This window comes from Ambystoma mexicanum, chromosome 5p (assembly GCF_040938575.1).
Source record: "Ambystoma mexicanum isolate Mex_15411 chromosome 5p, UKY_AmexF1_1, whole genome shotgun sequence".
Classification (NCBI taxonomy): domain Eukaryota; kingdom Metazoa; phylum Chordata; class Amphibia; order Caudata; family Ambystomatidae; genus Ambystoma; species Ambystoma mexicanum.
Genome location: NC_090930.1, coordinates 718,911,619 through 718,983,707, shown reverse-complemented (window position 1 = coordinate 718,983,707; position 72,089 = coordinate 718,911,619). Strand labels below are relative to the sequence as shown.

Below are 72,089 nucleotides of genomic sequence, written 5' to 3'. Positions count from 1 at the left end.
ATATGACGATCTCCTTTACAGAGGATGGCATAATTTGCTCTACTCCAGGGATTAACATGCTCGCAGCACGACAGATTTTGCAAGCATACTGTGGACAGACAGCGATTAGGACGGAGCCAGTAGATGGCGAGCTATTCCAGTATGGCACAGACATGGCATTTGCATGGATGCCAGGGATAGAAGGGAAAATATGGAGGAGGCCAGCAGCCTATCTGTTCCGACCAGAAACACCAGTTAATGAACTGGAAGGAAAGGTGTTTGTAATGGACATTGAGAGCATTATTGCAACAGCTGATTATGTTGCTGTGCACGCCCAAGATAAAGAAGGGAGAGCATGGAGGGCAGTGATAGCACTAGCAGAAGGATGTAGGCTGACCCAGGTGTCAGATGAAGAGCTGTTCTCAGAAGAAAAGGAGGAAGGTGAAATGGTGTTCATGATGAGTGTAGAAATATGGCTAAGAGTGGCTCACAAACAAGTAGCACAGAAAATTGCAATGGCACTTGAGGCACCCGCAGGCACCCCAGTCCCATTCTTTAAGGAAGATATGTCAAAGGTGCCCAAATCATTATGGACTATTAGCCCTTATGACGTGGGATGCATAAAAAGCATAGGGGGTGTAAGGATAAAATTGAAAAAAGGTGCCATACTACCAAGAGTGAAACAGTACCCATTGTCAAAAGAGGCAGATGAGGGCATATATGAAACCATAACGGCCCTTATAAACAATGGCATATTGGTCCCCTCAGAATCACCATGTAACACAGCTGTGTACCCGGTGCGCAAGGCTAAAGGGGGGTCTTGGCGCTTCATACAGGACCTCAGACCCTTGAACAACATAGTAGAAGCAGAGTATCCAGTAACAGCAAACCCGGCCACAATATTGTGTGGCATTCCAGCAGAAGCATCACGATTTACAGTGATTGACCTTAAAAATGCTTTTTTCTCAATACCATTACACCCAGACTCACAAGATTTGACAAGCTTCACTTACCGAAATACAAAGTGGAAACATACCAGATTACCACAGGGGTATTGTGAATCACCCTCAATTTTCAATAGAGTAATACAGATGGATTTGGGTAACGTTGAGGTGGAAAGCACAGTGTTACAGTATGTGGATGACATAATAATTTGCAGTACAAACGAAAGTAAATGTAGAGAGGACTCCTTAAAAATGTTGACAATATTGGCTGAAAAGGGGTACAAGGTAGACATGGAAAAGATACAATACTGTCAGGAACAGGTACTTTACATTGGCCAACTGATATCCCAACATGGAAGAAGGATTGCACCACAAAGAGCACAGGCCATCTCAAGCACTCCCGTGCCACAGACTGTGAGAGAACTGCAGCAATTTCTGGGGCTGTGCAACTACTGTAGAGCATGGGTATTTGATTACAGCTCATACATAGGACCCCTGCTTGAGGGTTTGAAGGAAGCAAATAAAGGGGAGAAAAAGTTGGGGTGGACTATGGAAATGAGGGAGGCATTTGACGAATTGAAAGACGCGATATCAACTGCTCCAGTACTGGCATCCCCAGACTATGAGCGACGCTTTTTTATATTTTCACATTGCGACTCAGCAGTGATGAAAGCAGTGTTGGCCCAAAAAACGAGCATGGGCTATAAACCAGTAGCATTTTACAGCGGTCACTTAGACCCTGTGATGTTAGGCCACTTCCCTTGTGAACAAGGTCTTGCTGCAGCTGCTTTTGCAGTAGAAAAAGCATCAGCAATAACTATGGGGTGTCCAACTACACTGTTTGTGGAACATGCACTATTTGCGATATTGAATAAACCTAAGTCCACACTAACGACACAAAGGGCATCAGGTTATGAGATTATTTTGTCTAAAGCTGAACTAGCAATTGTTAGATGTAGCACGGTTAACCCTGCAAGGTTCCTAGCAGAAGTAATTGAAGAGGGAGATTACGCCCACGACTGCACCCAAATAACTAAAATGTACTCATGTACTAGGAAAGTTGAAGAAAACGCACTAGAGGGAGGTGAGCTTTTGTTTATTGATGGGTCATCAACTATTGATCAAGGAGATGGGATACGAAGGACTGGGGCAGCAGTAGTAAAAATGATGGAGGCGCCGGTGTGTGTGGCTATGAAGTGTGTACAATTACCACAGCATTACTCTGCTCAAGCCGCGGAACTGGTTGCACTAATATTGGCATTAAAGGAAAGTTTTAATAAAAGAGTAACCATATATTCCGACAATGCATATGTTACATCCACTGTCCACTCAGGGTTATCAAAATGGAGAAGAAGAGGGTTTAGGAGAGCTGATGGCACTCCAGTACAACATGCCCTCTTGTTGGCTGAACTAATTGAAGTAATAAACGACCCCCAAGAACTAGCCCTAGTCAAATGCACCGCACACACCAATGGAGAAGACTACGTCTCAAAAGGGAATGCAGCAGCAGAAGCACATGCGAAATATGCTGCATACTTTGGTGAGATATGGAACCCCACAGACTCACAGAGAGGGAGAGGGAGGGGAATAGCTAGGGAGATGTTAATAAGAGAAGGGTACACCCATCTCCCAGCCACACAGATTATGGAGCTACAAGCGGCTGCACCAATGGCCGAAAAAGAAGTATGGGTAAAAAGAGGATGTACAATGTCACCAACCGACGCACTATGGCGCCAGGGTGGCACTGGGAAAGTTGTAATACCGTTGGCACTGTTAAATACCGCCCTGAGCCAATTACATCACCCTGCCCATACAGGCAAGGAAATAATCGCAGCACGAATTAGAGAAGATTGGTTCTGTCCTGAGTTAAACTCTCATGTGTCAAATTTTATCAGCAATTGCCTCACATGTCAACAGTTTACGGCCGGTCATACTCTAAAAGTGATAAGAGGTACCATACCCCGGCCAGAAGGACCTTTTCGGCACCTTCACATTGACTATGTTGATATGATCAACATATGTCAAGGTAATAGGTATATGATTGTAGTAGTATGCCCATTTTCTAGGTGGATTGAAGCAGGGCCCTGTTCACACCCTGATGCGTTTAGAGCAGCCAAATTCATAGTAAGGGAGGTCTTCCCCAGGTGGGGAGTGTGCGAGGTGTTAAGATCAGACAACGGCCCACATTTCGCAAACGAAATGTTCCAGCATATCACATCCCTGCTGAACATTAAACACAAATTTGCATGTGCATACCACCCACAGGCTAATGGTGTATGTGAACGCCTGAATGGCTTATTGAAGGAGGCAATTGCTAAAATACAACAAACAACAAAGAAAAGTTGGTTGTATTGCCTTCCGTTAGCTTTATTTGAACTTAGAAATAGGCCAGGGTCCGACCACCACCTCACCCCTCACGAAGTGGTTACTGGACGTCAAATGCGCCTTCCCCTAACCCCAACGTCAAGGGCATTCACCGACCACGAAAGTTCAGCGAGTGTGTTAGGTGATGAAATGTATCAATATGTGTCTTCTTTGATTACTAGTGTCGTGTTTGTGTCTCAACAGCTCGAGCGCACACGGGGCGGGTCTACCAGCAATCAAGAAAACGGCGCAAGTACAGAATTGGGAAAGGAGAACTTGTGCAAACTTGCCAAAGGTGACCACGTGCTACTTCGCAATTTCAATAGAAAGTGGAACGAGAAGAGGTTCACTGGCCCCCACCTGGTAGAGGACGTATCAACAAGAGCAGTAAAACTAAAGGATAAGCGTGCCTGGAACCACCTACATGACGTAAAGATCTACAAACTGCAGACCCGCCCCAGCGCCAACGACAGGTCCATTGGAAGAACAGCAACAACATCCCCGACAGCGGAAGAAAGTTCCACCACAGACAACGACCCAATTGTTCCCTCGGAGACGATAACTGACGAAGAGAGGGGTGATCCCCATACTGCCCACCCCATGGTCACACGCTCAAAGAATAAAAATACTTCCGCCATCTGAGCGCAAATCCCCCCCCCCCATTGACTCCTAAGTACAGTTGTAACTAAAACTGGAGGACATTGCTTGCACCAATACACATGTAAACACGTGAATGTTCTCTTTTTTCTCTCACACATACAGGAACTGCGTAATATTGTATTGTTAAGAAAAAGCTAATTAACAAGTTCAGTGTACAGGCGTAGATGGTGCTGCCAGACGATAACTACCCAGAAGAATTGTCACACCAATTTGTATACGAAATAAAAAGGCCAACATACCTAAAAAGGAGAAGGGTACGTGTCTACTACACAGCCTTCCTCCTGGCCATAGAATATTACATGCCCCACCTCCGCCCATACTTGCCGGTCCTAAGAGACCGATCACTTAAAGTAGCGTGGGAGCAGCTCTTCACCTGGGCACTGAATGACTACTTGATAGGGAGAGCTTAAAGGAAACAAAACTAACATTTAATAACGAGCACTTTTGAGAATTTTTAGGCGGGCAACTTTAACGTCGCAAGAATACGCTGCCAGGACTGCAGCAAGGTAAGAGCAAAATGCCGGTGAGATTAGCATATGTAATAAAAATAATAGGGATTTTTATGATCACCGGGTTCTTGGCTGCCTCTGTCTGGCAGTACAGCTATGCTATCAATTTTATTGCTGCACCCAAACCTAATGTACCCCCGTTCCCTGCTGCAACAGGTGTTACGTCAGGTGGTAATAGTAACATTGCACCCAAGCAAAATAGAGTTAAACGCAGCACATACTCAGACAATAAAGGTATTGATAATTATGTACAAGATTCAGCACACGTCACAAACAACATATGGTACCAGCACATGACCCGCATTGGTAAGCAGACAACTGAGGATAGCTGTTACGTTTGCTCATTAATACCATACGCCATGAGCGCTTCACGAACATTTGTTGCCACAGAAATAGATGAAAAGACAGCACAGTGCATAATATATTTGGCCCTGTTCCAAACGAAAGGAAGATTTCAAGGAACAGTAGTGCACATGACATGGAAAACACGAGACTCATACCCATATGAAAACAACTTCCTCAAGACCTATCTGAGTTATCACAAGACCAGTTTACATGCTGAAGCATTCAAATACATAACAAGTGGTCCTACAAAAGGAGAAACAAAGAAGGTAACACTGCAGTATCTACCATGTGATTGGTACGCCACTGAAGTTCCGGGTAAACAAGGATGCTGGGAGAGGCCGCTACTGACGATAACAGGAAAGGTGTATCTGGACAACAGCTGGGAGATAGGAGTGATTGGCAGCAACATGGTAACAAAAGAAACTATCTCAACCATCGAGACACACAATCATCGATGCTGGACGACGTGGATCAAGTATGTACCAATGCTCACGTGGGTAGAAGAAGATGAAGACCCAATAACAATACTACCATTGACTGCGCCCAAAGTATGCTACCAGCATAAAGGAGAGGTGGACGTAGGATATAACACCAATTGTGCAAGCGTGATGGAGTTACCTGAGGGGGGAGCGGGAACAGCAGTAATAATGGACCATTATTGGGCCTGTGGAGAAAAGGCATATCATACACTGCCTCCCCTGTGGAATGGTGTGTGCACAATGGTACACGTCAATGTACCATCACTAGTGGTACCTAAGAAGCATGTCGATGTGGCGAAATTTCCTAAAATGGATGAAGGGGATAAGAGAAGAAAGAGATCTGCACCACTTCAGAAGGAGCAAGAGAACAGGACCAACAGCAATGATACTGTCCTAAATAGGAGAAAAAGACAAGGAGAGCCACTGACAGGAAATTACCTGTGGGGAAGGTCGGAAACGGAACTAACATCAATACCGCCAGAACACAGACTATTCAGCAGAGCAGCAATGTTCTTCTCCTCAATAATACATCCGGGACTGCAGGCATACGCAAACGCAAAATGGCTCCAAATAACCAGATGGGAACTAATGATGACCATCAATTCAACAGTAAATGGGTTCAACGCAATTAAAGAGGAGCTGCGAGCTGTAAGGATGGTAGCACTCCAGAACAGATATATATTGGACCTTCTCACAGCAATGGAAGGAGGAGTTTGTGCAAAGATAGGACAATCTTCCTGCACGTTCATACCTGCCAACGATGCTGACAATGGTACACTGACAGAAGCAGTCTCACAATTGGCCCAGATGCACTCCAAAATGATGGATGAAAGTAACGGTGTAGACAAGGATAAGAGCTGGTTTTCACTATTATGGTCATGGATGCCATCTTGGCTGTCAGATGGACTGAAAATAATAGTGGGGTGTACTATTTTGGCTGGAGCTACTCTGATCATAATTAGGTTTTGGAAGGCCCGGAAGGCACGCACGACTGACGAGTTGCTGGAAATGGTGGGAATGCACCCCTTAATGCCAGCAGATGACGGCCAGCATACAGGTGTGATAATACAAGAGAGGGAGAAGTTGCGCACCCAAATCATCACCAACCATCTAGACCCACCATCAGTGAAGATCGAGAACCCGAGGAACCCCAGGAGCTACATAGGAAGATGGGTATACTGTACTCCTGGAGGAACATGTGAATATATGTATTGGTCATTTGAAGATCATGTAAACCATTATGGACATCTCGGAGGGATAACTAAGATATGGAGGGTAAGAGGAGATAACGAGAAGGATATGTTTGTGGTCGACAAGTCGACCAGAGGGGGGACTGAAGTGGGAGAATGGAAGACCAGGCTCCCGTCCTTCACCTCTCGCGCCTGGCCTAGAGGGTCACGGCCCAGACACCCGCCGCAAGAAGAGTTTGTCCATTTACCAGACGACCAGGTACCCTGGTACAGGAACATACGGATGTGTCCATCTGCCTGCCCAGCAGCCCGCACTGGCCATGCCGACACCTGCGGCTCGGATCAGCTAGACTAAAATCCACACGTCGTTAGAGATGCCATGACGACCTAGACAACGGGAAGCACATCTGTACAAATATACACACTGAACATTTCCACACCAATCTACACGAAGAACATACTCAGTGCTCTGACGTAGGCGACAGGCATATTCACGGACGTGCATCTTTATTATTTTTACATAGGCTTTCAGAATGCAGAAACGCAAGACGCATCATGAACTCATCTATAACGCTTGCTCACGCTTCTCTTGAAACCCGTTACCACCATGAGAGGTATAATGGAAACACGATACTGGTCATGGAAATATATGCCATTATAACCTAAAAGCATCTATGCACCAAACGGACTACTTAAGCACCAGGCCCGAGTAGGCCTCAAACAAGAGCTCCCGTGGACATTAACAAAGCAAGAGTCAGGTTGCTGATCCTGCAGAAAGAACCCGGTGGAGCAACCAGCCAAGGTCGCAATGTTGCAAACCCACATCCAAGAACAAATCATCAAAGGCACGATGTTGCAACCTCGCACTCCGCGCCCCAACGATAAAGGCACGCCAGCAAATTAAACCAGACGCGCAGTAGAAAAAACAATATTAATTGTGCAGAATTCTGCCTCTTTCACGGTCCCTCCCCACGTGACCAAGCCGAACCTGACGAGATGCCAAAACCCAGGAGAGAAAAGGCGTCTGGGTCCCTCGCTACGAGACACAGGCCGATACACTTGAAAGGCTCAATGGACATCTGCTACAGTGGGAGCGGTCAGCCTTCCACCTATGAATAAATCCTCACATTGTCTGCACGTACCCATATTGAAACATTGTTGCAATCACAGGTACACCGAGAGCTGGGAACAACGGTGGTCCCAGGCTGGGAAGCTCACGGGTGCACCAATCAGAACATGGGGCTCTTATCTCAGACGTCAGTAATATTAGCCAATCCTCAGGAGTCTTCATGTAACAATTCTTATGTATCTAATTGTAGGGACAACCCAGATATACCACCTGACTACACCTTGTCCACTAATATCATTCTCTATATGTGTACTATACTAACCCTACCACTCGAGCAACCAATTAAGAGTGGCGATAGGTTTTTTGTTAACTTTCTGAAGTGACGCAAGTAGCGCGTCATAATGCAGTAAAAAGGGCCTGCGAGCCCCACGATTGTGTGTGTGTCAGGACGAACGCGTACGCTCCTTGACCCATCCCTGCCGTTTTGTCTAAATAAACAGCAGAGTCACCTTGCTTCTTGTGTGTGTCTCATACTCTATCTCATCTGGGATATACGGGAGGAGTTGGGGCCTCCCTGCCCGGAGGTCTGCGGACGGCCCGGCCGACCCCGGCAGAATTTCCCCCCGACAGTACATCCACAGCTGCTTATGCAATCACCACATTAAGCACGGTTGTGGAAACTACGAGAATCACGCATAATTCTGCGCAGGCCGCAGAGATTATAGCATTGACCCGAGCTTGTGAACTTTCCGAAGGGCTTGCAGTAAATATATAAACTGATAGTCAGTATGCCCTTGGGGTGGTTCACAATTTAGGGAGACTTTGGTCAGAGAGAGGGTTCCTAAATTCACATGGAACTAAAATCCAACACGGCTCCCTAATAGTACAACTACTCTGAGCGCTTGCACTCCCTACTCAGTTAGCAGTTATGAAATGTGCAGCACATGGAAAGGTTATAGATGACATAGGGAAAGGGAATGCTTTCGCTGATCAGATAGCTAGACAAAATGCTACCGATCCGCTTATGGAGATGTATGTTTCAAGGGAGACTGTAAATGCTTATGCAATGGATGAGGGTGTTGGGTCTGTACGGGATATCCAAGCTGATGCCACGTTAGAAGAATCCAAAAGGTGGGCTGAAGGCTTGGGGAAACTTGATGATGACGGTTGTTGGGTGGATATAGTGGAAGGGTAATGGCTACTCCCTGATGCGTATATAATGATGATGGTCATCATGGCCCATGGTCCTACGCATGTATGTGCCCAGAAGATGACAAAAATGTTAGAGAAAGTTTGGGTGAATGACAAAATTTCAAAAATTGCCCAGCGCTACGTCCAGGATTGCATGATTTGCCTACAACACATAGTGGGAAAGGGGACAGTAACTCCAAGTGGAGGTTTTGGGCCACCCTCCGTCCCCTTTGAAGTTATCCACTTTGACTTTATTGAAATGGAACAATGCGACAATAAAAAATATGTACTGGTGGTCATCTGTGCTTTTAGTAAATGGGTTGAGGCTTTCCCCGTTAAGGATGCTACAGCTATGACTACTGCAAAAACCATGTTAAGGGAATACTTCCCGTGGTTCGGGCTACCAAGAGTTATCTGGTCGGACAATGGTCCACATTTTGTCACTGCTGTAATTCTGCAGATATGTGCAGCGTTACAAATTGACAACCGGTTCCATTCGGCCAGACATGCTCAGAGCACCGGACTAGTAGAAAGACACAATGGTATCATCAAGAACAAGCTCGCTAAGACGTGTGCTGGCACCAAACTGAAATGGCCGGACGCCTTACCGATCGTGTTATTATCTATGCGTACAACCCCTCAAACTAAGACTGGGCTCTCTCCATTTGAGGTGGTAATGGGGAGACCTGCCAATATTTGGAACCTTCCTAAATGCAATTCATTGAGAAATGTTGAAAATGTATTACTTTCACACTATTGCAGTCATTTGACTAAAAACCTGTATTTGATTTATCACCAGGTACGAGAAGCTTTACCTGTGCGATACGAGGGCCCGGGCCACAGTATAAGGCCTGGAAGCTGGGTGCTCGTCAAAGCATTCGAGCGCTCTTCCTGCTTTGCACCCCGCTGGCATGGGCCGTTCCAAGTCCTGTTGGTCACCCAAACAGCGGTGCGGGTCTCTGGGAGAATGAACTGGATCACGCGTCCCACGTCAAGAAACTTCCTCACCCTGTGCCACACGTTACAGAAGAAACAGAACCCCTCGCTTGTTTTCACAACCAGAACGGATAACCATACGCGCATATGAGAGGTCCGAGAGGTAGTAGACTGGCTGTCCACACCAAGAGCGGCAATATCTATCCAACATGCAGTTACAGACTGCATGACCTTAAACAAAGATTGGCAATGCTAACAGTTTGGGCTTTTGTCTAGGTCTGGGAAAGGCACTTGCCAAGCACAGCCGTAGGTATATTAACTGGCTATTGATGGCAGCAGGTGCAAAATGGAGAGAGTGCGTCTAATAGCAGTGACTGGCAAATGCCTAATACTTATACAAAAGTCAAAACTGTTGGCTTTGCCAATGTTTGTTTTTTACATGATTTCAGTAAAGGACACGCAGAGTGCTTATAAATCAAGTTCCTGAAGGCAGACCTGGTAAGACATTTTTATTACACCAGTTGTGGATTTACAACTCCAATTAAGTCACTGGGCCTCATTCCAAATCTGCTGGTTCGGAATTAACGTGCAGCCAAGAGCTGGAGGTAAATAAGGCACCCCACCATCAAAAAACATCTGGTAATACCAGTACCGGCAATACCAACAATTACAAACTGTTGCCGGCACCTGTAATATGCTGGTAATTCCGGCATATCAGGCGCCGGTAACGGTGGGTCTGTTTGCCGGTATGCAAGGTAGGGGTGGGCACCACTATTCTCTATCAATTTTTCTAAATCTTTGAATTCTTCAAAATTTGTGCTTATCCTTTCGGGTGCTTTAGCCTGGAGCTTCCAGAAGAAAAAATGTCCTATGACACAGGGACCACAAAAACGTTGTAGTAAAAAACAAGGTGACTCTACCTTATTAGAACTGGCGCTCTCAGTTGGCTCCAGATGGAGCTGAAATAGGTATTTCTGTTTGTTGTTTTAAATTCTTCTAGCACCTTTGCATTACTTGTTTTCTGATTGAAGATCAATCACATTATTAACTCCATTTGTACATAATACAGGGATGCTTGTCAAAACTCCAGGAACTGTTTAATGCACATTCCTGTCTAAACAATCTTTTCTTCGTGGCGAGTAGTGAGGCGAAACAATAATAACAAAGGACTATTATGTGTACATATGCCAACGCATTTCGGTATAAACCATCTTCAGGGCTGTACAGTGTTTTATATTTCTATCTATGTAACATGTTATTATTTCAAACATAATTTCCAAATTAGTAATTTTGCAAAACATGATCATCATTTTCAGAGCGATTCAAAATTTAGGTCAATTTTTCAAAAACGCAACATAATTTAAAAATAATTTTAAAATAACATACCAACGCGTACCAATGGCGTTCATTGATAGATGTCATCATCAATCACGGGTCAGAAAAAGAAAAAATGTACGTCAATTCTGTTTCCACTTTAACTATATATCTAGTTAAATTAGACAGCTATGGAATGAGTGGCCATATCCTACCGCTCTCTACTCGTTTCTGTCTCGTATCCTTCGTGTCTTCTTATGTAGTCAGTGCTTCCACTGCAGCTTCTATATAAGAATACAGAATGTATCAGCCTATGAACTCTCTAAAGTTTGCTTGATGTTCTGGTGCCTAATGGACACTCTCCTCTCGTATCTTATTCCGTTCTTCTACGAGTGAAGCCGCGGGTGCGCATGGCTTCACTTTCCATTTATAGGTTGCCATACTGATGTATTCTTATATAGATGCTGCATTACTTTCAGTGGAAGCACTGACTACGTTAGAAGGCACGAAGGATACGAGATAGAAACAAGTAGAGAGAGGTAGGATATGGCCCCTCATACCACATCAGTCTAATGTAACTAGATATATAGTTAAAGTGGAAACAGAATTGATGTAAATTATTTCTTTTTCTGACCCCTGATTGATGATGACATCTATCAATTAACGCCATTGGTACGCGTTGGTATGTTATTTTTAAATTATTTTTAAATTATGTTGCATTTTAGAAAATTTGAACTCAATTTTGAATCGCTCTGAAAATGATGACCATGTTTTGCAAAACTACTAATTTGGAAATTATGTTTGCAATAATAACATGTTACATAGATAGAAATATAAAACACTGTACAGCCCTGACGATGGCTTATACCGAAATGCGTTGGCATATGTACACATAATGGTCCTTCATTATTATTGTTTCGCCTCACTACTCGCCACGAGGAAAAGATTGTTTACACAGGAATGTGCATTAAACAGTTCTGGGAGTTTTGACAAGCGTCCTGTATTATGTACAAATGGAGTTAATAATTTGATTGATCTTCAATCAGAAAAGAAGTAATGCAAAGGTGCTAGAAGAATTTAAAACAACAAACGCAAATATCTATTTCAGCTCCATCTGGAGCCAACTCAGAGCGCCAGTTCTAATAAGGTGGAGTCACCTTGTTTTTTGCTACGACGTTTGCTGGTATCCCACCGGTAATTCAGACGGGAAACTGGCAAACCTGTAATGAGGCCCATTAACTCTCAGAAGACTGCTTTGCAAAAACACTGACAGGCACTTTGAGTGCAAAGTATAATGGTAAGGCTTGCTTAAAGCAAGCTCAAAGATTTCTCATGAGGAGGTGATTTGGGAAGAAAGGGGGAGGAACTGAGTGGGAATTGCCATAGTTATTGGCATGGGCATTGGCAGTTAATGGTTGGGCAAATAACCAAACAAAACCTACAAAATGTGTATCCTTTCTCATATCCCCACTCCTTCCGTCCCTCACCCTGATCCTCTCTCCTCGCCACACGCCCATGTCCTCCCTCATTGACCACGGCTTCCAGGAAGTTTTCATAGCTCTGAGCCCCAAGGTAGGCTTGCCCAGGCAGCCGGCTAAGTGCGCAGGCAAAGGGCAACTCTCTTGACACCTTCATCACCTTTTGCCTGTTCGCTCTGGGTGCCCCAGCCAAGACAACACCCCACCTCCTGTCTGCTGCAACAATCAGGTAAGGGACAATGATCCGTGTGCACAGGCAGTGCTTGAGATAAGATTTTGAGGTGGGAGTATTTTACTCCCTATTCTTGAACTTTGAGAGTAAATGCAATTTCAAGGGAGTAAAAAGGAGTTTTCTCATTTGCAAGAGAGTAAAAGGTATGTGACATCCAGCTGACGCATGCAAAAAGCTAACTGTATGGAAATGATTCTCATGTGTCAGCAGTCCACGTTTTGAAATGCGGTTTCTCTCACAGTTAACAGATACAGCACAGAGTGAAGTAGCACCCTCTCACCAATAGAACAGATGTGCTCTAACAGCCTGAGCTTCCTTTGCATGCACATAATCTCATGGTCAAATGTTAGCCTTATATCCTTCAGAAGTCAGTAAATTATTGAATGAGGCAATAATAATTATAGTGCTTAGAAATTGAAGGAAGTCTGCATGAACCACTACATAAAGTTAAATACTTTTCTGGGTTACCTCTACACGGATATCTTTTGCTTCGTTTCTATTTCAGTTACAAAACAATTTTATTTTTGTTTTGTTTTGTACAACACTTGCATTTGCTGGAGCATCAGGTTTAAAATGTTAGAATTGTAGTCTTGAAGATTAAAAGATGCTGTGAACCCAGTGATTGGTGTAATGACAATCACTCAAGTGCGAGCAAAGGCCTTGCTGCCGCTAACCAATTATAGTACCATTTACCACATTGGCTCGAACTTAAGGTTAGTGGATGTTTACACTAGACTTTCCATACTCATCCATGCCTCATATATGGTTTTAAGGCGCAGGTATTTTACTTCCTTTTATAATTAGAATGTTGAATAAATTGTAAGAGTAAAAATGATTTGCCTATCCAAGAGTGTAAAAGCTATGCGAAAGGCAACCAAAACATGACTAAGCTTGAAAATTAATAGAACATATGAGCAATAAAACAGAGTTGTGTAGCAAAGCTGTCTAGCCTCAATATATTACATTTGTAGAAAACCCGCTCCTACACATTGATAGGAATGAACACACCACATATATGCATCTTGATAACAAATGCACACAATGCAGGAACTTTGAAAAATACTTTTGTGTAATGCAACCATGCATTGACTTAAAACATAATTTCTTTGTTACAAAGGATACTTCCCAATGGTAACTATGTTTTCAATCTTAAAACCTATAGGACCATAACATGCTAGGAAAATAAATATACATGCGTAACAAAAGAAACCTTTCCGTTGCTTCTGCTTCCGGATCCGGCCTCCGGCTGAAGAAACAAGGTAGTTGGTTGTTCAACCTAGATGCGAACAGGTCGATCTGACACTGCCCCCATCGAATCATCAGATCTCGGAATACCTCTTCCTCCAGCTTCCAATCGCTGGCATCCCATAGAAATTTGGAATTCCAGTCTGCTAACACATTCTGGTGGGCAGTAAGGTATTCCGCTGTCACTGAAACTCATCTCTGAAGACAGAGTTGGCAAAATTCCTTTGCCATCTCTGCCAACATTTTGGACCTTGTGCCACCCAGTCTGTTTATATAGCTGACCGCTGACACGTTGTCCATCTTGAGGAGCACACAACACTGCGCCATTTCCTGAGTCCAGCATCTCACTGCAAAGGCCCCTGCCAGTAATTCTAGGCAATTGATGTGTAAAGACATCTCCAGATCCGAGCACCTACAACCCACCTACGTGCACTTATCTAACACTTGTTTTTCTGCACTTAACCCTGCACTCCCACCTGCTGGCCGCACTTCTTGTTTTCGATGTTTGATCCTATGTCTTGCACTTGCTCCTCCTCCCCTCCCCCTGGCACTTCTCCCATTCCATCTCCCCTGCACTTGTGTGATCCCACTGTCACTGGGACTAGTAAGATCGTTGTCTTGCCCCCCCTTGTTCCCCTCCCCTTCCTCGTCGCACCTTGAATCACTTGTGTATAGGCACGCTATAAATAAAATATCATATCATATATCACCTCCCCCCCTGTTGACAGATCCCCCCATCAATCTTCCCAGCCCCATCTACTGGTGTTGGACTCTATAATCAGGTCTGGGGATGAGCCAAATATCGCTCACCCATTCCAAGCGTCCATGTGATCAAGCCACCATTCCAATTCCTCCCTCAACTCCTGGCAATTTGGGATGCTCGATTCTTAAGATGCACCTCTCCTCAGGTGTTGGATTTTTATCCTTTCAAGGTACCTGTAATGAAGAGGTCCTGGAATATGGCTTGAATCGATGTAGCCAGACGTCCAACTAGTCTGGCAATCTCCTGTAACACCATCTCCCTCTTCGACAGAGTGTGCCTGATCTGTTTCTTGATGTCGTTCACCTTGGAAACTGGTAGACTGAGTGACCCCTGGATCGTGCCTACCACAAAACCCAGGAATTCCATAGAATGTTCCGGTTGCACCCTGAATTTCTCCCAGTTTATCAGAAAACCCAGATTGTGAAGTAATTCTAGGGTGATCTGAACTTGAACTTTGAGCATCTCCCTGTCCTGGCACATTATGCATATGTTGTCCAGGTATATTATGAGGCGGATGCCTTGCTCTCTCAGATGTGTCATTACCGGCTTCATCAGCTTGGTAAAACACCAGGGTGCCGATGCCAGGCCGAAGGGTAGGCAACAGAATTCCCATGTTGACTCCCCCCAGATAAAGCTTGGGAATCTCTGCTGTTCTGCCGCAATGGGCACCGTCAGATAAGCATCCTTGAGGTCTATTCTGGCTAGCAAGTGTCTCGCTATAATAATATATCTCTTAGGAGGTGGATACCCTCCATTTTGAAAGGTCAAGTTGATGATCAGCCTCAGCTTGTGTTTCCCTCTGACCAGGAACATATTGCTTATGAACCCTGTCGAGGAGTCTGTTATCTGCACTATGGTAGCCTTGCGCTCTGAGCTTCTCAATTCTGCCTCTAGCAACTGTAGATCTTCTATGTTTAGATGTATGCGCTTTGGGGGTGTTGTCTGCCTTGGCGTTGTATAGAAGTCTATGTGAAACCCCTGTACTATGTCCAAGACCCAAGCATTTTTGGATATGTGTGCCAACAGCCTATATTCTTTGCTAACCTACTGCCCACTGCTGGGAGATCCACGCTTACTGTACGCTTGAGCTCGATCACTCTCACCTGTGTTATTCTGTCGTTGGTCTCCTTGTTGCCAGCCCCTGACCCTTCCTCTGACCCTGGAGGGGAAGAAGGGGTTTTGCCTTCAGTCATCCTGCTCTCTTCATTGTGTTCTATCTATGTAGGGCCTGTTGTATGGGAACCGGCTGGTAGAGCGGCCCCTGCCTCTGCCAGCCCTCCGAAAATGTGTCTACCGAACACCCTCTTCAGCAAGGCCTGTGCTTTATGCAAAGCCGAATAGGAGTTTGCAAATGTAGTTAGTTCCTTAATGAAGGAATCTTTGAAGACTTTCCCCTTCGCTGCGGCTGCTGATTCAGATGATGTTAATTCGCTATGTTTGGGGTCTATTTTGACCAATACCGACCTCCTCCTTTCTGTAGTAATCGCGCAGGTTGGCATTTCCCAACATACAAATGGCCCTCTGTGCCCCCCCCGGTTAACATCACCGGGTCTACTGCCTCATTTTTTTCACAGGGCTCCTCAGCCATCTGCAGTATTTTCATGAGCAGGCCCACTATGTCTAACATCTCTTCCTAGCAAGAACTCCGGGACCTATCCAGGCCCTTCCTCACGTCCTTCACTATAAAAAGGGACCATTTTATCATCGATCTCAGGAGTGTCAGCAATCCCCTCAGGGAGGTGTGGTCTTGGGCATTCCGCTCTCAACTTGTTCTTGACCTCCTTTGCCATAGGAGCCCTAAGTCGTTTCTTAAGATAGGCCGCTTTCTTCTTTGGTGTCTCCCATTCTGAAGACCGGGGTGAATTAATGCCTCTGGATCAAAATGGTCACCCTCTGCACCATCTTCGTTATCAACCCTCTTTTTCTTTGGTGCTTTCTGGCGTTCCTCGTCTTAGGATGATATTGAAACCACTTCCACTTCAGAGTATTCGTCCTGACAATCATCACCACCCTCATCAGAGCTACTCGATGACCTATCCTGCCACCTGCTAGGTCTAACTCTGGCTCTGGCTTTCTACCTCTTGCCACCTTTCTTCTTTTGTGGTGTGCCCGAGGAGGGTCTGGGCCTCATGTGCCCTGCGGGCTGCTTTTCTTCCCCCTTTTACCTTCTTGTGTTCTCTTATCCTTTTAAGCTCTTCTAAGCTTTTGGAGAACTTCAGTCAGTCCTCCATCAGTGTAATTTGCTGTGGGCCATGTCCCAAAGTAGCTCCCAGTGTTTTCTGTAATATCTGACCCGTGTCTGGGTGACTCCTCTTTTGGCTAATACTGGCCTTCCCTTCATCGCTGGAGGAGCTCATGGCTGTAATCAGGGAGGTCCTGTTATAGTTGTAACCAATACAGGAGTCATGGGCCTGTCACCCGTCCAACTTATAAATTGTATAACCTCTGAAAGATCAGACGCTGATCATTCAGCAACATGTTTTACGTGGGACTGTGCCCGTCAATTATGTCGAGATATGCCCGGACTTCAACACGCATCTCTTACACTCTGAAATGAGGAGCGGACGCGGAGTCTTCAGAGACACATCTTTATTTCTCCATCATACTAGAGAACTGCCCAACCCACGTCACCTCCTGTCCCTCCCCTTCCTGCGGCCCCGTGTTCCTCTCCACGTGACCAGGGAGTCAATGTGACGACATCACACCCCCCCGATACTAAACATTAAGTTCGCCATTAGGGCATCTCTTCAATGAGACGAGGTGGTCTTCTTCGAGTTCTCTGAGGTCTCCAATTGTTTCTTTCATTTGGTTCCTGAGGTAGCAAACAGGGCTCATCAGTGTCGGAATCCTCCTGATCTCCTTCATAAGGTGCATCCCGCACCAACACGTCGCTTGGCATGTGATGTTCGACTAGGGGTATGATCCCTGGCATTCTTCTGAAGTGGGAACTGTTTCTTGTTACTACACGCGTAGTTCCTTCAGCTGTGATGAGAGAGCCTTTCCTATGCGTGATGGTGAGGGGTTCTTCATTGAACGCTGCCATGTTTTTGCGGTTTTGTGGCTGTCTCGCAACGACAATGTCTCCTGTTTCCAAGGTATTCTCTTCAGCCCTTCTTTTCTTATCTGCTGTGTCTTTCATGTTTGCTTTCTGAGATGCATCTTGTCGTCTCATTTCAGCATCACCTTTGTACCTCTCTTCTTCTAATTCTACATGGGGTATTCTGGTTCGCACATTTCTTCCAAACATGACTTCTGATGGTGATTTGCCAGTGGTGCTGTGTGGGGTATTTCGATAGTCTCTCATTAGCTTACATAGTAATTTCTCCACTGGTTCTCCCGTTAGGTGAGCTATCTGTGTGGTGCGTTTGACGCTCCCCATGAAGCGCTCAACTGTACCATTCGCTTGAGGCCATAGCGGTGTTACTTTTCTGTGATGGAAACCCATATATTCGGCAAAGGTTTTGAAATCTTGTCCGGTAAATGGAGGTCCATTATCTGACTTCACTACTTTTGGAATTCCGTATGTGGCAAACATCCTATCCAATGCCGGGATGGTGTGATATGCCGCTGTTGACGGTACAATGTGTACGTCTGGGAATCTTGAATATTCATCGATTGCTACAAGGACATATTCTCCCCCTTCCAGAGGACCATTGTGATCTACCGCAATCTCTTCCCAGGTTCCGTTGGGCAATTCAGTCATCCTGAGCGGTTCCGGTCTGGTTTGAGGGTTAAGAACCACACATGTGGGACAACTTTTGAGCAACTCTTCCACATGTGTATCCAATTGAGGGAACCATACTCTTTCTCGCAACATCCTCTTGGTGGACATAATTCCTCGGTGTCCTTCATGTGCAAGTTCAAGGGCCCTTTTTCTCAACGAACGAGGAATCACAAGTTTTGTTCCTTTTAGCAGGAGTCCTTCTGTTTCAGCGAGCTCTTCCTTTACTGTAAGTAGACAGGAGATGTCTTGTTTAGTTTCCTCTCTGACGTCTTCTTTCAGTTGCCTTGCCTGTTTCCAGTGACCTGTCTCAAGGCACCTCATGATGATCTGCATTGCGGGGTCTGTGTTGGTTTCTCTGGCTATTTGTTCCATGTCCAAGCCCTGTGGGGTACTTTCTTGGACCACGTACTTGATGTATTGGTCTGCAATGGACGAATCGGGGTTGCAATCTTGATTGAGATGACGCGAAAGGAAATCCGCTGGATTTTGTTCTTTTCCCGGTCGATGAATGATGTTGAATTGGTAGTCTTGTAGCCTTAGGGCCCACCGAGCTATTCTGGGAGGCATTTTAGCTTGAGCATTTCCATAGATGAATAGTAATGCCTGATGGTCTGTCACTATTGTGAAGGGTTTCCCGTAAAGGAAGAGATGAAAATGCTTGCATGCCCACACAACAGCCAGACCTTCCTTCTCGGCTTGTGAGTATGCTTGTTCAGTTTTTGAGAGGCTGCGGCTGGCATAGGACACTACATGTATGTCCTTGCCGTCTTTGTGATCAAGTTGAGTTAGAATGGCCCCTAGGCCGACCGGGCTAGCATCCACTATTAATTCCGTGTGCTTCCGTGGATCAAAATATGCCATATTTTTGGCATCCGCTATGCGATCTTTGATGATTTGGAACGCTTGTTGGCATTCATCTGTCCATCGGAACTCGGCGTTGAGCTTAGTGAGGGCTCTCAAGGGTGCGCTAACCGATGCAAAGTCCTTTATGTATCTTGTGCAGTAGCTTGCCAGGCCTAGAAACAATCGCAGATCAGTGACGGAGGTTGGTGGAGTCATGCTCGTGAGTGCACTGACCTTCTCAGGATCCGGTGTCATTCCATTTTTGGAGAAAATGTGGCCGAAGAATCGTAGGGTTGACTTTCTAAATTCGCATTTGTCCTTGTTCAGGGTGAGGTGTGCTTCCTCCAGTGCCATGCGAACGCGCATAAGAGTGTCATCGTGTAGCTCTTGATTTTGTCCAAATACTAAGATGTCGTCGCTGTAGTTCAAACAATTTGGCACGTGTTTAATTATGTTGTGAATTTCCGATTGGAAAATTTCTGCTGCTGAAGAAACTCCAAAACTGAGCCGCTTGTATCTATAGAGACCCAGGTGCGTAGCAAAAGTGGTGATGTATCTGGACCTTTTGTGGAGTTCTAATTGATGGTACCCCTTGTTGAGGTCCAGTTTTGAAAAGACAGTGGCTCCATTGAGCAGATGCACCATGTCTGTTATCCTAGGAGATTGATGACGTTCTCTCAAGATTGCTTCATTTGGTCTTCGCATGTCCACACAAATGCGAATGTCAGCGGAGTCCCTTTTGGGGACTGGTACTATGGGAGACACCCAGGGGGTGGGGCCTTCAGCCGGTTCAATTATGTCTGCCTCTAAAAGTTTCATTAGTTCGGTTTCCACTTGCTTTTGTATATTAACGGGAATACCGCGGTAATGCTGCGCTACCGGAGGAATGCTGTTGTCTATATGCAGTTCAATTTGTCTGTTCTTCAATTTTCCTAGTCCTTTGAACAATGCAGGGAAGATTTTGTCAATGTTGGCGGTGGGGTCCAGATGTTTGTGCATCATGAGTCTATACAGAACATGAATCAGCCCCATGTCAACTGCCGAGTTGTAACTGAGAATGCATCCGCTGTCGGTGGCAGCTTCAAGAACATGCATGGGTATTTCTTTTATGTGATCTTTGTACCGACATGATGCCGTGAAAAATCCTTTACACAGTAATGGCGTCTTGGAACCATACGGAAAAATGAGTGCTCTGGCTGGTTGTAAGCGTGGCGCATTTGGCATGTTGTTGTACACTTCCTCACTCACCACATTTACCGTGGCTCCAGTGTCCACTAGAAATTCGGCAGCGACCTGATTGACGTTGATGATGAGAGTGGGGCTGTTTTCTTTTGCGGTGGTGTTTCCAAGTGCGTACAGGTAGCCTTTGATCCGTGGTTCTCCTCTTCGTACATTTGATTCCTTCTTGGGTTTGTCCTCTGAGGAGGTGCTGGAGATGCTGTCAGAGTGTGATTGTTCTACCAAACACCTGACATATCTCCGAGGACGCCTTCTTCGTCCTGAGGACGCAGGTTTGTTGTCTCGCCATTCCTGTGAGCTCCTTGATTGTCTTCGATCCGAGAGCTCTTCCCGTTGTCTGCGGCGTGTTGCGTCGTTCTGATAGTGCGAGTCACGACCAGGGCTCAAACGTCTTGGCTCTCTTTCTGGTGTGGAACTTCTATTCTTTCCACCTCCTCGCATTTTGCTACGATATATGAGGCATACGGCCTTGTAATGATTTTCTCCCCCGCAGGCAGAACACACTTGACCCATGGCAGGGCATGTGCCTTCATGAGGATATTCATGTCCGCAACGATAGCAAAATGGATCTGCGATTCCCTTGGTGGTGCTCTCAAGCCTATGTAGATTCTCATGCTTCCCATGAATGATGGTGATGCCATCAAGACCTTCGACCTGTGCTGTCAGCGCCGCATCGGATCGAGCCAGGCGTAGAATCTCTTCCAGGTTTCAAGGTTTTTGCAGAAGTCGTTTTCTGAAATCACTGCTTTCACACCCTACTATTATCTGTGAGCGAAGTGCTTCCTCATTTGAGTATTTGTTAAAATCACAGTGTTTCATTTTTATTCTTAATCTCATCACAAACGCATCCATTGTTTCACCTTTCAGTTGTTTAGTGGTGTGGAAGATGTGACGCTCATAGTCCACGTTTGTGTGTGGCGTGAAATAGTTGGTTAAAGTTGTCTTCAGTTTGGTGTAGGTGTCTATGTCATCTTCAGGAATTTCATCCAGAATGTCTCTCACATTTGATCCTATGGCATGGGTGAGTAGGCTGTGTTTTCTTTCATCCTCCAAAGGGCCTACCGCCTTGAGACACACTTCAAAATCCCTCACCCACTTCTTCCACCTTGGTCCTAGTGTGCTGGTGTCACTCAAGTCAAAATTGGGGGGTAGCTGCGCTATTAGGCCGTCCGTCATGCTTGTGCGTGTTGATTTGGCAGGTGTTACTTGTACAGTTAGTGATTCCTCAGATGAATCATCAAGCATGACAGATGATATGCAACTGTGCACTGATTGGGTGTGGATTCTACGTGTTTCCTGTCAAAACTTGACTTGAAAATGTGGATAGTCCGTGTGTGACACGAAAATGTATGTGTGTGGGGAGCCGACACGCTCCACCCACGTGGCCTCCTCACAATTAGAGAGAGGGAGAAACTTCCCAGTCTTCACACGAAGATGAGCGAGAAAACAAGAGGAAAAAGAAGAGAAAAAAAAAATTCTTCTTTTTTTTTGAAAAGAGAGAAAAGTCTCTGTGTGGAGCAGATGTGCTCTCCTCGCGTGTGTTACTTATGTGGTCTGCGTACCTTGTATGTGTGTGGGGAGCCGACGCGCTCCACCCACTGGTGCCACTTCCTCTGGCGGGAAAATGCTGTGAGGAGCCGACGCGCTCCACTCACTCGCTTCTGCGTGAGGAGCCGATGCGCTCCACTCACGAGCAAATCCCTTTTGCTGTAATGAGCCGTCGCGGGGAGCCGATGCGCTCCACCCGCGAATCTCCTGCCCGCCGTCGGCAGGAAAACGCTGTGAGGAGCCGACGCGCTCCACTCACATGCGAATGTGCCTCTGGGAATCTGCGAAGCAGTCGCAGGGAGCCAATGCGCTCCACCCACGACACAGACGTGTAGAATTTGCAGGGAGCCGACGCTCTCACCTGCAGGTTTTCCTGTCACCGTTGGCGGGTATGTGCAACAACCCCGCTCGGGCTCTAGATGCAGGTTCAGCTGGCGGGGAGTATACTCACTCCCACCCGCCGTACTCTGCCGTCGCGTCTGAAACGCCGAAAAGTGATCCTGCTGCGTGGATTTCCCTCGTCGCCAGTGTCGAGATATGCCCGGACTTCAACACGCATCTCTTACACTCTGAAATGAGGAGCGGACGCAGAGTCTTCAGAGACACATCTTTATTTCTCCATCATACTAGAGAACTGCCCAACCCACGTCACCTCCTGTCCCTCCCCTTCCTGCGGCCCTGTGTTCCTCTCCACATGACCAGGGAGTCAATGTGACGACATCACAAATTATATGAGATGCAGTAGCTCTCGTGACATGTAGGGGCACTGTGTGCACCGCGTACCGTATGCCTTTTCTCTGAGGAAATTATCACTTATTCCATCTGTCTTTCGTTCGCCCCGCACTCTTAGTGTCTTTCCCTTCAGCGTTACTGCTACTGTGACCGCAGTGCACCTTGTGGCCTTCCAGTGCTGTTGCAGTCGCTGCAGCATTAGCCCCATTGTGACCGCAACTCTAAAGGATATACCGGTCCTCACGCGCAATATGCTCCACCACGCTTATTAAACGCTGCGCTCGCGCTGCTGTGAACGAAGAGATTATCATTGCACCGAAATCACAGTAAACGCTGCGCTCATACACATATCTCTATAAACGTCCTACCAGATATAGAACAAAGTGAATGAAGCACTTAATTCACAGCCGAGCATCAAAGAAAGAGAGGGCGTTTCAGAGGAGTTAAAGTGTTTATGGGACTATACAGTTATGGGTTGGTCAAGTTGATCACGTGGTTATTTTTCAGGGACCAATAATACCTTGGACTACCAAAGACTCTGCGTAAAGTGGGACTTGTAGTTTGATCTTTGTTGCTGTTTTATTATTGGTTTTGCTAAAGCTGGTCGAGAAGTAAAGTGTGAGAGAAAGCATTATCCGAGCCTCCGGTCTCGACATAGAATCCCAACGTAACTCTATGGCTATTTTTTTTATGAAAGCAACAACCGAAATACAAACAGGAGACCACACGCTACCCGGATTCTGGTTGGAGTTTGAGCTAGAGCAAACACCCCAGGCTTTCCTTGTCTCCAGGTGGTATAATATTTTATTCTCAAGGGCCCAGCACATGATCGCACCCAGTTCTTGCACCGTTTACTTGAAAACAATTTGTGTAGAGAAACTTTCCACCACATAACTGAGGAAGTGCTGCAGTGGAGCAGTCTCACTGCTTTGCTTTTAAAGAGGAAGTTGGCAATTTCTCTCTGTGGGTGGAGGTTTTTTACGTTAATAAACTCTATTGTATTTAGTGAACAGTGGATCTGAGTTTGAGTGTATCACTGTATGTGCCGACATCTCAAGCTGTGTCGTATGTGAACGATTTGCCCAGCATTGTTGTTTTCTTTGCATTCTGGTGTTTGTAGTTTTTCTTGTCGCCTTCTAAACCGTAGACTAGAGACAGTAGAATGCAAATCGAAAGTAATAACTAGTTGGATTGAGCACAACTGTCATTGCACACCCTGAGCTCTCGGTTCATCAATATGAGGTCGTTTTTTCACGCGCAATATACAGTGTTTAACAATTATTTATTATTGCTGTGGTTACTCACAGGGTGTCAGCTCGTAGAGGCGCACATATGGAGCAGGATTAACAGAATAAACATGAAAAAAACAGAGAATGAGAATGTTTCTGGCCAATGCAACATAAAATGTTTTTGTTAAGGCGCTCGGGTCACAACCCAGGCGCCAAAGACCACACGACTTGTTGTAAGTCTCGGAGGATGCCTGCCTCCAGATGTGCAGTGTGATGGTGTCATGTGAGCGCGAAGGCAATGTCGCGCATGCGCAAAAGAAATAAAGTGGGCGGACCCAGGCTCGCTAGAGCGCGCCAGGAACCGGAAGCGTCAAGACCTGTGTCCCGTGTCTCCTTCCAGGTACAGGGGGGCAAGGCCTGACAACTGGGGCCCTGGGTGCAAACCAGTGCTAAAACGGATTTCTGAACTCTGAGCTCGTGGGCAGAGGTTCATAAGGCCAGCCTAGTTTCTTGGAACAGGGTAATCTTCTGGACAAGCCAGACCAATCAAGGTAGCTTGGCGGAGGTCAAGACTAGGTCTCAGGAAGGGTGAGGGTGACTGAAAGACCTCAATGAGCACACAGAGTAAAGGACACTTACAAATCACTCCCAGACAGGTGTAGATATATAAAAAATACAAATACATTTATTTCAAGGCCTTTGAGCTTCAACACACAAATCAAATCAAAGTAATACTTTTAAGCCAACACAATCCTATCTAAATACATATATACAAGACCAATGGGGTCTAGTGGGTTAATGCACGAAATGGGTCCGTATCTAAAAGGGAAGGAAACAGGCAGTGCAAATAGTCTTTAGTCCCTTCTGCTTCAAACACAATCCTAACTGAGAGGCAGTCCAATCCCTAAGAAGAGTGGAGCCTAGTGCTCAAATGTACTTGCAATGCTGGCACACATGGTAATGCAAATGGGCAAAACGGGGTCTCTTCAAGGGTCTCTAGCAGCTCAGGAAGGTGGGTGAGGCGATGAATAATAAGTTCCCACTATTCATGGAGGGTCTCCTCAACAGAGCAGAACAGGTTCCAGAGTTTGGGAATAGTTTGCTAGTTCGCACTAGCAGTGGAAAGGAGAGGGGCCCTCAGGGGCCACTCATGTGTAAAAATGGATGGAGGCGCTATGGGCCACGGGTTAGGGTTGTAATTACTCAATGGCCCCCGGTGCACTCTGGACCAAACTTCAGCAGTCAAGTCCACTTCGGTTGCAGGTTCAAGTGCAGCAATTTGGCAGCTCTGCAGCTTTCAGCGACGAAGATACAGCGATGATTCCCAAACAGGACAATGGCGATTTCACCGCTCCTGGTGGATGGATCAGGCCAGTTTCACTGCAGCAGGCTTCAGGGGCAAGAGGGGCACAAAAGCAGCACACTTGCAAAGTTCATCACCACGGCTGGGTGACACAGTAACATTTATGCTCCGGTTTGGACGCACTCACTTTACTCCAGACCTGGAAGCGCCAAGTATACGAAATTCGGTGTGAGAGTGCCGTGATCACAGAGCTAGCGGCGTACCAAGTTTTGAGTGTCTCCTCAAAATGGCGGCAGTATCAGGGCAAAGGTCCTGCATAAGCTGGTCAGCCCACTCGTTGGGCCAGGGACCTTTCCGAGAAGGCTTACTTGCAGGGTTTGATGAAGGTGCTGTGAATAGTAGGTGCCACTATTCCAATGGGTCAAACCATCTTCGCAGATCTTCTAGGATGACCAGATAGAGAGGGGTGCAGGGGGACGACAGTGGGCTCAGCGTGCCAAACCTTCCACCGGGTCACCAGCGGTTCCTCGACTCGGCTTCTTAGTTTCAGGATACTTGGATCCTGTCCTTCATTCAGTGAAAACTCCAGAGATCGACATGGTATAGCTGTGTGGGCCCCTCTCTTATCCAGAATCTCCTTCGTGCAAAAACTAAGAGGACCCAATGGGAGATCTGCTCACATTCAGGCATAACTGTCATGATGCCTACCTCCAAGGAGCCAGACAGGGCCCGGCACCCTCAGAGGCAGGCAACATGTATACTAGGGAAGTCCCAGCCACCCCAGATAGGGGCTCTTTGGACTCAGTCCTGGCGCCGTTGGCGTCAGGCTCATAAGGGATAACAGTCCTGACACCATCGGCGCCAGGCTCATACAAGATATGGAAGGAAAAGTGTTTGGTGCAAACTTACCTGGCAGACCATGCTGCAATTTCCTTACCTGGCAGATCATTCTACAACTTCCAGATGAAAAAGGAACTACTTAACCACACGGGTGTGGCTGGTGGCAGGATACATACCTTCAGTGGAAGGATACATACCTGGGACTACTTGAAAGGCTATTTAAGCCACGCCCAGACAGGAAACCACGCTTCGCGTTGTTCTGCTCATAGCAGCTGGACGCTCACCGTGCCTGCTCCTGCTCCAGTCCTCGACCACGCCTGCCAGCATCCAGGAAACACCTAAGGATAGAAAAGGGAAGAAGAAACAGGTGAAAAAACAAACCTTACCTGTTAAAGCTGCATTCCGGAATCAGCGCGCCAACGTTCCTGCAAAAAGACATCATTTTAAAAACTCACCGCGTCGCATACATCTCGGCACACTTCTCTCACCTGCACGTGGCGCCTTAGGCTCTGCGACGCCCATCCGGATCTCCTGCAGCATTGCAGCACCTACGGGGAGACGAAGAGAAGAAAGCAAGGAGAGAAGGGGAAAATAACCAAGAAGCACTTACCCGCTAAGCTAATTCTTCTTACCTTCGGGTCGATGCCATTCCTTGGGCATTTCAGCACCCCGGCCCCTATGGGGAAAAAGCAAACATCACATTAGTGAATGCAAGAACCGTAGCAAACAAACTATTTTAAACTTACCTGCTTACCGGTCGGACTCAGCTTCTGCTTCGTACCGGCTCCATTTCTTCGGCATTCTCGAACTCCGGCCCCTAAGGAAAAACAGACAGGAAAAGACAGTAGTGGGCCTACACCAAAACTCACCTGAAAATTAGGTTTTCGATGGAAACCGCCCTCAGCCCGGAGTCTTCCATTACCTGCAAAAGAGAAGAGGAACAGTTTAGACTCAAGCTTGCCATAAACATTTACGGTACTTACCGGAACAGACAAGCAAACTCGAACTTACTATCCAGTGACGTAACTGGATCCCAACGCGCCCCTGCATCAGAAGCAGGATGGAGAGCTCGCCTTTTCAATCCCTAAGGTGAGTCTCCACAGGGAATTACAGAAGGGTTGCAAGGAGGGTGAGAAGGGGAACGGGAGATCAACACAAAACCCGCAGAGTATTAACCCTTCCTTTTCGCTCACAGAAGGGTATTCATCCGAGCCAGACAAGCCGGATTTGGGAACCCAGCCCACTCCATCTTCCGGGTGCTGAACATCTCCTTTGAAGAGGCCACTGCCGTCCAGACCACGCCCGCGCCTCCGTGGGAACCAGGTGAGCGTTACAATACCATACGTGCACCAATCACAAACCACGGTGGTCTCAGGCATTCACAGAACTCAGACTCTCTGGGACCCAGGATGTGTATTGGGGACAGACACCCCAGCCCACATCCTGGAGGCAGGCACACAAGGCATGCAGACGCCCGCGAAGGCTTGGTGTTTCGCGGGAGAATGCATGCCCAAATAAGTGTTGATCCGGGTCGGCTCAGCCTGAGGAAGGTGAAGGGGAAAGATGGCCAAAGGACAGGACATAGAACCTCGTGGCATGGCCATTTTGGAGTCAGGCCACCTGTTTGTGCCAAACATGGTTAATGCAGTTTTCTTGGCATGAAAGGGTTAACGATATAAGAAAAGATAAGCTGCCACCAGCCCTGTCCCTGACGCATTGCACATCTCCTAAAAAATCCTTCGAGAGTATCTAGGGCCTTTGGAAATGACTATTAGACCCAAGTGCACTGTACTGTAAGGTACATGGTACACTTGTTACATGTTGCAGAAACTTTGCAACATTGGAAAGAACTAAGGGAAACAAAGTCTCCCAGTACTGACTGTCTTTAAGGGCATGTCAGTTTCCCCATAATAAAGTGAGCGAAAAGCCCAGAGGAGTGCAGCAGAAGGCTGGGCTCCTCTGGTAAAGTCAGACTATGGTGTTTAACATCAGCAAAAAGTTGGAGGTTCACAACTGGAGGGGAAATTACACATAGATGGACATCTTTCCTAACACTCACCCCTCCCAGACCAAGGACAGGGGGAATTAATCCACCCCTGGATGAGTCTCATGTTCAGGTCGGTTAAACATTCTAGACAACCCATCAGCATTGCTATGTTGGACACCTGGCCTATTCTCAATAGTGAAGTCAAAGCCTTGCAGACTTATGGACCACCTGGGCAACTTTGGATTCTCTCCCTTCCTGTTCATGAGCCACTTTAAGAGCTTATGGTCAGTTTTCACAGTGAAGTGGGTCCCTTAGAGGTAGGGCCTCAGCTTCCTTAGGGCCAACACAACAGAGAAACATTCTTTCTCTACTGTGGACCAGCTGAGCTCTCTGTCCTTAAACTGGCAAACTGATGAAGTCAATAGGGTGTTCCTTACCCTTCTCATCTACTTGTGATAGTACAGCTCCTATCCCAGTGTCAGCGGCATCTGTCTGCACAATAAAAGGTCTTTGGTAATCATGGGCCCTGAGAACAGGGGCCTGGCACAAGGAGTCTCTTAAGCCATTGGAGGCCTTCCCACACTCTTCAGACCAAGTTACCTTCTTTGGTTTCTTAGGAGTAGTGAGGGCAGTCAGAGGGGCAGCTATGGTGCCATAGTCTGCCATGACGTTTCTGTAATACCCAGTGAGTCCTAAAAAGGCTCTCACTTGGGTCTTTGTAGTGGGGGTTGGCCAGTCCTGTACTGCTTGTACTTTACTGGGAAGAGGCTGTATCCTCCCTCCACCTACTTCATGTCCAAGGTAGACCACTGAACCTTGTCCAATCTGGCACTTACTGGCCCTTATGGTCAAGTGGGCCTTGTGAAGAGCCTGTATCATAATCCTAAGGTGTTTCACATGATCCTCCCAGGTGGCACTGAAAACTGCTATATCATCCAGATATGCAAGACAGAATTCGATCAACCCATTAGGGACATGATTCACAAGCCTCTGGAAAGTGGCAGGGGCATTCTTCAACCCAAAAGGCATTACCCTGAACTGGTAAAGACCCTCTGCTGTTGAGAAAGCTGTCTTCACATTGGCATGCTCTGCAAGAGCTATTTGCCAATATCCTGCAGTGAGGTCAAATGTGCTGAGATATTTGGAGGCACCCAAAGTATCCACTAGCTCATCAGTTCTAGGCAAGGAGTGTGAATATGTCTTGATGACAGCATTCAAAGCCCTGTAATCCACACAGAACCTCAACTCAGAGGTACCTGCCTTTGGAACCAAAACCACTGGCTGGACCAAGGACTACTAGAGGTTTCAATCACCCCAAGATCCAACATTTTGCTGACATCTGTCTTAATGTAAGACCTTACATTGTCCGACATCCTGTATCCCCTACTTTCGGTAGGTACACTATCTCCAGTGTCAATGTCATGTTTGCACCAAGGTGTCAAACGAGGAGATTCTGAGAACAAGGGTGAAAACTGCCTCAACAAACCTTTCACCCAGTCCTGTTGATCAGAAGTCAGGTGATGGGGCACTTTGACACCCTCAATGGAGCTATCTGAAGGACTGCCCTGGAACAGGTCAGGGAGGGGTTCTGACTCCTCCTCAACATCTGAAGCCAGCAGCAGTGCTGCGATTTCAACTCTTGGTATGAAAGCCTTCAGTCTTTTCACATGGAATACTTTTGGAGCCTGACCAGCCCTTCCAAGGTCCACTAAATAGTTGACCTCATCCAGTGACTCCACCACTGTGTAAGGGCCTGACCATTTATCCTGTAAAGCCCTAGGCCTTATAGGATTCATGATCAGGACTTGCTGACCAGGTGTGAAATTGATGTGGTCAGCCTTCTGGTCATACCAATGTTTCACCAGGGCTTGTCCTGCCTTCACTTTTTCACTAGCCAGACCCATCAGGAGTACCATCCTTTTTCTGAGCCCTAGCACATAGTCTACTACATTGGTAGTGACTCGGGGAGTAGCCATCTCCCACCCTTCCTTGACCATAGCTAAAGGTCCCCTCAGAGGGTGACCAACCAGAAGCTCAAAGGGGCTGAAGCCAACACCCTCCTGTGGTACCTCTCTGTAGGCAAACAGTAAGCATGGTAACAGAAGATCCCATTTTCTTCTTTGGGGTTCTTCCAGAGCCCCAATCATGCTTTTTAAGGTCATGTTAAACCTTTCAACTTGACCATTGGTTTGTGGGTGGTATGCGGATGAAAAAGTATAGGTGACACCATATTCCTTCCACATGGCCTGCATATACTTTGACATAAAGTTGCTGCCCCTATAAGACACAACTTCTTTAGGGAAGCCAACCCTCGTAAATATGCCAGAGCGGAGCTAGTCGCAGAGGTAGGAGCAGTCTGTGCAGTCGCTACCTTCTGTGTGCTCCAGTATCCAGAGAATCTACAGTCTGTCCACAGTCTGTCTACTAGCTCCATTGCTGCTTGTGGAAGGACCCATAAGAACTGCCTAAGGCCGCGGAGTGGCCGCAGAGCTAGTCGCAGAGGTAGGAGCAGTCTGTGCAGTCCGTGTCAGGACTGCAGGACTAACAGACATGCCTCCTCCTGCGACCAGCACCCATGCTGACCAGCAATCCGAAGGAGAGGGAGAGAAAAGATGTCTCCGGAGCTCAAAGGCTCATTCTGGCAGAAAGGACTCGCCAGCGAGCCCAACTCCACAGAGAAGCCGCCTGCAGTCGGCACCGCCGAAGCTATGTGATCATCTCCCTGCGCACAGAGACATAGTAATGGCCGAATCTGCACTGCCACAGTTAATTAAACAAACGCATACGGCAGGGCCGCCAAATGCAAGAAATATACAGACACACGGGGTGAAGAAGCAATCCAGGCAAAGGATCAAAGACACGCGGACGATCTCCCCTCCATTACAGACAGTCGGCTGAGTCAGGCTGCTGACATTCCTCCCACTCCGGAGTCCGGAGGGCTGCCGGAGGAGAGGCTTGTCCCAGTCATATCACTGGCCGTTGCCTTAAGGAGCGAGGAAGCGTGCAGCACAATCAGGGACCCAGTCCAAGACTCTGCCTCGATCTCTCAGCCTGCTGCAAACTTGTTAGTGGAAAATACAGATGCCGGGAGTCCCCCCCAACATCCAGGGAAATCAGAGGAAACTGTACCCATTCCAGGAAATTCGCCACCTACCTGTTTCCCTTTCCGCAGCGCCCAGGATCAGGAGGTCCTCTCCCTTCATGCCGAGTTACAGGCAGCAGGGGCAGCGCATGACGGCGACTCGCCCACTTGCGGCGGGGCTGTAGCCGGCAGCAAGGCCCAGAGAAACGGATGTGTTCACAATGCAGATACCCAAATAGAACAGGATCCACTGCAGGCTGAAGGCACCGTCAGCAGATCATTGAAAACGGCAAGAAATCAACCCATAAACACTGCAACTGATCGGCCTCACCTGACGAAGGAAAAAATAGCCTTTCAAGAAGCAGAGTCCAGCATTGCAAAAATCAATCCCAAAGATCAACCGGTGCGCAAAATCCAGCTGCAAGACAATTCTGGCACCTGCCATCCAGTGCCTAGTAAAAAGAATTCAGCCCACAAAAGACTTCTGCAAAAATAGCGCAACTAAACTCCCTGAAAGAATTTTTCAAGAAACAGGGGAAAAGAAATCATGACCACTTGGACAAACTCTCTGATGCAGAGATCCTAGAGGCAATCAAGGAGCCCCCGCCAGCCTTAAAAATCCGGAAAACCGGCAGCCTTGTCGACCTTTCTCCAGCACCTGTAGAAATGCCTACAGACACGGCAACGCTATCACCTGAGGACCCAGGTATTTCTGACACTAAGGACAAACTTCCTGCAGGGTCAACACACCCTGCCAGCTTGACCAGAGAGGATAGCACACATCCTAAGGAATCGCGCTCAATCGAGCAAGAAAAAGACAACATGGCTGACAACCCTGCAACAGCTCAGGGGCACACGACAAAAGAGACATCACCAACAAAAGGGTCCTCACCAAGAGAAAAAGTCGAGGATCAGCCAGTCTCACACGAGAGGCCCCCACAGCCAGCTTTAGTCGGAAACAACCTCCAACACCTGGTTGGGGACTTGGAAAAGCTAAATGTTATCATCAGCCCCCAGCCTCACGTAGAAGCAAGAGACTTCGGCGAAACTTCAAAATCATCTCACAGGAGCAGCTGCTATGTTTCAAACCATTTGTCACCTCCACAGGGAGCCAATCAGGTCCCCTCACCAAGCACATCGCGGAGGTGCCAGAGTCTCGGAACTCATTGGTCACCAATACAAAAGGATACTCCGACGAAAAAACCAGACATGACTACGATAATGTCAGCCATCACCATCGCGCTGGCCCCCTTCTGCAAGCTATATGGGGCCATAAACGACAACTTGAAAGATCACTCAACGATGGTCGCAATGATGCACACAAAACTAATATACCTAGAAGGATACATCTTGGCGATGGAAAAAAGAACTACCATCCTTAACAAAGACACCAACTGCTTCTCGCCCACCAAAACTGTTTCGTGGGACCAAAGAAACATGAAAGACCCAGGTAGCAAAAAAGGAAACTCAAAAACAACGATATACATAGCGCAAAGCACTTAAACTGAGCAGGAAAAGCAGCAGCCGGCAGCAAAGAAGGGCCAGCAGTGGGAAAACTTTAGCATATTCAACTCCCAACATGACAACAATCGGCAGGGAGTTCCACACTACCAGAGGTCTTTTTCTTTAAAGAAAGCTCACCAAGAAAAGACACCACAAACGCAAATGCCTAGAAGGGGTCCCTACCAAGAGGCAAAGAACCAATGTGTCTAACAAAGTTAAAAGCCCAATCGATAAGAACCAAAGGGCACTGGAATTGCCAATGCTGAAAAAGCAATCACTTGTACAATTACATGACTCAACAGGCTCACAAATGTGGCACACGGAATAAATCAGCCCGCGAAAAATGCTAGAAAAATACAATAAACCGGTGACAAGGAAAGAAATGCAGAAAACCGGGACAGACCCAAAAAGGCTCACAAAGAAACAACGGCAGCAGAACCCTGCTATGAAAGCCCCCAGAACGGCAGACGAATTCCTTGCTGACACGTCTTCCATGAATATTTCACAGCATCTGACCTACGTCTCTGAAGAAGCCCAAGAAAGCACAACAAGGGCACTCATAACCAACAAAGACACACAAAGGTCCCAGATGGAAGAGGTACAATCCGAAAAAACACACAGTGCAGAGAGACAAAGAAAATCTCAGGATGACCCCTCATACAGCAGGAGAAAGCAGCAAAATTATGAGAGCAGCAGAGGCCACCAAGCCTCACCAGCAGGATCACCAAGTGATAGCCACCGAAGTGGAATAAAAAGCACACAAAAAGACGATAAGCAAAAGGAGAAAAGAAATTGTGAGAAGAACTTCAACCAGGAGCCTTCAAGAAACAGAAACTCCGGCCGATCCGGGGACAGCCTGAAGGACAGATATCAGAGGACCTAAAAGCCCACTGCTCGAGACAGGCGACCCAGACATGAAACATCAGAGCCAAGGTCAGCGACGCTGACCCTGAAATTAGAACAAGCCTCAAGGAACAAGGAGGACATTGTGCTCAACAGAAGAACAGTGAGGAACATCTTCAGTAAAATCACCACTCTGAAAAGTCTAAAAACAGAGGACTACTCGAGGGTCGAACCATACCACAGAGGGACGATTGCGAAAGCTTATATACATATAAGACCTACCGCCCTGCCACCTTCAATTAAAAAAGCCATAGAAGAACTGACCCTACGCTGTTTCCATCTGTCAATACTGACAAAAACCAGGCTCGCATCGTCTGCCCGGGAACATAGGCCAGAGCAAACAGCCTTCATGAGTCACTACAAGTCCAAAACGGAAGATCTGTACAACACCAACAGAATGCCTCGACAAAGGGTTAAGCCGGCAGAGCCCAGGCGACTGGGCAATAGAACACCAACCCTCTCAATGAAGCCAGCTCCAAAGGAGGACAGGACGCCAAGAAAACAGTTACTGAGGGCGCCACAGAGGTCACCGCCAACAACCAATACCCCCCAGAACGGGGCTTTTTGTGCAACAGTTGCCTCACTTACAGGCAATTGCCAAGATAACTCAAGCTCCATCTCAGTCAAACCAGCAAAACCTGCCGCAAAACAAAGGCTGCTTTCACCAATGAAGCAACTATGGGCCTGGCTGCCGAAAACATTGATGTCTCAGAACAAAAAATAGCAATTTGCTACCGACGGCAAAGAGGTACAACCGCCTGGGACACTAGAAGATCCTTCTCAGTCGACGACTACATTACACTTGGGCTCTTGGAACACACCCGGATATCAGCACTTGATGAAAAAGGGTGGCGTAAAGATAAACGACTTCGATATCTTGGCACTCCAAGAAACGTGGTTATATGAAACACCATATCTTGACGGGTTCAGCATAGTAATCTCGTCAGCGAAAAAAATCGCTTCGGGACGTCCATCAGCAGGAATTATATTAGCGGTCCACTCAGGAAGAGGCATCAACATCCAACGGACACTGTCAGTCTCTCTAAACCATCTGGCAGTGCTGACAAGCTGGACCATGTTAGATTTCAAAAGCAATCGAGACAAAGAGCTTATGGTCGCAATTATCATTGTCTATTGGAACCCCCAAACTATCACGGATGAATGCTTCTTAAAAACCATTGAAAAAACAATTGACTCGCTCTACGCTCAAATAGACGTGACTCATATCATAATTTGTGGAGACCTGAATGCTAGGTGCGCCCCATCTTCGGAGGCAATGAAACAAGGTTCTACGCCATCAGAAAATAGAGGAGCAAGATGGCTGGAGCTGATGGAGTCACGGGGCTACTACAACTTCGGACAAGCTTTCCCAAACCCAAATCGATGGCCAACGTGGGAAAGAGATATCTCAAGCACGACAATCGATTACATATTCGCGTCTGAAAATATACTAAAACGGACAACATCTTTCGAAGTAATAAAAACAGCTACAAGTGATCACAACCTGCTCAAAGTGACTTGGGTAACTTCAAGGCGAGGAGCACTGAGGAGCGAACCACAAATCGAGTGCAACATCCAATGTACTTGATTAAAACTAACAAAGTCAAGAATAAAAGAGTTAACCCTCAACTACCACAAGCACCTGGCGGGCAATAAATTGCTAGCCGAGATAGAACTGGATTACCAACCGTTATTGAGCCCGTACAAGTCTAAGATAAGGAAAAAACCCGCACTGAGGAACCCTATTTTGCATCATTACGACAAGCAGCTGGTAGCGAAAAGAGCCGTCCTGAGACGCTTAAGAAGGAAGGTAAAAATCACTAACTCACCAGCGGCGCAAAGGGAACTGACTAAAGAAGCAAAGTCTTACAAAGCATGGCTACGAAACCATCGGATCACTCTATACCAAAGAGACTCTGAAGAAATGCTGAAAAAAATGGGGAGCAAGAATGCCGGAGAATTCTGGACTCTGATTAAGTCATCAGGAGCACACACCGAACCCACCCAGTCAAACAGCGTGAGTGAAGCCAACTGGATAGATCACTTCTCTGTGGGACACGTTGATAACACTGAGAGCAACGCGGGGTGGATCAACCTAGCAAATAAAGAGAACATTCAAGCAACCATTCGCAAATTAAAAGCCTCGCTGGCCCCGGGTCCGGACTGAGTGACGAATATCGACCTCAAAAACTTTCCTGAAGAGTGGTCGACATTCATCAGCATGGTTTTTAGAAAATGTGCTGCCGACAGAGCACTACCAAGGTCATGGACCATGGCGGTGGTGGTCCCAATCTTCAAAAAGGGAGACATGGCAAATCTGCAAAACTATCGACCAACCACACTCCTCGACACAATTGGAAAAGTGTTCAGCTCGCTCCTATTACGGGACTTTCAAGCCTGGGCAAATCTGCTCCTCTCAATGACCCTTTCCAAGCTGGATTTCGAAAAGATTCTGGGACCACCGTCAACATTATGATCCTGAGTATCCTCAAAAGCAAAACTCAAGAGGGGACCACCAAGGTGTACCTAGCATTCATAGACCTCACCCAAGCGTTTGACATGGTAGACAGATCACTACTGTGGGCAAAACTCTTGGCCGCTAACTGCCCAAAGAAGATCCTGGAGCCTATAAGAGCCCTCTATTCTGGAACATCGATGCAGATGAAGCTGAATAGAAACGGTACACTATCAGACGAAATCCCTACAACAAGAGGGGTGAAGCAGGGCTGCCCCCTGGCACCGGCGCTGTTCACAGCCTTTATAGGTGACTATAAAGACACAACAACAGCCGTGAAAGCATTTCCACCGAAAATTGTGGGAACACCAGTTCAAAGAATGCTCTATGCTGATGATATCACCCTGGTTGATCAAACACCGATTGGCCTTCAGCATCAACTAACCAACTTATCAGACTACATAAAAACCAACAAGCTGCAAATCAACAAAGAAAAAAAACAAGATAATGATTTTTGAGAAAAAAAACAAACGGGCCAACGTTACATCATGGCAATTAGAAAACGTCAAAACCTTAGTAGTGTCCGAATTCAAATATCTGGGGGTCATGCTGGACAACACACGCTCAGAAGCGAGCATGCAAAGATTCATCTGGACCAAAGCAAGAACACTGACAACACAAGCTTGCATGCTGGTCAACAAATTTGGTTGCTTCTCCCTGATCCCCCTACTCAAGTACTACAAAGCAAAAGTGGTCCTGTGCTTGTTATATGGCCTGGATGCAATGCCAACGATACCAGAGGAGATCTGAGAAAGGATCGAAGGTTTCTTCTGGAGGTCTGTGCTGTCCCTACCCAAATCGACCTCACTGCCGGCTATCAGGGGAGAGCTGGGACTCATCTCTCTAAAAGCACAGCGGAAAACAGCAGCATGTCACTATACAGGAACATCCTGTTACCGGAGTCATCGCCCCTGTACAAACTGATAAATACAGAAATCGAGACAGGCGGGTCAGAAATTCTATCTTTATGGGCCGCCAAAAAAAGGGACCAACTGGAGTCAATAGCATGCACACAGGATGAGTTACATCATAATCCTCTCAGAATAAAAAAAACTGGAAGAATTACACTGGATAATTACCTCAGAGAGGGTGGAAAAGAACAAACTCCTACGCCACCTGCCACTACTCCCAAGAAAAGTAGATGACCTAGCAGAAATCTATAAAAAATGTCCTAGCAGACCGTTAAGACAATTCTTCCTAAGAGCAAGACTGAACTTACTACCGACTAGCGAAATCCTGCACGTCAGAGGCCTGACAAAAACAAACTCCTGCAGGTTATGCAAAAAAGCTGAGGAAGTCGAATCAGTTCGCCACCTAATGACGTCATGCCCGGCATTGCAAAAAATCAGAGAGGCTCACCCTCAGGCTGGTAGCAGGCCTGTCTCCTTAGGCCTTCCAGAGATGGGCACTCACATTGGCCCTTACTGAACGTGACCCTCTCAGGCCACCCTCTACTAACAAACTTTGTAGTTCATGATGATCATGGGTATTGAGAGTTTCAAGCAACAACTCTTCCTCATCAGGTTCAGGTATTTGACCAACTACCTCGACCTCGGTGGTAGGTGAGTTTGGGGGAAGGTTTTCTTTCACTCTGTAACTTTTTCTGACTCCTTTAGCCTTGGGCTTACCCTTTGCCTTGGGCTGGGCATTGGACTTGGCCAAGGCAGCCCTTGGTTGTGATCTTGTGCAGGGTCTTTCTGCTGTGTCTCCCACAAGCCTTACAGCTCTGAGATCATTCCCCAGCAAGACCTTTCCTGGGACATCTCTCTGAATGCTCACTGGAATCCTGATCAATATACCATTTATAGTAAGATTTACAGGTATAACTGGGAACTTGAGAGGTGAGCCATCAGCCAACTTAGTGGGGCACAGAGGAGCTCTGGCAACTTCCTTTGGGTCTACCAAGTAGAATCCACTACAGTCCTGCTGCACCCACTATCCCCAAGGGCAGGAGTATCTACTCCATTAATCAGTCATCTGTCCTTAAAGTAGTGCTTGCTATTATCAGGAATCCTAGCATAAACCTCTGAGACTTTAGGCTCCCAGGAACCCATGGAAACTAAAACTACCTCAGAATCTATCCCACTGGGGAAGGAGTCTGTGGAGAAGGATGCCCCTGTAATCACTTCTTCCTCATAGGAGGAGAAGGCCAGATTAGCAGAGTGGACCCCCAAGGTTTTGACCATACATCGGGGGTCCCCTTCTCATGGTCAGTTGCTCCACAAGCCACACAAGATCCACTGGGTCTTGAGACATAGAGAGGCTTACTGTAACCAGAGTTCTGTTTTGGAGATTAACCTCCACTACCCTGTGTGTTCTCTTGTGACTTACCTGTACATTTCTTTTTGTGGCTCTTTTGGAAGGAGGTTTTATCAGATCCCCCACCCTCCTTATCTTTGGACTTTTTCCTTTCCTCCTGCTTAACTGGACGAGTCTTGTCCTTATGGCACACTCTATGTGACACCCACAAATCTGCTGCAATTACCAGCTTCTTGGGATCTAACTCCCTTAAATCTGCCAAATGCTGCTTAAGCTCAGGGGAACAAGATGCAAAAATATGTTCAAGCATGACAAGACACATCATACCCTCAAAAATGGGGACCTTATAGACTTCAACCCAGCCAGTCAAGTTCTTTAAAGAATCAGTCACATATGACACCCAAGTACTTCCTTCTTTCTTTCTGTACTCTCTAAACCTCTTCAAGTATTTGGGAGGAGTCTTCCCAAACTTTAAGATGAGAGTTTGCTTCAACATTACAAAATTTACTCTTTCAGCTTTTGACATTTCCATAATAGCACTGCAACCAGAATGGAGCAACCGTGCGATCTTATCAGCATTTACAACCTCTTGAACTTCACATGCATACTCAAATGCATTCAACCAGTCCATAATGTCATTCTTCTCATCATGCACACTGAGCAGATCTTTAGGAAATCATGGATGAGAGGAGGACCCCGACCCATGTCCATATTCCTTGGATTTTGGTGAAACTTGAATCTTGGCCAGTTCCAACTGGTGATCCCGGTCTTTCTGTTTTTCTACCTGCTCTATCTACAGTTTAGCCATGTGAAATTCATGCTCCTTCTGCTTAAACAACCGCTCTTGCTTCTTGAAATCCAGCATGCCCTCAGCATCAGAGCTTGCAGAGGAAACACTACACATAGCATCCTCCCTGTCATCATGCCCACCACTGATGAGGGCAGCGACAGACTGTCAGTTCTGCCAGTGGAAGCTACTCCACCTCCTTCTGAACTCTCATCAGAGGGTATGGCACTGAGATGTGACTCTTGCAACTCCATGATTTTCTAAATCATTTCCAATTTTGTACCTTGAGCAGGTAAACCCCTCTCAGTACACATCTTTCTCAATGTTTCCGATCTAGAAGCATTTAAGGTTATAAAGGTACTTGTTTCTGTGATATTAGATAGGTATTATGCCTTTACAGTTATCACTACAAAGTCACTATGTGTCCTGGGTAGGAATAACTTGAAATGCCTTTACTAGTGTGCAACACTGGATACCTTCAGTCCTATCCCACCGCTGTACACAAATTTGTTAAGACGTATTTCTGAACTCTGACCTGGTGGACACAGGTTCAGAAGGCCTAGATTCTTGGAACAGGGAAACCTTCTGGACAATGCAGACAAATCAAGTAGCTTGGCTGAGGTCAAGACTAGGTGTTAGGAGGGGTGAGGCTGACTGAAAGACCTCAATGAGCACAAAGAGTAAAGGACACTTACAAATCACTCCCAGACAGGTGTAGATATATTAAAAATACAAATACATTTCTTTCAAGGCCTTTGGGTTTCAACACAAATCAAATCACAGTAATATTTTTAAGCCAACACAATCCTATCTAAATACATATATACAAGACCAATGGGGTCTAAAAAAGGGTTAATACACAAAATGGGTCTGTACCTAAGAGGGGAAGGAAACAGGCAGTGCAAATAATCTTTAGTCCCTTCTGCATCCAACACAATCCTAACTGAGAGGCAGTCCAATCCCTAAGAAGAGTGGAGTCTAGTGCTCAAATGTACTTGCAATGCTGGTGCACGCGGTAATGCAAATGGGCAAAATGGGGTCTCTTCAAGGGTCTGTAGCAGCTCAGGAAGGTGGGTGAGGCGATGAAGAATAAGTTCCCACTGTTCATGGAGGGTCTCCCCAACAGGGTAGAACAGGTTCCAGAGTTTGGGAATAGTTTGCTAGTTCACACTAGCAGTGGAAAGGAGAGGGGCCCTCATGGGCCACTCGTGCGTACAAATTGATGGAGCCGCTAGGAGCCACCAGTTAGGGTTGTAATTACTCACTGACCCCTGGCGCACTCTGGACAAAACTTCGGCAGTCGAGTCCACTTTGGTTGCAGGTTCAAGTGCAGCAATTTGGCGGCTCTGCGGCTCTCAGCAACAAAGATACAGCAATGATTCCCAAATGGGATAGTGGCGATTTCTCTGCTCCTGGTGGATGGATTGGGCCACTTTCAGTGCAGCAGGCTTCAGGGGTAAGAGGGGCACAAAAGCAGCGCACCTGCAAAGTTCATCACCACGGCTGGGCGACACAGTAAACGCGTATGCTCCGGTTCAGCCGCACTCACTTTACTCCAGACCTGGGAATGCCGAGTGTACGAAATTCAGTGTGAGAGTTCCGTGAACAAAGAGGTAGTGAAGTACCAAGTTTTGAGTGTCTTCTCGAAATGGTTGCGGTATCAGGGCACGGGTCCTGCGTCAGCTGGTCAGCCCACTGGTTGGCCCAGGGACACTTGCGAGAAGGCTTACTTGCAGGGTTTGATGAAGGTGCCGAGAATAGTTGGTCCCACTATTACAATGGGTCAAAGCATCATCGCAGACCTTCAAGGATGACCATATGCAGAGTGGTCCAGTGGGACGACAGCTGGCTCAGAGTGCCAAACCTTCCAGCGGGTCACCAGCGGTTTCTCGACTCGGCTTCTTAGTTTCAGGATACTTGGATCCTATCCTTCGTTCATTGAGAACTCCAGATGGTATAGCTGTGTGGGCCCTTCTCTTATCCAGAATCTCCTTCACGCCAAAACGAAGAGGACCCAACGGGAGATCTGCTCACATTCAGGCATACCATACGTGGACCAATCACAGACCACAGTGATCCCAGGCATTCACAGCACTCCAGACTCTCTGGCACCCAGGATGTGTATTGGGGACAGACACCCCAGCCCACATCCTGGAGGCACGCACACAAGGCATGCAGAAGCCTGGGAAAGCTTGGCGTTTCGTGGGAGAATGCATGCCCAAATAAGGACTGACCCGGGTCGGCTTGACCTCGGGAAGGTGAAGGGGCAAGATGGCCAAAGGACAGGAGAAAGAACCTTGTGGCATAGCCATTTTGGAGCCAGGCCACCTGTTTGTGCCTAACGCGGTTAATGCAGTTTACTTGGCAAGAAAGGGTTAAATATATAAGAAAAGATAAGCTGCCACCATCCCTGTCCGTGACACATCTGCAGATCTCCTAAAAAATCCTTCCAGAGTATCTAGGACCTTTGGAAATAACTTTTAGACCCAAGTGCACTGTACTGTAAGGTACATGGTACACTTGTTACATGTTGCAGAAACGTTTTAACATTGGAAAGGACTAAGGGAAACAAAGTCTCGTAGTACTGACTATCTTTAAGGTCATGTCAGTTTCCCCATAATAAAGTGAGAGAAAAGCCCAGAGGAGTGCAGCAGAAGGCTGGGCTCCTCTGGTAAAGTCGGACTATGGTGTTTAACATCAGCAAAAAGTTTATTTACTCCATTGCGTGGGTCAGCACGTGATACATGTGACGGCCCACGTCACAACAGTTTTGAAGTGCAAACTGTTTGGAGATCAAATTCCTTAATATAGCTGAAAGATGTGTGATTTATTGGCGCTGGTATTCCCAGGCTGGGGAGAAAAGCCATTGTGAGTCACCATAAAATCAGATGTCATGCAGCAGCCCAAAACAAAAGTTTGCTCACATTGCGCGTCCTCTGGGCTGCACGGGAGCCTTTGAGAGGGGAAGAGTGAGAATGGATATTGTAAATGAGGGATGCTTTGAAATATGGGTGTGACTTAGGTTCTGTGTAAGATTTACAGTAAATATTTGGCGAATACTTATTTTTCATCTGAAATTCAGCTGCATACTTACTCGCAGCCGAAATTCAATACACCCCTAGTAAAAAAGCCTGGGACGACCATTATCTGGAGGCCTGTGTACAGGCAGAGGCGTTGCTAGAGGGGGGCTGAGGGGGCTATAGCCCCAGGTCTTTTGGTTGTAGCCCCGGATAGAAGCTCAGCGGCAACAACCAAAAGGCTATAGCTAGCCCCGAATCCTGCCAGTCCCGACATTAGCTTAGCCCCTGATCTTTTCCAGACCTAGCAACACCACTGTGCACAGGTAACACTGTGTGTTTGAAATGGCGAACTCATGCTGGAAGAAGGCAGCACAGCTGCTGGCCGCATTACGAATACATTTTCCAATACAATCGAATAGTCCTAGATGGGTGGAGCTAGTGATATTTCTTGCTCGATCAACTACAGCTCATGTGTGGGTGGTGCGGGGATACCCCCAGCTATATATGTTATTATTTCAGCTCTAAATACAAACACGCCCGGATAATTCATACACACTCACTGTAGTGGGATAAAAGGTTGCTCCAGGCAGGCGATTTGGTTTCATATTAAACCCCAAGGCGATTTGCTCACAGATTTCGAGCAGAGCTGTGGTCAAGTATGCTACATGTTGAGCTTTACAAATGGAGATCTGGTTATAAACCCGATTTCGGCTTTTACACAAAGATCATATTACTCTGGACAACGTCTTTTGTGTCCCCTCCTCCCACGCCAAGATTGCAAACCTGAGAGTAATGATAATGTATTCTTTTTGGTTTTGGTCAGCCATTGACTGCCTATGGCCATGCTGAACACATTGAAAGAGCAGTAGCAGGAATGTGAAGAGATTTAGCATGGGGAGGATTTAGTTTGGCTTTAGCACCACCTATATGCTGAAACTAATGCATCTTTATACAGCTAGGGAGATATTGCACGAGGGACACAATGCTTGTGTAGTTTGGCTATTTACCCACCCATTGACCGCCTATAGCTATGCGGATCCCTATGGCCATTGTCACCCACTTCCTGCCCCAAATGCACCTTTATGGGATCTCTTTGAGCTACCTTTATCAAGATTTAAAATCAAACTTTGCACTCAAAGTTCCTGCCAGGTTTTTTTCAGAGCAGTCTTCTGAAAGCCTTTTGGTTTAATTAGTGGTGTAAACACATTACTGGTGTAATAAAATATCTTAACCTGGTCTGCTTTCAGCGAGTTGCCAGTTCGGGAGTAAGGGGAAGGAGCGGAAGTAGACCTTTCCCCATTTGCTTGACCCCATCTGAATTAAGGTGTTTCCAAGGAAGAGTGTGGATATGAAAATTATGTAGAGCGGCCAATGTTAGCAAAGTGCATCGGCCCAATATGGAACACATTCTGCTCATTATCAATGGCACCCTCTATCAATGGCTTCCTCCCTTGCTCTATTCCCCTTCTCATTCTGAACCTCTTATGACATCGTCCTTTGAAACTTTGCACTCTCATCCTTGCACGCAGGTGCCTATATATCCAACATGCAAACATCAGTAAACGCCAAAACTATTGGTGTTACCAATGCTTGTTTCTGCAGCAGTGTTCTTGGCTCATTTTGACTTGCACATTTGATGGATGGATTTTCTGCCACAATATACTATATACCTGGTGAGAAACAGTCTCGTGAAAACATCTTTAGGAAAATATGTCTGGCACAATATTTTGTAGTGGGCATTTTTTTTAACATAACACTTTGGAAAGCATAGCATCTTCATATTTTTTTCGGATGTATATTTTGAAAAGAGCTTTACTACTAGAGTATTCCAATGGTGGCAATGAGGACATTGCTCAAGAGGGCAAAGAATCTCAGGATGATTTCTTTTTCTGTACCAGGATGGCCGAGTGGTTAAGGCGTTGGACTTAAGATCCAATGGACGTTTGTCCGCGTGGGTTCGAACCCCACTTCTGGTAACTGTTTTGTCCGTGCACAGAGTTATTATTCATTGTAACTTTAACGTATATGGATTTCTTTTTTTGCGAAGTTCACTAAATATATTATCTTTTTTTCTCTCTAAAGTTACATTGTTCTTGTGCTCCGAAATAAAATGGCAGCTCCCTCTAGTGAATGTGGACGAGACACTCTTTGCCTCCCCACAGTTGCAATCAATATAGGATTTTTTTTCTTCTTTAAATAAACTTTAATATCGTATGGGGCGGCAGTGGCAGGAACATACGAACAGCGAGAAGAATCGCTGCGGCCAAGATTCTGTCTGTTAGTACACGACAACCTGGCTCCATTCAACAGAAACAGGGCTATTTTAACACAGCCAAACCAACGTTTCCTTTGTACCGAGCCATGCCTAAACACGAAGTATAATGCACTGCGTGTATTTGTGTTTAGCTAAATGGCGCCGTGGTGCAGGCTGGCGATGGCACACCAGGCGTTTGTGGGCGGGCACATCATGGCATCTGTACAAATTGCCAATGTAATCTACCGTGTGTAGTGCTGCGATTTGTTCTTGGCTCCAAGTAACAAGATGTATCTGTCGCCTGCTTCACCGTTAGAGGGCGCAAACCTGTTTACCAGGGAACAATGAAAGCAAAAGGATGGTCAAGGTTGCTAGATTTTTATGAACACATTCCTGTCATTATGTAGAAAGGCATGGATATTTGTAGCACATTTGAAAGAGTAAAATACAACTTGAAAAAAAGCCTGATCTGCCATCAACACAGTGTAAAACTGAATTACTTATGTTGCTCCGCAGTTCCTATAGGAGTCCCTGGTGGTCTAGTGGTTAGGATTCGGCGCTCTCACCGCCGCGGCCCGGGTTCGATTCCCGGTCAGGGAAACCAGGATTTTGAATGTTGAATAGATTTTCATTGTTTCAATTTATGAATAATTTTTAAAAAAAATGCTTTAGTTGCGTGACAAGAAAAACACATACCTGTGCACATTGATCTTTTTTGTAACAGAGGCCCACTATACTTGGGAATCTACTCGTTTTTATTTATTTCCCCAACCTTAAAACGCAGGATCTGATTTTGTACTGTACATTTTCTTCTCCTTGCACTTACACAACGTATTAACGTTTTTTTGTTCACATTAATTATTTTCCGTAAACCTAATTCGTCCTATAAGCAATGTGCATGCATATTGCTGTCTCAGCAAACTACCTATACCTATTATGGTATTACATAGACACAGAATGTCCAGTGCCGCGAAATGAGGGGGCACCCCCTCGAATCTCACGGCCAAGGGCACAGGGCCCTTAAGCTTGGGGAGCTGCCCAAGGGTTACAGAGGAAGGAGGGTTGGGGGGAGGCCAGGAGCCTCTGCATCCCCTCCCTCCCGCTGTCCTCTCTGGACACACACAAAGAGCCTGACAGGGAGGTGACCCAGCCAGAGACAAACAAAAGGTGCAAACTCGGGCTAGTGCCAGCACCAAAAACCCCAGTGTCTCTCCCCCCTCTTCAAAGGGGAAGACAACACAATAGCATTGTTGTGTTCTGTACACAGTCATCTGACCAAGAAAACACGGACACAGGCCTCACGTCTTACTCTCTTCACGTTAGTTCCCTCCCCTCCCCTTTCCCTCCCTCAGCCCCTTGTTCCGTCTCCCTGAAGGCCCATAACACCCCCCCCCTGTTACTTATCAGAGGAGTTTGTGGCCTACATCTGCTCGATGAGGCGGGGAGGCCTGCGTACGGTTCACCGGGGTCGGCCGTGCAGGTCACCGGCGTATTCATCTGGTGCCTTTGGCGGAGGGTCATCAGGGGGTTCTGTCTGGGGTTCTGTTTCGCCTGCTTCATCTTCCCTCACAGGGGCGTCTCTTCATCAAGCTCCACTTCGAATAACTTGCGAAAGAATGATGCGTTTCTTGTTATGTCTTCTCTCTCTCTGGTGGTTGTGATCATTGTCCTTTTGACTTCAGTGACCACGGGGGATTCGGGTTTGTATCTAGAGTCTGGTTCCTATCTCCACGCCCACCAGTGGTTCCTCTTCTGGGTTGGTGGTGACTGACAGGATCGGGCACACTAAAGCTCTGTGGGTTGTCCTAGTTTGGGTATTGGTATTTGCTCCTGGAAATGTAACCATATTTCTACCCACCACACTGGCTCCTTGATAGTGAGTCACCGTGACATTGGGTACTCCATTGTTATCTAGCACCTGAGGGTCTTGCAGCGGTGTCTGATGTAAAGCAGAGACTGGGATGCTGTTGGGTGCCGGTATGGGCATCTGCGGATACTGGGGCAGGGCATTAGGTGGGGGCGTGGCCGGTACACCATATGGAACATTCACCGACACCATGGCATAGGGCTGTGGATTGGGGACTGTTCCTCCATGTGTATATGGGGGCATGTGCGGGTCATATGCAGCTGCTGGTCTGTGCCTGCATTTCTGTGAGAACTGGCCCATCCTCCTGCATGTCCAACACTGCCCTGCACTACCAAACCTCAAGACCATCCCTCCAAATCCTCCTCTGCCCACTCTGAATCCAGCAACACCTCTCTTCCTTTGAGATACCCCCCTGGTGTCCTCCTTGGTATGGTCCCTAATGCCCAACATTCCAGTCATACTCTCCTCCCCAAGTGGGGGTTGCTCGTACCGCTTCCGGAATCACCCTCTGCTCCGTTTGTCCTCCTTGTGGAGTAGTCACTACTGTTCCTTCCATCGTCAGCTTCACTAACTTTTTCTTTACCATTTCGCTTCTGCTTTTTGTGCTGTTTCTGCCACTTCCTTTTCCTTCTGCCTCACCCATTTACAGTGGTGTACAATGATTGACTGTATCTCCACCCACCCCATTTGCTTCAATTCCTACAACCTTATCTAATGTTTTCTGTACCTTTTTGTGGAGGCCTTGCTTCATCATATAATAAAAGACTGCTATGGACTGGTCCCATGGCTTGCCTGTTTCTTCCCTCCACATCTCCTACGTTTGCAATATATACTGCACTGGGACCTCATTTTCCTGCATAGTTCGTGCCATTATTGAAAGGAGATCTGACGTCGGGGTACACGCGCCAGAGCACCGCCCACACTCTGACCCTACATCATTCAAATGGGCCCCGCCATTGCTGTCGTCCCGTATCTGTACTCTGGAATACCCTGCCTTAATCCAAATATTATCGGCCTGGTCCCCTAATACTACGACAAACCACCTGTTTTTCAAATGCGTATATCCATTTACCCCAGCCTGCGGTAAGGGATGGTAATGTCTTAATCAAATTATTGCTCTCAATGTGTGGCCAGGGTACATATTGTGCTCTCCCAGGACCTTTGTGTAATAGAGGGAACTGTGTCGCCACCGGCCTCCCCATCGTCTTCTTCCCCCCTCCTTTCCCTTTCACTACCGCCATGTGTCAATGGCGCGATCTCAATCTTGGTCCACACATCCTTTCCACCCATGGTGATATCATGGATGTGGCCTCATCTTCCTCCTGCTCCTCCTCCTTATCCAACTCTTCCTCTTCCGCAGCTGCGGCTATGTCAGCATGGGACCGTAACAATCTGTAATCTAAGCTCCTAACCCGTGGCTTTCCTCTAGGCTGCCCTTCAGAATACCATCCTTTGCTATCTGTCTCCACATGCACATCCCTAATCTCTGTGCTGTCAATCCTTAATAAAATGGCCCCTGCTCGCCATTCGTCAGTCCCAACAGGTACAATCTGCCTGTCTCCTCTGTCCAATTTCAACCTTGATAATTCTTCTTCTGTCTTCCTGAACGCTATCTCTAAATCCCTCTGTGGCCTCTGCTCAGGTTCTCTATGCGCTGGAGCTCGAGCAGCTGCAGATTCTATAGGGTTTGGGATATTCTCGTATTGTGCGGGAACTGAATGAGGAGGGGCAGTGGCGGGCAGTATTTCGTACAAAGGATTTGTGTACCCTGCTGCTGCACGCGTGGTATAACACCATGCTGGGGTCGGCAGGACTGTGTGTGCTGTGCTAGGACGGATGGGGCATCCTTCAATACGTGGGCCAATATGAGTGGATGTAGGCATCTCTACTTTCGTGGGGCCTAGGGTACATCCTCCAAATCTTCCGCCAACCTCCAAAGTTCCAGGGCACCCTTCCTGTTCTTCAATTTCTTCCCCTTGTATTTGTTCACCAAAAATGTGTACAGATGGCCAAAAACCTCCTTATCATTGGTTCCCTCCTGTGGCCTTGGCTTATACATGCCTCCTGTCTCGGAAAACCATTCTTTGTGGTACTTCATAATTTTTGAGAGCTGTACACATATACTCCAGTGGAGTTGATGGCTCCATGTTGGTGGACCCTATTCGCTCCAAACGTCTCTAATCAACTAAGGCTCCGACCCAGCGGTGCCTTAATGCCCCCTCCCCACCCTTACCCATTTCTGTTCCCCTCCCCCGCTCATCACCCTTCTCACCCCCCACCTTGTTTCACCACATTACTTTAATCCACACACACTCACACCAACCATACACACATCACTGTCAGCATTCAAGTGCTGCAACCCAGTTTGTTGTTGGATGTCCATATCCAATCCCCCTGTAGGGATATGGCCCAATGCAACAACTTGGAATTCTCTCCTTGCATAGCCATTAGCTGCCTAAGTGGCCTGTGGCCAGTCTGGACCATGACGTGAGACCCAAAAATGTAGGGTATCAACTTGCACATTGCCAAACCACTGCAAATGCCTGCTTCTCAATGGTGGCCCAGTTGTGCTATTGCTTTTTCAAGTGCCTACTAGGATAGGCACATGGTTGTTCAACCCTCTCAGAGTTTAACTGCATTAATACTGCACCAATTCCAAATTCACACGCATCTGTTTGAATGATGAATTCCTGCCTATAATCCAGGATCTTTAGAACTGGGACCAGGCGCAAACCATCCTTCAAGCTCTGGAGGAATGTTTGGAAAGCAGGATTCCAAGTGACCTTCTTTGCCATTTTCTTAGATTCCACATCATTCAGGGAAAGGGCAATGGTCCTATACCCCTTGCTGAAATGCCTGTAGTAACAGTTGTGGCCACAGAAGGCTCTGACCTGTTTCTGTGTGTAGGGGATGGCCTAGTGCACCACTGCTTGAACTTTGGCTTGGAGAGAATGTTTATGTCCCTACCTACTTAGTGTCCCATGTAAGTCGCAGTTCCCAGCACTATCTGGCACTTGGAAGACTTGATAGTCAAGCCATCCTTCTGTATGGCTTGAACACCTGTTTCATATATGACAGATTATCTTTTCAGGTTTGGCTTAAGACAGCAACGTCGTCTAAATAGGCAATGCTGAGGTCCTCCAACCTTGATAGGACCTGATTTACCATCCTCTGAAAAGTGGCCAGAGCATTTTTTAACCGTAAGGGCATGACAATAAACTAGTAGTGCCCTTCTGGTGTGGAAAATTCAGACCTCTCCTTTGCTGTGTTAGTCGGGCCAACAAGTTAGTTCCCAGCCGTGAGGTCAAGGGTAATCATGAGCTTTGCAAGGACTAATCTGTCATTGAGCTCATCTGCCCTAGGTATGGGGTGAGCATTTGTCTTGGTGGCAGAAATGAGCCCCCTGTAGTCCACATAAAATTAGACTTCAGTTTTCCCATTATCAAACCTTTGACTTTTTAGGTACCAGTACCACTGGGCTGGCTCATGGGCAATGGGAAAGCTCAATGACTCCCAAGTCCAATGTTTTGGAGACATCCTCCTTGATGGTGTCCTTGACCTTGTCAGACATCCGTTGAATTCTGCTCTAAACTGGCTTACTGTCTCCAGTGTCAATGTCATGGATGCACCGATCAATTTCCCCCAAAAAGGAATTACAACCTTATTAAGAACTGGAAGCCTATTGGAGTTCAGTTCGTTTTTCAGACTCATGACTTTCAGGTTACTCACATATCTAAACAGTAGGCACATTTACTCACTGAGTTGCTTCACTGGGTATGGCTTAACAGGCCTGCAGGTTAACAATAGATTTATGTAGCAGATATATTTACATAATGAGCTACATTTAGTGACACTGGTGCCTTTGTAAGGACCTTTGCCAGGCTAAACCCACCCTTTCGAATGGTGCTGGGCCAGCCTACCAGTGCTTGTAAGGGCCGTCCTAGGTGGAAAACATTAAACTTATAAGCAGAACAGTGCCTCTGAATTGTTGTCAGGGATTGGGTGCTGCAGTCACGTTACTGGAATGGGAGAAGACAAGGTAATGAAAGAAAGAAAGCGCTATGCCAACAGTGTAAACTTATCACACTGCCCATCAGAAGTGCTACACGTATGTTACTATTAAGGTTTGGGAGTTCCTCCTGCTAATAAGAGCTGTTACTGTCCAATTAAATCTAGAGATGTAGGTACTCGCAGCGCCCACTAGTGTGTATTACCCCTACCCCGAATAATAAAACACACACTCATTGCCCTGTTGGCTGAGAAGGTATTTTACATGTGCATCTACAAGCAGGCAATTCTATAAAATTATATAAGTAACACATCTCCGTACTCAACACTCGAGGATTTCATCAAGAAATCCAGTTATCACATTGTCAATGATTGTTGCATCTGTTTAAGAAATGTTTCACATAGCAGAAGAGTGACTAGGTTCAAGCTACACATTGCCCTCACTTTCCAGTTAGAAAAAGTGTATGCAATGCTTCGAAACAATGTTTCCCAGACTGTTTAAATACTGAGAACAAAATGTCTTCCGATACACTGCAAAGGTTGCCTAAAATACACTCCTAACACTAAAATACACTTGAAACACTGCAGTCTTTATTATTTCACTGCTGAACTTTACCAATTATCTGTACTATTTCTACCATCCTGCAGAGAGAGCCTAACAACCAGGAGTGCGATTTGCTTACAAAAAATCTTGCTGTATTTCTATAAATATCTCAGAAAACACAACATGGTCATGTTTAGGTTAAAAGACCACACATCAGCTGTGCAATGTGTACCAGGATGGCCGAGTGGTTAAGGCGTTGGACTTAAGATCCAATGGACGTTTGTCCGCGTGGGTTCGAACCCCACTTCTGGTAAAAATATTTTTCTTTATAAATATATAGTTTCCAGAAACCGAAGTTCACTTTAAAATAGGCCGGGGTTTCTTTTCTTCCGAAATACAGTTTAGTTGTTAGTGTGTTGAGAAACACGCCATCTAGTGACTGCGATGGTGGACGCTTCGCTTCCTTGAAAGTTACCAATAGAATTCGCCGCCCTGAAGATTCCGTCCCTCAACTTCTCCTCCAATTCACTAGATGCAGATTCATTTCCACACGGGAAGCAGTTGGGGGTAAGTCTACTTCTGCGAAAGGGAACAGGGGTGGAAGCTTTAGCCAGAGCTGACCAGCAGGCCGTTTGCCGACTGACACGAGAATGCAATGTTTACACCGAAATGTGATACGTGGAGCTTCTGCGTGATTTTCTTGGTTCAGGGGACACGCTGAGTGGCTGTCTTCTGTTTCGGCTTTAAGTCATGGAAAAATCAATAAAAGAGGTTCGTAAAGTTACTACAGTTTACTTGAAAAGTATTCTTGTATCCGTATGGCAATTTTCATATGATGTTATACAGACAGAGGTACTTTCTAAACAAATGCGCATATTTCTAGAATAATAACAGATTTTGGAATTTGAAAATACAGTGTGAAGAAAGTGCCACGCATTTATTTCAGGATCCAAGGTGAAATATTTCAGGGAAGAAACTGATAAATGTAGCGTAAAACTACTACCAAACATATGTAATCAGGGGATCTTAGTTCGGTTTTTTCGTTACTCAACGAATGTTAATAAAGTAGACGTATGTCCCTGGTGGTCTAGTGGTTAGGATTCGGCGCTCTCACCGCCGCGGCCCGGGTTCGATTCCCGGTCAGGGAAAGTCACATTTTACATTTCTAGAAGACCGATATAAAGATGTAAATTACATTTCTTGTAGGGGTGTTAACAGTTTCTATATGTTGCCCTCATTGGTCGTCCTGTCTCATAAAGGCACACGGGATTATACAAAAATAAAGTATGCAAACGTTTTGAAGCCTAAAATACTGAAATTCGAGACCCCCATTTACCAGGTACATATGTGGGTGGGTTAAGTAAATACAAAACGTGGAGGGGTTTGGGGGGGGGGCTGTAGGCCCCCCCCCACGCCCCCCCCCGCAAATATATGTGGTAAAAAAGGTTTTTATTTTTTTTTAAAAATCGTTATTTTGTGTTTCACATTTTTCTCTCTCGCAGTATTCACACAGATCAGTGGCCTACTGCCTGAGGTAATGACCCTAGTTAAGTGAGTGGATTAGCAAACGGGCTGGCTATTACTATGTTGCTACAGCTGCCAATTGCTACAGCTGCCAATGGGCACACTGCTAATGGTGTTGAGAAAAAGACAGTGGGAAAAGACAAGCATTGGTAATGCTAACATTTTGAAGAGTTTGTGTAGGGGAAAGGGCACTTGCAAGGAACTGCCATAATGTTATTAACTGGCCATTGATGGTAGCAGGTGCAAAATGGTCTGAGTATCTGGGAATATAATAGCAGCGCCTCCATTTGAATAATACTTCTACACAAGCCACAACTGTTGGATTTGTCAATGCTTGTTTTTAACTTTGTGAACACATAGCGAAATCCACCCGTAAAGAGAGCTGCTTTTTTTTTGTACAGTTGAACCAGCATTGTGTGTTGCCGCTCGTCCCTCGCACCAGCGTGCTTCCTGGAGGAGGCGGGGCAGGAGGCAGGAGCAACACGTGACTGGATCACGTGATCGCGGCCGCCTACAAAGGACCAAGGCAACCACCCTTGTGGCGTTAAGCCCGGCTGGAGTAAAGCCCTGAGACTGTTGTGCGGCTGTTGGGCGCAGTTGGCGCAAATAGTCATATGGGTTCTACATAAGATCACCAGCTGCCACCAATAGCTGAGGCGAACCTGAGGTAAGGCCTACATCGTTAATAACACTCGTTCATACAGCGTGAGACTGCGGGATCTTATATCCTTTGATCACGCTGTATTGTCCAACTACGGCACGATAAAAGTCGTCTTGTTACTTTTTTCATCTTTTTTTATTCAATTTTTCCGGTCCTGATACTTCTAAAGATTCTATTTAGCATCTCATCTTCAACTTTGGTAGTAAGCACTTTTGATGCAAGCTGATCATCTACCCTTGATCTATTGAATGCTGTAAGTCATATTGTTTACCACTTGCTACCAACAATCAGTGAATATTTCACAGAGTGTCGATTACACCAAAACTTGATGAAACTCCGCAGCACCAAAGATATGGAAGGGGCAAGGAATGGTTCGTACTTAAACCAAAGCTGCGAAGTGGTCACACCAACCGCCCAACTCGCCCAGGAGAATGTCAACCTGTCGAATGGACACGTAATCCAAGTTTTGGTACATGCTGATGAAAAACATAGTACCCCAACAACAAGTCAGTCAGAGAAAAACCCAAATATTGCTATAATGAATAACTGGAAAAAAGGGCTGGAATACACTATCTCGACAAGAAAAATACAAAGCAAAATAGAAAATCATTTCGGGAACAAGCGACATAAAAGCCACAGTGACATCGAAGGAGAATCCCTTATTCTTTGGGAAGAACCAAGACACTCCCAAACCCCAGCTTCTAGCACAGAAATACATACTGGTGCAGTACATCCGGAAGAAAAAACCTGTATCTCACCTGTGGAAGATAATGCATTCACCCTAACCTTACAAAACACACAATCTTCATCGACTATTGCGCAGCAAATGCCGGAACAAAGGGACCTAGAAAGAAAAGATGAAGAAGAAGCAATAACAAATCCAAATTCAGACACATTGAAAGCACTGAACTTTGTTCTTAGCTCATTGGTTTCAGTCTTTGAGATGCTAAAAGGAGAGGTCCAATCGCAAAATGGGACATTGCTAGAAATGACTAAAGAAATTTCCCTTTGCGACTCTACTCTAGTGGGCCTGGCAAATGCCATGAACACAAAACTGAGCACCCCAATTCAGGCACTGAACATTGAGATTGCAAAACAAGGACTCGACATCTCCTCCATCCAGCAATCACTGAAGGAAAAGAATCAAATTGAAAATCAAAACAATACACTTTTGAAAGAAATCTTCTCAATATTGAAAGGACAACTGCCCCCAGTTCAAAGAGAAGAAACTGTAGAAAAAATTCAGGACTATTCATTGGAGGATACCCCACTATCAGACTCAATATTGGAAGAATTCCTAAGACTAGCTACAGTACTAGAGGAAGAGGAAAATACTGGAAAAAGCACAAAAGAAACCAATTCTGGTAACCAAAAAACCAGACTGGCGGAAAAAACTCAGGAATGGCAAGAACAAGGGGAACAAACATCAAGAGGCAGAAGAAAAAGGAGAAACCGCTCAGCAAAGAGAAAGGGCTCCAAATCCTCACAGTCAAAAAATAAAAGCAAACGTAACAGAGGGCTGAAGCAAAACAAAATCACAAAAGAAAAAGGTAAGATCCAGGTAAAAATATATTCTGATATGTCTTGTGAGGAGCAGGACAACATTGTGGGCGACGCTAAAACCCCTCTTATTGGCACCAAAAAAAATAAACTTAATACAGGAAAGGGAAACCAGAAAATCAAAATCGACATCCCTAAAAAAACCAAATCAACTAAAGACAAACAATTGGATGATACAGTTCCAGTAACAAAAGCAAGCATTGGCTTACAAACAGAGGAGCTGACAGGACAAAAAAACAATCCAAAAAAGAAAAGCATAGAGATTGTAAAGGACCTGAAAAATCAGATAAGTCCGGAGGAGACACCAAGGAAAAAAAACCTAGCCGCTCAACCTCAAAAAGAAAATATAGCCAAAGCAGTCAAATGGGCTCCAATTTTCACACAAAAAACAGGGCAGTATGCAGTAAAAAGATCTTGTGGGAATGTTACTGCCACAAATCAACAGGAAAATAGGAAAATTGCCCCCATCTTTTTAACAAAGAAACCGTTGACCTCCAAGGACTCAAGTAAAACCCCTTCAGATGCAACTGCTCCAGCAAACAGGTTGGGAGGTAACACGTCTGAAATAAATGCATTCCAAGTCAAAAATGGAGAAGGAAAATACGTCAAACTTGATACTGAGAGGCATCATGAGGGGAACGCTGAAGGTACCCGCTCACTCACCGATTTATGTGACAATCTATCTGAAAATACAGCAATGGAAAATGTAAATGAAAGGATTTGGCTGAGACTGCGTTCAAACTATGGCCACTACAAATCCTTGAACCGGGGAGTGATCTTGAACATAATACAAAAAATAGGAGACCTTCGCTCTTTAACATCTAAGGACATTGAAAGCGTGAAATTCCCATTGTCATGCGATCCATTTTTGGTCGAACTCATCATGACCTCAGAGACCGCAAAAAATGACATCTTGCGAAACTCAATCGAGTTGGAATCCTATGGACTGGAAGTCTCATACTGCAAGAAGAGAAATAACATCATGGCCAAATACGGCACTCCCCCACGCCCAAACAAAGAAACAACATATCAAAATGAGGCAATTCTCACAAAGCAAGGAAGCTTAGAAAAGGGCTTCAAAACAAAAGAAAACACCCTTATGCTCTTACCAGATATACTGTCAGAAGTTCTGAAGAAGCTGGGTCTGGGCACACAACAACTTTAGAAAGAACCATGTTAATATCTTTAGCTGGAACACAAGAGGCTCCAGTGTCATCAGAGGCAAAGAAGCAAGGTCACACATATTCAATCAAGGGGATGCAATTCTTTTACAAGAAACCTGGTTGGTCAATCCGCTAAGCATCGAAGGGTATATGGTCCATTGTTTGTCAGCCACACAAAAACCACTGGGTCGGCCCTCAGGAGGCTTACTAATAGCATTAAAAAACGAAGTCTTTAAAAATGCAAAGGAAATATGGAATAATCCCCAGGGCATTCAGGCATGCAGAGCCGAAGTATCAACACAAGAAAACACCACAACTTGGGTCTTTGTAAATATTTACTGGAACCCAGCAACATCAAAACTAGACTGCTTTTTAGAGAATTTAGCATCTCTATTCGAACTACTAAAAACAACTCTAGTTTCTAGTAAGATCGTGGTAGCTGGAGACTTCAACACGAATTGCCTATATCCCCCAAAAGGAAACTGTGATCGAGTAACCCAGAGAAAAAGAACTCTGGGAAAACAATGGCAGGATTTTATGGAACAATGGGACCTCCATATGGTAGTGGGCTCACAGGAGGGCGTAAAAGAACCATACATAACCTGGAGAAGAGGTAAATCTTCCTCAGCCTTAGATTATATCTTCGTTTCAAAAACCCTGCTTGCTTTGCCCTATACATTAAAAATAATACAGGAGCCTGGAAGTGACCACAGCAGACTGGAGCTGTCACTCGAAAACATTCTGACAACAGAAGCTGAACGAGAATTACAGATGCTAGAAGGGAAGAAAGGAAAACTTAGAGTTGTAAAGTATAAAGATGGGGGGACTAACTTAAATGGAAAACTTAAAATGATTCCCGAATACATATGGAAATCACAATGCGATCCACACCGATTTACCAACTTCCTATGGGCAACCTTAGCACCCAAATACCTAGCGGGAGAAGCCAAACAGAAACACCTGCACTCCTTTGACGAATTCACACAAAAAAGAAAAAGAGAGCACAGGAAAACGTTAAGAGACATCAAAAAGGCAGGACTTTCAGTGGAGGAGATGAAAACTGAAATAAGAACCCAAAAAGCCAACTATAAATCATGGTCGATTTCGCATAACGCAATTCGTATGCAAATAGATGGAGAGCACATACTACAAACACTCAGAGAAAAAAACAGCAAGAACTTCTGGGAAGTAATGAACCAGTTTGAAGGGGATCATGCACAATCATTATGCAACCTAGTGTCAGAAGATGGCTGGGTGAGCTACCTGACAGAGACATTTAAGAGCGACGAAACCCGCGAATTTAGATCTAATCCAGATATTACCTGGCAACTTAACTTCTGTGAAGAAGACATACAGGAAATCATAGCCAGTTCCTCATCATCAAAAGCATCGGGCTTAAATGGGTTGACCTATCAGGCACTGAAAAGTGAACCATTATTGTGGTCAAAGTTATTATCCGCTCTCTTCAGAGAAATACTAAAACAACGAACCTTTCCTGCTTCTTGGAAAACGGCCCTTATAATTCCTCTTTTCAAATCCGGGGATCGTCGTAAACCAACGAATTATAGACCGATAGCATTGCTGGACATTGAAAGCAAAGTCTTCATGAGACTATTACTAACTCACGTTACGAAATGGGTTGAAGATTCCAACATTCTATCACGCTTCCAAACAGGATTTCGCAAAGGCCACTCAACATCTATTAACGGCCTGATTCTAAACATCTTGAATGAGCAAGAGAGAGGGGGGAAAAAACAAATGCTGTACGGAGCCTGGATAGATCTGTCCAAAGCCTTTGATCAGGTGGAACGAACCCTACTGTGGGACAAACTCCGGAACTGGGGAATTCCAGAAACTCTTCTGTCAATTTTGGTAGAACTTCATAAAAACACCAACCTAAGAATACGGCTCGATGCAATGGGTCACCTGTCCAGACTAGTTGAAGTTAATAGAGGTGTAAGACAAGGGTGTCTGGGGGCACCTCTGTTTTTCAACTTGTTCCTGGCAGATATGGGCCACTTTCTAGAAACATCTGCTTTGATAAGCCCAACATTAAATGGGAGGAAAATCTGCTGGCTGGCATACGCGGATGACATAGTTCTCCTCGACAGAACATCAATAGGGCTACAACATCTACTGGACAAATTGAATGAATATGTAGGATTAAACAAATTAACAGTTAATCCATCTAAATCGAACATCTTGATTTTTAAACATCCATTGTCAAAAGCAAAAAACATAAACTGGACCATGGGAGGAGAACGGATCAAAACAGTAGAAACCATAAAATATCTGGGTTATAACATCCATGCACATCCAGCGACATACAAAGTAGAAAATGAAGTGGCAGTCAAAATAACACAATTCATATCACAGATGATCAAGCTAAACTATAAATTCTGCAAGTTCTCTATTTTGCCTCTGGTAAAGTTCTATCTCGCCAATGTGGTTCCAGTTGTTCTATACGGTCTAGAAGCAAAACCGGATCTCTGGTTCATAAACTGGGACAACTATGAGGGCCGCCTCTGGAAAAGAGTTTTGGGTCTTCCAAACTGCGCCACCCTAAAAAGCCTAAGATTCGAACTAGGCCTAAAATCCTTAAACTGTATGGCTGATTGGAAGCTCATTTCACTATTTAGGGAAATAACACTAAGTAAGGACTCGACGTTGTATGGCGATCTCAAACACGAAGTATTATTGAAAAAATCCGCTATTCTCATCTCGTTGGAACGGAAAACTTTGGAAATGCTAAAAAAATTGGACCTGAATGAAGAGACTTTGGCTCTAAACCCTCTTAAAGTAAAATGTAGACTAGAAGAACGGGACTGGATTGAAACAGTTGAGAAAGCACGAGAGGACCCAACTCAAAATTTATTCTTGAAGGGAGAAAAGAAAATTGGATCACTCTCATGTTATCTACTGAAATCTCCAAATCGAAAACTGCGCTCGGACTTCCTCAGAATGAGACTGAATCTCGTCCACTGTGGGGAGGTTTTGGCAAGACGTAACCAAGGGCACATGGCAATAAAATTATGCTCAATTTGCGCAAACCCTGCCAAACAAACGCTAAAACATATCCTAATGGATTGCGAAGGCACCTGGCTTCAGCGACTAAGATTCTTCGGAGCTCTGGTACGGAGGGAGGAAGACATAGTTACAGACTTCCTCTGGGACAGAATAATCTCAGGGAAAAATGCTGCACTTACGTTTGCAGCAATCCAGGTGCTAAGAGAAAGTGGTGTGACAATCTAACACAACGATCCAAAGGATAGAGGTACCTAAGTAGGTCATTTATAGGAACAGAAAAAAACCTGGCAGGGTTGGTGGACAGTAAGAAACCTCAACACAAGTTATGTCTCCTTCGTAACTAACGCAAACTGTCTTGTATTACCTTCCTCTTTTGTAAAGGCTTAAGCCAAAACAAATAAAAAAAAAAAAAAAAAAAAAAAAAACAATGCTTGTTTTTAATAGCACTTCAGTAAAGGCAGTGCAGGTCTAGTGACACAGGCATACAACACTCACAGATCTGCTATGAAACAGGCTGCTTTCAAAAGTCTCTGCAGCACTGTGAAGCAGGAGATTGAGTTAGTGTACTTTTATTTACACGACACACGTAACTCTGTCTTTACACACAAATCACCTCTCAGCATAGAGTGCAGTAACTGGTGGTATAATTCATTTAGTCCTGCTGGGAGTTCCTGTATTTAAGGTGAGTGGTAGGCCCCTGGCAGGAGGTTGCATGGGAGAGTGTGGGGGGTTTACCTCGCTCTTAATGGCCTGAGCGGGAACCTCCGCTCATACTCTCACAGTGTTGTTCCAGCTGGACTCGGCATGGGACTTCGTGAATGCTTTACTCTACATACCTCCTTTTGTTGGACAGAGTCTGTCTTACTCCATCACGTAGTTGGTGTACCTTCCTGGTCTTCTTCTTTCTCTCTGTGGTCGGCTGCTCTCTGCATTCTCTTCTCCCAGTGTTGCAGCCTTTTCACTGATTTTCTCTTGTTGCGTCGTATTCCTCTTGCGACTGGCTTCCGCTTGGGAGGGTGTCCCTATATCCTCCATCTCTGTATGTCCATACTTTTCTCCCATTGTCGGATTCTCTTTGGCCAAACTCTCCTCTTGACTTCTGTGCTCTTGTGTTACGGGGCTGAATGCTACTTCTGTCCCCCTTTCGTACAGTGCTACCCTCTCTAAATTCCACTGCTTCCTGTCTTGGGTGCGTACATGGTTTGTCCCTCGTTGCACCACTCTCAACGGTCTACTGAACTTGAACCCAGTCCCACGATCTCTGTGCACCATTTTCATCTTTATCAGATCTCCTTCTCGTACTGTGCTTTGTTGGGGCTTACTCCTTTCGTTTCTATATCTCTTCATGTTTTCTTTGCTCTTCTTAACTCGCCATACCAATTCTTCCATGTCCACCTTTTCATCCTCTCTCACACTTGCCAACTATGGTGGGACCAGGGTGGAGGCTGCCGTGCGTCCTCTGCGAAGGTGGAACAGCAATATATTTGTGACACCATTGGGGGTGAGGCAATGATCAGCTCTGGCTTCCTTGACTGTGCAGAACCAGTTGAGGCCCGCTGCTGTGGCTAACTGCAAGGCTCCCTTAATGAATTCCACCAACCCATTTGCTTGTGGGTGATATAATGCTGCTTTGATTTGCTTGATATTGTTCTCCTTCAAGAAATTGTCCATCTCTTTGGATATGAGTTGCACTCTGTTGTCGGTGACCAGTTCTCTGGGCAATCCTTCTCTCTGAAAGATGTTTTAAAGGAACTGAATCACTGTGACTGTGGTTATGTTGGGTACAAATTCAACTTCTACCCATTTGGATAAATAGTCCACTAACACTATGCCATACTTGCTTTTGTGTTCCATGAGTTCTAGCAGGCCTGTGAAGTCCATACCCAGTTTTTGCCACACTCCTTGTGACCCGTCTGTGGGGTGTAGTGGCACATGTCTTACTTTGCGTCGCTTGTCGCTATTCACACACTCATGACACCTCTCTGTCATGGTCCTTATTTCCAAGTCCATACCTGTCCACCAATACGCTTCTCCCACTCTTTTTATTGTCATGTTGTTTCCAAGATGACCGGCGTGAGCTCTGCATATGATGGTTCGTCCCATAGCTATGGGTGGGATCACTTGGTCGCCTCTCATGAGCATCTCCTCATTTTCAAATATTTCGTCTGACACTTTCCAATAGGGATGCAACCCATCTGGAATGGACCTCTCATTAGGCCACCCTTTCCTGACCCATTCTTTGTAGTGTCGTCTTTGGCTGCTTCTTCTTTCCAGTGTCTTTCCCTCATTTCGAGGAATTTCCTACTCCTCAAGTCAGTGAGTGATGCGACAACACATTCATCCTGTAGAAAACTGGTTTCTGTATCTTTGCACTGCAGGAGTCTGGACATAGAGTACACCTGGGCATTTTTCCACTCTGCAATGTGCTGTATCTCATACGTTTATTCTTGCAGCTGGGCTGTGATGCAAGCAAGGCGAGGTGATGCTGTGCGGGTCTCTCCTGGGCTCAGTAGGTGCACTAGGGGTTTCTGATCGGTAACCAGCTGAAATGTTTTACCCCAGACGCATGTGCAGAAGTAATTCATGGTCCATGCACATTTAACATCTGCATTTCAATGGTGGAGTAATTTCTTTCTGCTTGTGAGAGGGCCTTGGATGCGAACGCAACAATATTTTCTTCATCACCTTTCTTTTGCATGAGGGTTGCTCCAATACGATATGCGCTGGCCTCTGTGGTAATCATGGTCTTCCATTGAGGATTGAAGGGTTGCATTATTCCCTCTTTGTCATCTTCAACTGCTTTATCTTGTTCTGCATCCCATTGGTACTCGCCTTTCTTGAGCAATTCTCTCATTGGAGCAGTGGTCTCTGAAAAATTTGGTACAAATTTTGGGTAGTATTCAGATACTCCCAAAAATGATCTCAGCTCTTCTTTGCTGATTGGGGAGGCACCTTCACAATTGCTTCCAATAAATCTTTCCTGGGACTGATACCTGCCTTGGATATGGTGTATCCCAGATATTCTACTTTGTCCGCCTGCAGTACGCATTTGTTATAGCGTAGTCACACTCCTGCTTCTTGCAGTTTTGCCAACACTTTGCGGAGAGCTGTGTTATGTGTCTCCTTATCTTCTGCATATATTAATATGTCATCATGGAAGTAAGAGACATTTCCACTGTTTTTCAAGAGGGAGTCCATCATTCGTTGGAATGCAGAGGCCGCAGAGGACAAACCAAATGGCATTCTGGTGAATTGATACGTTCCAAATGGGGTTATGAATGCTGTGAGAGGTCTGGATTCTTGATGTAAGGTGATCTGGTGGTAGGCATCCCTCATGTCTAATTTCGAAAAGACTTTTGCCTCCTTCATCAGCAAAATCAGTTCATTTATGCTCGGTAAGGTGTACTGTCTGCCACCACCTCCAGATTTAGGCTGCGTAAGTTAATGCAAATACGCAAGTCGCCGGTTTATACTGTTTATTTATGAGAACCACTGGGCTGAGCCATTCTTATGACTCCACCGTTTCTATGGTTCCTTCCGATAGCATCTTTTTGAGATTTTCTTGTGGTGCAACTCTTGCCGTCACCGGCACAGGTCTCACCCTATGCTTGACTTGTACTGCTCCTTGTTTTAGTTTTATCTTGTGCACATAGTTTTAGATGCGGCCAGGCGTGTCTGAAAACAATTCCGGGAATTCTTCTTTGGTGATTGACACGCCATTTTTGTTTATGGACAGGACTTGTCCCTCCACGCTGGGGTCGAGCCTGATTTGCTATTTGGCATGGTCACCCCAGCCTAATACTGGTGGTCCTTTTTCTGCAAGATACTCTTTGGTTTTGGTGACCGTGCTTTTCAATTCCACTGTCACTCTGATGTACCCCAGAAGATTCACACTGGCACCTCCATATGCCGTGAGACTAATGTTCGTTTTGTACGTTTCTACTCTTTCTCTTCCCACCATGCTTTTGTATAAGTTTAAAGGTAGTATGGTGAGGTCAGAACCCGAGTCTGCCATCACTCTTGTTTCATGGCCATTGACTTTAATGGTACAGTGTGGCTTTTCCCTCCGAATCGTACCACTATTCACCATGAGAACTGTGGCGCATGCTTCTTCATATGAGTAGGCCTCATGTCTGCCCTCTTCACTCTGGATTGCTACCACAGTCTTCCTCGCTTTCCACGTGCACGCTGACGCAAAATGTCCATACCTTCTGCATTTCGAACATTCTTTATTCCTTGCCGGGCATTCTCTGCTGTTGGCCAGGTGGCTTGTAGTGGCACACCTGTGGCACTTCAAAGGTTCACGTTTCACTGCTGCGTCATCTCATCTCTGGCCTTGAGTTGTCCTCTGTCCCTTCTGCCTCTGGATTGCACCCACTGTACTTAAGCTGATTGCGCAGCGATTCCCCACTCTTTGCACTTTCAGGACGTCTCTTCTACCGCCCTTGAAATCTGGATTGCTTTATCCAACACTATTTTCTTTTCAAGAATACATTTGTCTTCTACCTTTCTGTTGTTCGTGTGGACTATGAGCATGTCGCAGATTCTTTCCTTCGATGTTGCTCCAAATGCGCACAACGCAGCCAATTCTCTTCGCTTGACTACATAGATGTCCACGGATTCTGCCGGTTCTTGCTTCCTGCCTTTGAATCTGTTTCTGTGAAGTATAACATTTTCTTTACATGACAATCTGCTGGCTATTCTCCTTTTTGCTTCTTGATAGGTATCATCATCACCTTCTCCTGACGGGGCCTCCGGGTTCAGGCCTGCAAAAGGTCTTTGTCCTTCCACGCACAAGATTCCCATTGGAGCCATGGAATGGCTGGCTTGCCTGGGACTTGCAGGAACAGTGGTGGTGGTGTTGCTCCTTGCATTTTAGGGCAGCTGGGCCGATCCCATCCTCGTCACCAATTATGTTGTGGCCATGTAAATGATCACGCCAAGCAGGAGATTGAGTTAGTGTACTTTTATTTACACAACACACTTAACTCTCACCACTCAGCATACAGTGCAGTAACTGGTGGTATAATTCATTTAGTCCTGCTGGCCGTTCCTGTATTTAAGGTGCGCGGTAGGCCCCTGGCAGGAGGTTGCAGGGGAGAGCGTGGGGCAGCCTCCTTTCTGTGGCTTACCTTGCTCCTAATGTCCTGAGTGGCAACCTCAGCTCATAATCTTGCAGTTTTGTTCCCGTGGGACTCAGCACAGGACTTTGTGAAGGTCCTTTACTCTACATACTGCTGAAGGTAACAGACACTTTTAGTAGACTGCATGAGAAACTGAATACAGAAACAGCCAAAGCCTCACATACTTGTTGCAGGTGGCCAAACTGGTGTATATGTTCTGCAATGTACAAATATTTTTTTCTTAGGGTGAGTAATGTGACCAATCAAAACTGCAGAGCCCAACTTCAGTTTTTTGCTCAAAAGCGTATCTTACTGAATCACTATAAGACATGCTTCAAATTTAAAATTGTGGACATTCTTATGTTCCCATAATGCTCTTTGCTGTTATGCAAATCGCCAGGATTGAGTTCTGTGAAAAGATACTGTATTGCGTGACCTACCCTCTGCCACACCCATCATCCCGGCCAACCTCCTTCCCACGGCCATGCCCCTCCAAGGATGAGGGTTCCCCATGTACATTTTTCTATTTCTAGCAATGAGTAAAGGACATGCATAGTGCTTATAAATCGAGTGGCTGAAGGCAGACCCGATGAAGAAATATTTGTTGCACATATACATACAGCTCCAATTAAGTCATTAACTCTCTGAAAACTGCTTTGAAAAACACTGGCAGGCACTTTGAAGGCAACGTTTGATGGTAAGACTTGATTAAAGCAAGCTCAAAGAGTTCCCATGAGGAGGTGTTTTGGGTGGGTGGGGAGGGGTAGGAACTTGGTGGGAATGGCCACTGGGATTAGCATGACCATGGAAAGTCAATGGGTGGGCAAATAACCAAACAACACCTGCAAGGTTTATGTCCCTCCTCATGCAATTTCTCCCTCTCTGTACTCTAATGCAATCGTTTCCAACTATAGGTGGCTATAGGTGGTGCTAAAGCACCACCTAATGGCCCAGACTAAAATACGAGATTGCTAGTTGGACATGAAGGGTGGCGGGGTGGTGCATGCAGGTGAACTGATACAAAACAAGAGATGGGCACACAGGGAAGGAGCCCAAGCACTTGTTCAGCAACCCCAAAAGTAACCCAAGTCGTCAGGGGTAAGGGTGCAGAGAGAACACGGAATGTGAGAAGAGAAAGCCAAAGAACGAACAAAACGAAAGAAGGGATGTACAAGACTGTTGATTATGCAGCGTTCCCAGTCCAACCCAAATTATGTCCAGTCAGATGTTTGAAGGCTTATAAAAATAGTTCAGCGCAATTCAGACCTGCAGGGGAATCACAATTATTAATAGCGGTAAGGAAACCCTTTACAACGTATCGACAGCTACACTGGCAAGATGGGTGAAATGATGTATGAACCAGGCCGGTATAGATGTAGGTCAATATGGTGCACATTCAATTAGGGGTGCGATGGCATCCACAGCATTCAAGACGGGGGCACATCTGGAGGATATTTTGAAGGCTGCAGACTGGTCGAACAAGTCAACTTTTAAGAATTGTTATTTTCGACCCATCCATCAGGTGTCTACTTTGGTGGTGAGGTATCAAAAGAAGTGGGAAAAGTCCCAATGTTTTGTTTACGGGGAAACAATTCTCAAAAGGGACGATAAACGTGAGAAAGGTGGTGCAAGAAGCACAGAGAATTGATTACCCCTCACTACCTCAACACTAGGAATAGTAGAGATTGAGCGATTATAGTCACACAGAATTAAACATAACCATAACACTTTTCAAAAAATAATAAATACTGCTAATTAGCAAAAGAAGGCATATTCAGCAGACGAAATACACAAAATATAATTTAATAATATAAATATTAAAAAACCAGGCAAAATTCATACATCAATGCATCAGGAATGAGACACAAAACATATGCCTAACCAATGAGACAAACAAAGAAAAGGAAAGGGAAATGGTAATTCAATAAACCTTACTTTCACAAGAATTTTTTTAACTACCTACTATCCCACATATTAGGAACAGACACGAGTTTTCTACACATCTTCTGCGAACTAATACTACAAAGCCTCGTAGAACTATCACGTCTAACCCAGTCTGATGCCTGTAATGCCTTGGAGCTGTATGGAGCAACTACACCCTAAACCTGGGTTATATACTCGGCAATCCAGTTATTTACCCACGGTAATGTTCGCAGCATGTTCTGCTTTCACCCTTCAATATTTTGTAAACACTGTGTGAGGGATTGACTCCATTTTCCCTCGTTTTTTGTATCTTTTCCATCCAGCGTAACGACTCTAATAATCTTCCAACTCAGGGTTTTCCCTTCTTCCTTCTGGGATACGTGTAAAAATAGAAGTCAATGACCAGCACATAGTTGAAAGTGTTTGTTACACGTGACTAACAGTAAGTTTTTCTCACATGTTATTGGTATAACTCCCCAATAGAATACATTTCTTAGTACTTCTCGTAACATTTTTCTTAGCATGCCTTATTAACTCGTTTGTTTTAATAATACTGCGTGATTTACTATGAGGTTACAGTTTAGGGCCAAATAGACCTGAGCCTTCCTTCCCCTTCAACTCTCATTCCGCATTTAATGCCAGGATTCTGCGTTATGTGTACTGAGGAATCTTCTCACATCTTCAGCAAATAGACCAATATGATGCTAGAAGACATACTATGAATTCATATTCACAATGTGTAACTCTAGTATTTTTTAATGCATAGGACAAGGTGATCCTTGCCACTGAATGTATGATCCAGCCAGCCAACGTGCCTCTGGACGTAGAAAATTATTCTTTGAGACGGATGAGTTCCTCACTGACTCCATCACACTTGACCATGAGAAAACAAGTAAGAGATTGATCCTGAATTGTATGTCACACAATGTTGTTTTGTCACCTTGTTTTTAAGAAAATGTTTTAAATTGTTAACTTTTGTACATAACCTGTATCACATACATACAGTATACTACATTAATTGGCCTTTTCAACATCGCAGTGCAATTTTTGATGATACCAGTAGTAGGTAGTTGTTGGAAAACAAATTGTGCAGTAGTTGTTTTAAAGCTAATCAATTGTGCATACATCTCTTTAGATTCTTGATGTTCCATCTACATTATACACAAGGCTTACTATGAAGAAATCATTTGTCCTGAAGATGACCACAACACTCGCTTCCGAATGGACACTTGAGAAAATGTCTATTCGCCCTTTGGCCGAAACATGTTGACACCCCATGTCTCTAATAATGTCTAAATCTAGTGGTTATAGTTAAAAATGTTCTTGTGAAAGTAAGGTTTATTGAATTACCCATTTCCTTTTCCTTTTCTTTGTTTGTCTCATTGGTTAGACATATGTTTTGTGTCTCATTCCTGATGCATTGATGTATACATTTTGCCTGGTTTTTTAATATTTATATTATTAAATTATATTTTGTGTATTTCGTCTGCTGAATATGCCTTCTTTTGCTAATAAGCAGCATTTTTTATTTTTTTGAAAAGTGTTATGGTTATGTTTAATTCTGTGTGACTATAATCGCTCAATCTCTACTATTCCTAGTGTTGAAGTAGTGAGGGGTAATCAATTCTCTGTGCTTCTTGCACCACCTTTCTCACGTTTATCGTCCCTTTAGAGAATTGTTTCCCCGTAAACAAATAATTGGGACTTTGCCCACTTCTTTTGATACCTCACCACCAAAGTAGACACCTGATGGATGGGTTGAAAATAACAATTCTTAAAAGTCGACTTGTTCGACCAGTCTGCAGCCTTCAAAATATCCTCCAGACGTGCCCCCGTCTTGAATGCTGTGGATGCCATCGCACCCCTAATTGAATGTGCACCATATTGACCTACATCTATACCGGCCTGGTTCATACACCATTTCACCCATCTTGCCAGTGTAGCTGTCGATACGTTGTAAAGGGTTTCCTTACCGCTATTAATAATTGCGATTCCCCGGCAGGTCTGAATTGTGCTGAATTGCGCTGAACTATTTTCATAAGCCTTCAAACATCTAACTAGACATAATTTGGGTTGGACTGGGAACGCTGCATAATCAACAGTCTTGTTACATCCCTTCTTTCGTTTTGTTCGTTCTTTGGCTTTCTCTTCTCACATTCCGTGTTATCTCTGCACCCTTCCCTGTGACCACTTGGGTTACTTTTGGGGTTGCTGAACAAGTGCTTGGGGCTAGCTGGTTCCTTCCCTGTGTGCCCATCTCTTGTTTTGTATTAGTTCACTTGCATGCACCACCCTGCCACCTTTCATGTCCAACTAGCAATCTCCTATTTTAGTCCGGGCCATTAGGTTGTGCTTTAGCACCACCTATAGCCACCTATAGTCGGAAACAATTGCATTAGAGTACAGAGAGGGAGAAATTGCATGAGGAGGGACACAAACCTTGCAGGTGTTGTTTGGTTATTTGCCCACCCATTGACTTTCCATGGTCATGCTAATCCCGATGGCCATTCCCACCAAGTTCCTGCCCCTCCCCTCGGCCTTTTCAACATTGCAGTGCCAGTAGTAGGTAGCTGTTGGAAAACAAATTGTGCAGTAGTTGTTTTAAAGCTAATCAATTGTGCATACATCTCTTTAGATTCATGATGTTCCATCTACATTATACACAAGGCTTACTATGAAGAAATCATTTGTCCTGAAGATGGCCACAACACTCGCTTCCGAATGGACAGTTGAGAAAATGTCTAATTCGCCCTTTGGCCGAAACATGTCGACACTCATGTCTCTAATAATGTCTAAATCTACTTGTTATAGTAAAAATCTTTCATGTGAAAGTAGGGTTTATTGAATTACCCATTTCCCTTTGCTTTTCTTTGTTTGTCTCATTGGTTAGACATATGTTTTGTGTCTCATTCCTGATGCATTGATGTATGAATTGTGCCTGGTTTTTTAATATTTATATTATTAAAATTATAGTTTGTGTATTTCGTCTGCTGAATATGCCTTCTTTTGCTAATTAGCAGCATTTATTATTTTTTAAAAAGTGTTATGGTTATGTTTAATTCTGTGTGACTATAATTGGTCAATTTCTACTATTCCTAGTGTTGAAGTAGTGAGGGGTAATCAATTCTCTGTGCTTCTTGCACCACTTTTCTTACTTTGGTGGTGAGTAAGCTTTAAACAAGCATAATCAGAGCCTCTGGGTCTTTTTTTGTTTTTTTGTTGTTATTTCATATATTCGTTTTATTATTCTTTTTTAATTTTTTTATTCTTATAATGCGCTTAATCGCCCAAAGTCTTCAAAGCGCACACCAAAACATAAACAAACAAACTGTCAGGAGAAGCACGGAAATCCAGAGATAAGAGAAAACTCTATGGAGCCATAAAGAGAAAGGTCTTAAGCTTTTTTTTTAAAAATCAGTAAGTGAAGCAAAAAGCTTGAGGTGCAAAGGAATTAAGTTGCACATGGCGGGGGTGATGACATCAAACCTGATTTTCCCAAACTTAGCCAAGCGAAATTTGGGCTTGACATAGAATACAGAATTTCGATACATTTGTAACAGAAAGTCGTGATTCTATTAAAGCCATAGAGGTGAAGGATTATCCCACCATACAATCGCAAAGATAGACTGGTTTAACTGTAAGAACACTGATTGATTATGTACATGTTATTCAATTCCATGTCTGATATGTTTCATTTGCGATTGCCCACCCAGTCTGGAGTGGCTTTTACATTAGTGCTGTTTATGTCTTGACATGTACAGAAGCAAAAGCATCGGGATCATGAAGAATAGTCGAGGGTACAATGGAAGTTCAGGCGTTTACCGGTTGGGACGCAAGTTTCAGTTATGGATCAGCTAAAGAAGGATGAAGAAGGAATGATGTAAGGGTTATTGTACTGGACTGAGGATGGTGGTTGGACAGTAGAAGTCACGTGGGAAGTACAACCAATTAAATACAAACTTCTAAATCGCTTGAGTTCATGGGAATTGTAGCCCTTATCAGTTTATTTTTATGATTGTGTTAAATTTGTTTTTCTGCTCGAGAAATAAAGAGTTGAGATAGTGTCATGATGCCTACCCTCGGGCATCCGGATCGAGTCCATCAGCCCCGGGAGCAGGCATCCAGATACTCATTAAAACCCCAACAGCTCCGGCTGGGGGCTGTTTGGATTCAGTCCTGGCGCCTTAGGTGCCAGGCTCATCATAGAAATCAGTCCTGGCGCCTTAGGCGCCAGGCTCATAGACTTTACTTACCTTATGCAGACCATGCTGCAAATGAGTCCAAGCCAACGTGAGGCCTGGATGGGACTATTTTATTACAGGGACTATTTTTTACTCGGGTGTAGTTCTGGGGATCTTCTTACCTGGGACTACCTTGCAGGCTATTTAAACCACGCCCCAACAGCAGCTCATGCTTCGTGTTATTCTTCATCCAGCAGCATAACGCTCACCGTGCCTGCAAGTCAGCATCCAGTCTTCTGCCACGCCCGCCTCGAATCCAGAGCTCCTAGACAAAAGGAAAAGAAAGGAGAAGAGGTTAGATCACGGACATTATTTGATTCTTTACCTGATTCCGGACCCAGCACATCTCCGAGCCTGGAAAGGACATTATTTCAGCATGCGTCGCTTCGCCAGCAGCAGCGCCGCATTAAACTCACCAGTCCACCGCATCTTTCAACTCGGCGCTGCCTCCATCATTTTCTTCATCGAAACCCAGCACCCGGGGGGAAAACAAGAGGAATAACAAGGTGAGCTAAGAAAACCGACAAAGACAATCTCTTTGCCACCATAGGCTTACCTGCTTTACCACCAGAGGTATTATCCTTTAATTCGCTGCATCTTTCTATGCCGCACCTATAAAGGGAGAGAAAACAGCAAGTTAAACTCATGCAACTTTTACCGGACAGTGTTTGGTAATACAGACTCTTACCTGAACGCCATCAGCTGCCTCCAGGCAATATTCTTTTGGACCCAGCTGCAACCTAATGACGGAATGGAACAAGAGTGAACATCGGACATATTGAACTCTTTGAACTTTATAGACACTGGAGTCAATATTCCTACGGAACTCCTCCAGTACCTTCAAATCAGTGAAGTAACTGGTATCTACGCGCCCCTGCATGCCATGCAGGATGGAGAGCTCATCATTTGAAAACATAAGGAGAATACTTCTACGAGTCCAGCAGACAAGATTAGGTGGGCCAGTCCAGACTGTCATCTCTTCACTACACATCACGTTGGTGGAGACCGCAGCTGTCTGGGTCCGATCGACGCCCCTGTGGGAACCAGGTGAGCGTAGCAGAACACAAAGCTTATCTACAAATCCCCACCCGGGCGTAATGGAGACCTCAGAAACCGACCAACTAGCCCAATTGTTAGGAGAACTTAGGGCAGAAGTGCACTCCGCGCGCCAAGAAACTAATGCTCTCAGGAGAGAACTGATTGTGTCAAAGGAGCGCACTGATGATCTTGCCAGACAACTGCTGCAAAACCAAGCCGGGCAAACACCACTACCTGGACTTGGGGGGAATTCAACCCCCGTTTCATCGAGCAGGCCTGTGCAAGTGGTTCTACCAGGGAGCATTCCTTTAGCTCCACCCGAACGCTTTGCTGGGGACCCGAAAAGGTTTGCCGTGTTCATGAACCAATGCCGCTTGCACTTTTTATGCAGACCAGGAGCTTTTCCAAACGACCGAGCCAAAGTAGGCTTTGTACTGTCATACCTTAGTGGCAGCGCAGCGGATTGGTCAATTCCATTAGTCAACCAGGATGACCCTCTTCTTCGGGATTTTCAGGGTTTTCAATTGAGCATGGAAAGACTATTCGCCAGACATTCACAGGGACAGGCCCTGGATAACGAACTTCTATCCCTACGACAAGGAAACCAGGACCTGCTAATTTATATCGCAACCTTCAATAGGTTGGTGGTGGAAACCGGAAGCCAGAGGTAAAGCGAATTACATTATTTCATCGTGGACTTCGGGGTGAACTCAAAGATGTTTTGGCCCAAGTTGTGAACCCACCTCAGGATTGCGCAGAATATATACACTTAGTGGTCCAGCTAGAGCACCGACTTCAGAATAGAAAAGCTGATCGAGCTAAATTCGAGAATCGGGTATTGGTTAAACCCAATGTTACTCCCAAAGGAACAGATGCATCAGAACCAATGCAGATCGGGGGGGTTAAGGGACCCTTAACTCAAAGAGAAAGGAGATGACAGATGC

The 72,089-nt window shown here is 45.5% G+C and overlaps 1 long non-coding RNA gene and 4 other non-coding genes across 5 annotated transcripts; all 5 read left to right on the top strand.

Annotated features, from left to right (window-relative positions):
• Window positions 1–44,105: 44,105 nt before the first annotated feature.
• TRNAL-UAA (transfer RNA leucine (anticodon UAA)) lies at window positions 44,106–44,188 on the top strand. Its single transcript has one exon. It is a non-coding gene; the product is annotated as a tRNA-Leu (tRNA).
• Window positions 44,189–44,994: 806 nt separating this feature from the next.
• Window positions 44,995–45,066, top strand: TRNAE-CUC (transfer RNA glutamic acid (anticodon CUC)). Its single transcript has one exon. It is a non-coding gene; the product is annotated as a tRNA-Glu (tRNA).
• Window positions 45,067–51,115: 6,049 nt separating this feature from the next.
• Window positions 51,116–51,198, top strand: TRNAL-UAA (transfer RNA leucine (anticodon UAA)). Its single transcript has one exon. It is a non-coding gene; the product is annotated as a tRNA-Leu (tRNA).
• Window positions 51,199–51,361: 163 nt separating this feature from the next.
• Window positions 51,362–68,847, top strand: LOC138481698 (uncharacterized). The gene is made up of 4 exons (XR_011274338.1): window positions 51,362–51,452; window positions 52,811–53,076; window positions 66,633–66,758; window positions 67,002–68,847. It is a non-coding gene; the product is annotated as an uncharacterized lncRNA (long non-coding RNA).
• Window positions 51,962–52,033, top strand: TRNAE-CUC (transfer RNA glutamic acid (anticodon CUC)). The gene has a single exon. It is a non-coding gene; the product is annotated as a tRNA-Glu (tRNA).
• Window positions 68,848–72,089: the final 3,242 nt, after the last annotated feature.